At 40.7% G+C, this 72,089-nt stretch overlaps 1 protein-coding gene across 1 annotated transcript; it reads left to right on the top strand.

Moving 5' to 3' along the window:
• Nucleotides 1-1,023: 1,023 nt before the first annotated feature.
• RFX6 (regulatory factor X6) lies at nt 1,024-37,740 on the top strand. Its single transcript, XM_075148082.1, has 19 exons — nt 1,024-1,222; nt 1,531-1,687; nt 3,342-3,465; nt 5,035-5,096; nt 12,647-12,724; nt 15,846-15,873; nt 20,299-20,406; nt 22,785-22,862; nt 22,956-23,069; nt 25,130-25,179; nt 25,962-26,121; nt 27,634-27,778; nt 29,056-29,165; nt 31,200-31,317; nt 32,418-32,540; nt 33,928-34,137; nt 34,667-35,176; nt 36,184-36,402; nt 37,574-37,740. The coding sequence occupies exons 1-19, from the start codon at nt 1,024-1,026 to the stop codon at nt 37,738-37,740; spliced, it is 2,760 nt and encodes a 919-aa protein (XP_075004183.1).
• The last annotated feature ends 34,349 nt before the right edge of the window (nt 37,741-72,089 follow it).

The following is a 72,089-nucleotide window of genomic DNA, read 5'->3' on the forward strand; positions in this document are numbered from 1 at the left end:
TATCAAAACAGTGGATGTTGCAGTGATCAGGCAAATTTTCCATCCTCCTGACAACTTTGCTCTCTGGAAAAAGCAGGGACCATCTTTCTGTGATTGTCCCACCATCTCTCTCAGTCAGCATGCTGAAATGGAGCAAAGCGAAGGCGCGTCTGCCAGATCAATGTGATTCATTTGTAGAAAATCAAGATGTTTTGTTCCAACACCCACAAAAGTACCCTAGGGAATAACGAAATACTGACGGTAACAGTCGGTGCCCAGGAGGGCCCCGCGGCCTGCCAGCCACGGCCGGCTCCCCTCCTGGCCTTGTGGCTGTGCTGCTGCGAGGAGCAGGGCGCCCGCCGGCCACCCCTCGCCCTCGGCCGGAGGGGGTGAGGAGAGCCCCCGCGGCCGCCCTCTGCCGTGAAGAGATGAGGGGAGCCCCCGCGGCCGCCCCCTTGCCTTCGCCGCGGCGGGGCGGCGGGCCGAGAGCTACTCCCTCACACAAGCGGGAGTTAATCATTAAGTCCCGAGCAGATCCGCTCCGCGCCGACTCCCCCGAACCTCCCGGGCCTTCAGCCGTGCCCCGTCCCCTCCCGGCCAGGCGCGACCAGCCTGACTGAGCTCCCGGCGGGCGGGGAGGCGGGAGGCAAGGACGGGGATATCCAAGGCGGAGCCCCCTCCGCGGGCGCGGGGGAGCTGCCGTGAGGAGGGAGTGGCGCCCGCGGGCCCGGCCGCCTCTGCCCGCACGGGAGCCATGCAGCCTCCCTGGAAGGCGCCGTAGGGCACACCTGTCCCTCGCCGCCGCCGCCCCCGCATCGCCCCTCCTCCCCTGCATGCTGCCGGCGCTTGGCTGACACCGTCTCCCGCCGAGGTGACAGAGCCTCGCACAAACGGCCGGCGCGGCCCATGCCTCAGCCGGCGCCCCCCGCGCCCTAAGGCCGCTGCCGCGCCCGCCCCGTCCCGTCCCGTCCCGTCCCGTCCCCTCCCGCCGCCCATGGGCGCCGCCTGCGCTGCGGCGGGGCAGAGGAGGCGCCGGTGAGGAGCATGGCCAAGGGACCCGAGCAAGAGGACGCCTTCCTGCACCTCCCGGCCGCGCAGGCAGTGTCCTCCGCCGCGCAGGAGGATTGCTACGCGGACTTAGTGGGGCGAGGCTTGCTGCCCTACGCCGAGGAGGGGCTGGGCGCCGCGGCGGGCGCCGAGAGGGGGCTCCCGGAGCCGGCGCTGCCCGCCGGCATCAAGGCAGGTGAGAGGTGGGGTGCCGGCAGCGTTCCCTTTTCAGCCCGCGGTCGGGGCAGCTGCGGGCAGCCAGGGCGAGGCGCGGCCGGCGCCGGAACCGTCGCTGCTGCTCGGGGTCCGCCGGGGACGCGAGGTAAGGCGAGTGCGGCCGCCTGGCCTCGGGGCGGCCGGGCCCGTCCCCTCAGGCAGCGGCGGGCAGGGCGGCCGGTTGAACGGGCGCCTGCGGGGCCGCAGTCGCGTCGGGAGGCGGCGGCGTGCTGCCTGACCGTAACGATGCCCTTGGGTTTCTCCTCTTGTTCCCCCCCCGGCGCTCAGAAACACACTTCACCGGCGAAGCCCTCTCCTCGGACGAAGAGGATGCAGATACCCGCGACGGCGCACTGAAAGCCGCGGAGCAGAGCCCGTCTGCGAAGAAGAGCATCACGCAGATCATGAAGGACAAGAAGAAGCAGACGCAGCTCACCCTGCAATGGTAGGGCTCCGGCGGCGAGCCCCGGCCGCCCGCCCCCGCCCCGGGGCGGCCGCGCTGCGGGGCCGGCGGTGGCGGAGCCCCGGAGCCGCTTCGGGGCCACGGGCCTGGCCGCTCAGCCGGGGCGCCCCGCATCTTCCCTGCGGGGACACCGGCAGGACCCAGCCGGTGTGTCCCTCAGGCCCAAAGGGACGTTTCTTTAAAGGCTGAGCCGGCAAGAAGGGTTACATCTCACAGCTCTTTTAGAAATATTTGTCATTTGTGGGGTTGTGGGGTGGGTGGGTTTTTTTTCCTAGATAAGCTAATAAGGACACCCACCCCCAAATTTCTGTTTTTTTTTTAAATTAGCGGAGATTTATCACTTAACAGAAATCTCTGTCAGGTTCTTGCAATATGTGGCTATCGATGAAATGTAGAAAATCGATGAAATGTGTCCAAAAGATGTAGAAATGAAACATTACTTAGAATTACATTTGTGAATGGATGTTTTAGTTACCCTTTAAGGCTATGAATGTTAGATTTTCACTGTCTTATAATGTTTTTTATTTGCATAATATTCTACCATCCATGGAAGCCCTAACTTTACTTGGTTTTATCTGGGCAAAAAATAACCAAATAAGAGGTCAATTCTGCAGACATTAATTGATAAATGTTTCTATTAAAGCACACTTGAAATTGTGGAAGAGTGCTGTTGAATTAAATGGGAACTTAGTTACCAAATGCAAGTCTAGTTTTTTTTTTTTCCCTTCTAACGGAAAAATGAGAGTAATCCAAATTTCCCAGTTTCTTGGTCTAGTTTACATCTGACTTCTGCGCGTAAATTGTAAGGATTTGAGTCTGGTGAGTCAGTGCAAAATTATTCAGTATGCAGCATTTACTACACAGTATTTTCTTACAGTTTTGTGTAATTTGAGAAATAAATTTATTGCACATAATCCCAGGAGTAGCAAATAATGTAAATTGATAAAGAAAAGAAACAGGACGACAGTGAAATACCCAGCTGTTACCAAGAGTTCAGTTCAAGTGAAGACAACCAGTTTTTTACTTCATTTTTTAAAATTTTGCTTTAATGACCATCACTAGGCACTTGTATTCTGTAAACTGATTGGGAAGCTACATAAAAAATGCATCCCCTTCAGAAGAATCCAGTTCTTTGCTTTTCAGTATGATTTGGTCAAGAAACAGTTTCAGGTCCAGGGTGCAAATTAAGAAGCAAAAGTAGGAAGAAAAGAAACATTAGCCGAGGTGTTAAAGATACAGTGAGACAAAAGATGCAAGTTCAAGCCCCTGCTCTATTCAAAGGACAGACTTAAACCCAAGTCTTTCATAGTCTAGTCAGTACTCTTATTTTCAGAGCACTTAAGTGGTGATAATTTAATCATTTATAGAAAGCAAAGAAGTCCAGACATTGAAAAAAGACTCATTAAGAAAAGGGACCTGGCCCCAGGTTTTCTGTATTCTGCAAGTACCCTAAGCACCAAGTGTGGAGTCAGTCTCTAGTGTCTGTCTTGTTCAGTAGAAACTCATCTGCGTGCTGTCATGGAAATCTTCAGTAAAATTAAAAAAAAGAGAGGGCAGTACCAAAAACCAGAAGGAAAATAAAATGGAGAGACTTGGCATGTTGCTTCTTATTCTGGCAGTTTCTTTTTCTATACAGGCTGGAAGAAAACTACATTGTCTGTGAAGGAGTTTGTTTACCAAGATGCATCCTTTATGCACATTATTTAGACTTCTGCAGAAAAGAGAAGCTGGAACCTGCCTGTGCTGCAACTTTTGGGAAGGTAAAGTGTAAATGTCTTCATAATTTGTTAGTCTAATTCTTTGATAGAATGACGATTTAGTACACCTGTGTCAAAATGCCTCTCAAATTCAAATGTTTTCTACTGCTAACGTACATGGAATCAAACTAGCTACACTGTTCCATGTGAAGGGATTTCATGACACCACCTTATAGGAAAGTGAAGCTGAAATTCCCTTTGATTTATTGTTATTTCATATTTAAAAAAAAGGCATTCTCTCCAGGAGCTTTTTTTTTTTCTCTTTTTTTCCCTTCTTTTTTGACGATGACATTAGTAGGGTTCTTTCCACAAAAACAGATCTGACATGGAAGACACTTTTAATTATACTAAAGGCAGTGTAAAGTGAGATATGACACAAGAAGCAATACAAGAAGGGGAATAAAAGTTAATAACACAAAGAGCTCCTGAATGAGAAATTGTTGATTCATCCTCTTTTCTACCCTTCCCTACAATTAATCCTGAAATCATTTAATGAAAGGGAGATGTGAACTCTCCAAATTAAATCCTGTGTAGTTACTGAAACAGGAAACCAAAAATGCTTCAAGGATCATCTTTTTTTAAACACTGCTGATCTAGTCATTGTTCATACATAGCAAAATGCATTAATTTAATTAAATAATAATAATGGATTTAAAATCCGGTTCATAAAATGTTCACTTACCAATTTTTTCCTCTTGAATTGGATATACTGCGAAAGTGTATGTCTAATATTTATTACACAGTTTCAGCATAAATGAGGAAGACAATAGCTTTCCATTTAAACATTGTTTCGACAGTGATCTATCTATTAGATGTACCTATTAGATCTACCTCTATTACTGAATTACTGTTTACTTAATGAACCTTTTGCCTTAAGCATCATTCTTTGTAGGAAGCGTAGGATGTTTTTAGGGTGCTAATCTCAATCTCAGGAGTCTAGTGACAGAATGTTTTGCTTGACTTGGATTAAATCACATAACATGAATTCTTTATGTGCAGCATAGAGCTAACAGAAACTTTCATAGGGTTTCAGTGAGCATAAATAAGTTTAAAACTGTCCAGCACTTCAATGGTGGAGGACACAGAAATACCTGTGAGGCAAATATTTGCTTGCTTTAACCTTCAGATCACACTTTTATAAAAATAAAAATCAGTTTATTTTTAGTTGTTTGACTTTGAAAACAGAATAGCTAGAGGCAGATCTTTCCCTGGTTCTGTTTAGATCTCTGAAGCAAAAGATACAGTTTTACTTTAGGGACCTGAATGAAACAGGATCCTGGTGAAGAAAATTAGATTTTAAGTTGTAGAAGTGAAAACGGAAAGGAAGAACAGGTGGGAAGGGTGAGAAGGAGTTCACGGGTGGGAAGCCTGGGGGTACACAGCGAGATGGATGAGGATGGAGGGACCCCTGAAGTGTAAAACATGCTCAATTGTTTATGTTGTGACATAAGTGTCACAAATATTTATTCATGGACTACATTAGACCATATATTTACACTACGATTTTTCTATGAACAGATTGCTAAGAAAGTATACCAGTGTTTGAAATTAACAGAGTTATTTTCTCTTTAGACCATTCGCCAGAAATTCCCTCTCCTTACCACAAGGCGGCTTGGAACAAGGGGCCATTCAAAGTAAGGCACAGTTATCTGTGTATCCGCTTACAGAATACGTTCTAGGAATGACATGCATTTCCATGTCTCCATAATACATGCTAATTGGCAGGGAGGTTTATTCAGATGACAAGCTGCAAGTGATAACTTTCATGTACATAATGAAACTGATACAGAGTTTGAGTTTAAAAACATCACTGCAGGCATAATTTCTAAATTTAAACTGATTAAGCTTCTAAAACTTGTAATTATATTTATAGAGCCATGCATTTGTTGCAAATATATGTCAAAAAGTTATATATAAAAAACATTATATAATACATATATCTGTTACAGCTGTTCATCTTTCTATAAATAATGTGCAATTTAACTATGATTTTATTTGCCTTTTGCAAATCTAACAACTTTCATTGTGTTCTCTGCATAACAATATGGATTAATTTAAAGACACTAGAAAAAAAGCATTGTCTTAAATTGAGAAGAAGGTATACGTCTGCTCTTTGTTGTGAGTAGTTTATAAAAACTCTGAAAAGTACACAACCTATAGTGCAGTAATTTCATAAATAATGTATCCAATTAATTTGTATGTTTTATCTGTGGAATATTAGGCTGTGGGAATAGATCCCAGATAATTATATATCAACTGCGGTGAAATTTTTGTTTATTCTGGTTCTGGCATTATGCTTTTGGCCATGATAAAGGTATTGTAAAACTGTGGTGAACAGTGGTCACAACATATTCCCTTATATCCACCCTCCCTCCTATGTCCTGATATCAAGCGGGCTGAGGAAGGACTGATGAATTGTACCCAGTCTGATTTTGTTTTTTAATAGAGGAATGCTACTTAAGGAAATGAAAAACTGTGTGGTGTATTGATGTAAGGAATGTAGAGAAGACAAAATAATGCTCTAGGGCGTTGCTAGTGTCAAGCTCTGAGTTAGGTAATTCTAGGAAACTCCTATCCTTGTTTGAGGAGTCACAAATACAACAGTTCTCTGTATTGCCTGAAACCAAGCCTGGCTCTGAGCTTTTCTGAGTGTTGTGTTTTAAATTGTTATTTCAGCATTTATCAATATCCGGTTTTAAAAAATATTTAAACCTAAATAGTGTGCCCATACCATTCTACATAAAATAAGACTAGTTAAATAATTTTGTTCTTTTAAAGTAACTCTCCAAAAACTTAATGGTTTTCAATACCAAATAAAATTTAGACCTTATCTGTATATTTCTATTGATTTCAGAACAGGTTTTCCTAAAAATAAGACATTGCTATGAGGAGCAAATTAGGATAGATGTTGTGTCCAGCTTTCTGTGTATACATAGAAATTAAACATTTATTATTAATGCCTATATTTTAGGAGATGCATGCCTTTAAATATGTCAGTAGCCCTAGGATTTTTCTCATGCTTAAAAGTACAAATGTGTTTGTGTACTTACTGAATAAGATTCATGGAACTATCCTTGACTTAGGGAAGAAAGCACGAAGAGTCGATGGTTTACTGAAACAAAACTAAAACCCCAGAAAATTATCAAAGAAACATTTTGCTAATGAATAAGATAGAAAACCGGAATATTGGTAGTAATAGAAGAAAATCAAACATTCTGTTTGTTTGGGAAAAATCTTTATTTTGAACAACTTAGCCTTGAAAGACAAAGTTACTCTTGTCTTTCAGTAATTCGGAAGCAAAACTCAAAATGAAAGGAGACTGAAAAGGAAAAAAACCTGCAAGACTGTGGTTTTCCTAAGTGCTTTGCAATATATTTGGAATGTCTGAAAGATGCATTGTTTACTTTTATGATTTTGGGGGTGTTGTTTCATGTTGTGATGCTTGGCTTTCTTCCTGATTTAGAAATATAAGAAATAGCCAGTTGATTCCACCTTAGTTTTGCTGAAGAATGCATAGGAGATGTCATTTGTGAATTTTAGGTTTTGTTGCAGTAGAAATGAAGGTGAGGAAGAATTTCAATTCCAAATTTTTACAAAGACATTCTATTTCTTGAGTATGTCTCAAGTATTTATTTTAAATAATCATTAAAAAAAATAAAATCCAAAGGAAATAAAGCCTGCATGGAATATTTTTCCTTTTTTAACAGGGAACAGTTCTTGCATAGTTTCTGTCACAGTCTTACAAATTCATAATCCATTGATTTTTTTTCAGGAGAGAGTACACAATCTGTATTGTACAGAGGAAAACTGGAACTGAAGTTCATTTCTCTTTTTGTAGATGACCTATAGACGCTGAATAGAGGGTTTTTGAGGAGAGTTACTATTAGAAAGGTTATTTATAGGGGAAAAGAGGGATTTCATATATTTTCTGCTGTGGTGACGTTCAGCTGTGGTTACAGGCATAAGCTGATGTAGACTTAGCTTCTCAGATGGACATTTGCTGCTGGTGTTGTGTTTAAGTTTTTAGGAGATCTGGCATTCACAATTTGTGATAAACAAGACCCAATCAGGATCCAAACTTCCAAAATGTATCATGTGTCTGCATAATTTAAAGCACAGTAAGTCAATGTCTATTAAGTAAAGGGGTATCAAATCTAGTTTTTGACATGGGAATCTAGCTACAAAATTAATTGTGCTGGGACATGTGTCACTATACGTCCCTTTTCTCTAAGACATTTAACAGTATTAGCATAGAAATACCTCATGCCCAGCAGATCCCATATCCCTACTGACCTTGGTGGTATTATGTGCCATATTTTCATATGGATTAACTGTTCTTGAGCAATTTCCTCAAAGGGATGAGGCATCAGCAGGTTTTGTTTGAACATCTGGCATTTGTTTCTTCTTATTTTTATTCATCGGAGTTTTCCTCAGAGACTTTTCCTCTGCAGTTGTCATTTCCACTAAGGTACATTACATTGTTCTTGCTGAGCAAAAAAGGGCCTCACAAAAGGCACAAGTGACGATATCTCCAATTCAGAGACTGAATACAGCAGCAAGTAGTCATAGCGAAGAGGCAGTATGAAATAAAAATCTCTGATTATTATTTATCTATCTATCTCTGATGTTGTAGACCATATTCCCCTCAGAACCACAGTCTCACTGAGGAGCAAATGCACTTCTGCTTTCACTAGGTAGCGGTTAATCACACAAGTATCATTTACAGAAGTATTTCCATTAAATTAATAAGGAAATTAATAAGGGACTGTTCATCAGTTTCAGTAAATGATTAGTTACCCTCTGCTTTTATGTCAGCATGGACTCTAAATGTTGCATGCTGTTTCTGTGTGGAGCAAAGCTGAGTTACTGGGACTGGTAAGAGACACTTCTTGCTAGCAATTAAATCCTATTTTTTTAAGCATGGTAGTGCAGTGACATTGTTTTATTTCTGTTGTTGCTATCATTATTTCAATATAATGGTAGTAGGAGCAGTAATAGTACTAACTATTCCTGACAGTGATGTTTTGTATTGTGGTATTGCCTAGGAGCTCTGATCATTGTCCAGGGCACTACTGAGCCAGATGCTGCAAAAGCATGAAAGGAAAAAGACAATTCCTCTCCAATGGAAGCATTGTTCTTATATTGGAAAGGAAGGCTAACTCCCCAGGAATAGAGTTCCTTGCTGCACACTGCATGCATACACAGTAATGTATCGATAGAGCCTGGCTGCGGTCAGAAGAAAGCAAAGAAAATAATTTCCCTTTTCCATCATCTTCAAGGTGACAGAAGTTGTTTTTCTCGCACACCGAAACAAGGCCAAACTCTTCCTAGCATTCTCATGAGCATGAATTGGATTTGAGAAAGAACTGCTGCTCTAAGGTGTGGCATACAGGTGCTACTCTAAGGTGTGAGATGACACACAAATGTTAGTTCCTTCTCTGATTCCAAGCAGCGTTTGTTATGTCCTGTTCTGGGCAAAGGAGAGACTTAAAAATGGGTCTAATAAATCCTAGAACTTCGAGTCAGAGTCTCTCTCTGTTTACATCCAACAACCCATTTGTACAAAAGTGTCAATACTAAAACACTCATTTAAACATTTGGCCAAGAAGGTACAATACGTTGGACACAATTTTGTTAACAAAGTTCATTCATCTCTCATGCCCATGCTAATCACTACAGATTGCTGAATGTAGGGGAAGTTTTCTATATTCCTGCTGAGTGGAAGAAGACCCAGCACAAGAAATACTGCAAACTGCTCTCTTAGATTAGTATTTCATAAGCAACCGTTGTCTGTGCAGCAGGTTCTGAATCTGCCTTTTTGCATCGGTAATGTTGAACATACTGTGGTCACTCCTAGAATTCAGTTATAATTGTCACGGTACGTGAATTACCTGGAGCAGCTTTCGGGAAAATGTACATACTGCTCAGTCCATACACACAGAAGACTGTTTGAGCTCAAGTTACAATTTAATTTCTTTGTAGACTTTGATCAATGATGAATCTTAGCTTTTATCCATCATGTCTGAAAACTATTATCTTATTTATTAGGAGTGATTTAGTGGGTTAATAAAACTGATATGGCAGCTGGCCCTGTGATAACAAGTTATTGCAAGTCCCTGAACAGCTTAAGCCTATCATTTCCTTATCAGCTATCATTTGTGTCAGTGTATGCTAAAATCAGGGCTACTACTTGCGTAGGAACATATGTTAAAACAAACCACTGAAATTAAAAGAGGAAAACAGTTCAGCTTGTTTTTTAAAAGGTTTGTTACAAAAATTGAGAATAAGTTCCTTACGATGGCTGATTTAATTTTATTAATTATACAATAGAAATATAAATAGTAAAATACACATATACTGTACGTACACATAGAAATATGCATATAAGGAGACAGAAGGAAGGTATTGGAAGTCGTAGGTTAAAGTGTGTCTGGGATGGGTGTACTGCTCTCAACAGGGAGTCCAAAATAAGCTATTCAGCTGATTACTTTGGCTTGTAAGAGAATAAAAGTCTTTGTACCTTATTACTCTATGAAGTATGCCAGACAACGCTTGAGTACAGATTATAATTTTTTTAATTGCTTCTGTGTCATGACTAGAAAGCTGCGTTTTTTAGTACTAAAAAATCAACTACACAAATCGCTGAAGGAATCAGAATGATAACTGCTATGCCTTTAAGACACACTGAATAGGTACAGAAAACATGTATTTTCTACATAACAAAATGTCACAATAGTAAATTCTGATATCTTGGGGCATTCCAGAGCAGGAGCAAGTATATTGCCTACCACTGAGAATCCAAATCATACAATAGTTCCTGTTTCTAGCCCAAGTTTGTTAATATTGAACTAGATGTTGCATGATCTAGATATTAAATCCTAACTTTGTAAAGAAGTAATGCTTTTCCTTGCCTCTGGCCCACTCCAACTTTAGCAGGAGGGAATTCCAAATTTGTGGTGAAAGTCTGAAGTTTTATTTTTAGAATTTAAAAAATGGCATGGATTGAAACTGGGAAATTTAGGGTGCTGAAATGAGATGCAGGCAACTGCTTGCTTACATGGCCAATGACAAATGTGCAGATAACATTGTTAAAGAAGCAGTTACAGCTCTATCTTGTTTTTCATCCTGTTCAATGCACAACATTTGCAATGTCAAGACTAAGTAAATGCTATTATTTCAAAGAATCCATACATGTATATTTTCAATACCTCTTGTGTCACATATAAAGTTACTTTGTTTTCATGCAAGAAGAAAAAATGTTCATGCCTTTAGCATTTGTGTCAGAACTCCGTCAAATATTAGGAATTTCCAGATTCAGGTCTTTGGCCCAAGTCTATCTTTAGGGGTTTAATACTCCTAAAGCAAAAGTACTGGTTGAAAACCTTTAATTCACAACATAGGTGACACAGTACTGGATGTGAAATGGAGGACAACTGTCTAGCCTTATGACATTTAATGAAAAGTCCCATTGGCATCCTAAACCACCTTGAGGTGTCACTTTGCTTTGATCAGCCAACTCTGACTTTAATGGATGAAAAGGGAACTGTTATGAGCAGATGGTCCTATGTCTCAGTTTCTGAGTAGTAATAGGTATTTTAAAATGGTCAGTTCACCACATCACCATCCCTCAGAAAAATACACTTGCGGGGCAAGAAAACTAACAGTAAAGAAATAGGTGAGAAACTTTTGGCCTTCCTATGGGTCGCCAGCTACTACTGCGATCTAGTGGTGTTATGTAGACTCATCAGTTTCAAGCAAACAGTAAAAGCTATGATGTTTAACAGCAGCCACTTTCTGTCACATTTCTTGGCTGTAAAATCCTGAATGCGCACAACAGTGTCCAGAAACAGAATGACTATTTCAGCTGAGATTTTCAAAGCTACCTAGGACTAAGCAAATATATCTTAAATAGCATTTGTATCTAATGCCTTTAGTCAGCTTTCTAAATATAAAGCATTTGAGCGTTTTGTTCTTACCCGTGACTGTCCCATACAAGAACGAACAGTAAGATTCTGATGTTTTTTAATGGACATCACCAGGAACAGCAGAGATGAGCTGTAACCTTTTGTTTATGTGTTCTATGAACTATTTGCTGGGGGCTTTGTGTCTTAAGAGTGCATTTCTTTAAGCTTTTGAGAAGTTTCAGTGCTTAGGCTTGGTTTACACACAATGTACTTGAACGACAAGTGTTACTTTGAAGCAGTTAAATTAAACCAGCTGCCATGGTGTTTTCAAGCTAACTTTAGTAAAAAACAAATGATCCTGAGTATACTGTCCATAACATTCTTAGACAAATTTGGTTTAACACAATTCCAATTGAGTGGAATTTATAAGACAGGGCCTATCACCTTTGATAGATGAACTCAAGCAAACTTTGCTATGACTGGTAAAGAAAGAGCTGCCCCCAGCTTGCTCTCCTGCCCTTCTCCTGAAGGTCACTTCTTTTGTAGCAAAATCAGTGTAGCAAAATAAGTACCTACTGCATAACCAGTTTTCTTAGCACCAATGCACCCTCTTTAGTGTCTTTGGTTAAGGTGTTGGGCTCAGCACTGCAGAGGCTGAGCGATAGCCCCATGTTTTCTTCTCCCAGCTCTGTTTGGGAGCAGTAATTTCTGGGAGAGCAGCAAGGGAGACATGTGAATGAGAACTGCTTAAGCAGCTAAATAATTCAGCAGGGTCTGTCACCCTACAACCTGAGAGAATAATGAATGAATGAATGACATATTAGCATTTTTAGTCATAGGAGACTGAACACTGATTTATAGGGTACACTGGTGAGTTATTTTCAACCGAAAAGTGCTCTGCGGGACTGTCTAAATATAACAGTGGTAAACCTGATCAAATAAACCTGGTAGATCAAACCCAGCACCCTTTCAAAACACAAAGTTAAATGAAAGAGAATGCACATTACGGAAAAGAGCTGTAACATGTTTCTAGGAGATTTGCTGTTCCAGCTACATTCTTGTAAGAGAGTAAGTGGTTTAAATTTAAAGAAGACCCCAGCCTTGAATTTTGGATCAAATCATGACAATACCGTTTTCTATGAGACCAGATTTTGTTCCGTGTCAGTGAAAGGAATTGGTAGACACTGTTAAGAAAAGTTTACAGAAAACATTGTAAATCAATTTGACAGTTTTTTTTACTTGACACGTCACTCATAAACACTCCTCTTTTTTTTCCACAGGTATCACTATTATGGAATTGGCATTAAAGAAAGTAGTGCATATTACCACTCTGTGTATTCTGGAAAAGGCTTAACCAGGTACAATAACATAACTTCTGAAACTTAGTCAGTGAAGGTCTAACTTTAACCTTCTCTTAGGAAGGTATTTGTAGGACAGTAATTGCTGTTGATACCAGAACAAGTATTGCTGCTTATCTCAATGTCTGGCATTCCCATATTTAGGTAGCAGTTTGCTCCCTAAAGACATCGGTTTTGTTTTAACAGGTTGATCTAGATCTTTTGCTAGTATCATCCCGTATGGCCCCACCTCAGTCAGTGTAGAGCTGCATCAACTTTTACCAGCAGAGGATTAGTGTAAGGCAGCAAAACACCATTTCCAGAACACTTGTCTCATTTTGTTTGCTTGTGTGTCACCCTCTGAGTTCTTTCCCCAGGACAGCTTCCCATTATGAAACGTCTGGAGAATGGTGTGAAGCTGGCACCTGTGGGCAGGAGGGAGGGGTCAGTGTAGATTAATATTTACAGGTCCTTTGACTGGCTAATATCAGTTTAAACCTAACCCAGGAAGCTCTAATTATATTTATTTAAGGGACAGCTAGCAGGATCAATACGTTACGATAGCTGCCTGTTGGTTTGCCAAAGATTAATAGTTCGTAAAACAAATGTCCCTGTTCACATATGGCTTGAATGATGGCTTTCATTGTCTACGGCAGTATACCTGTATAAGTGGGTATTCTGAGAAAGGAAAGGAATAAATGAGTTTATAATCACACATAGAAAATTCAACTGCTGGCAGATTTAGGTTTGGAAAAAGAAACTTTTTCCAGACAATAGGACACGTGTAGAAATTGAGGGTAATGTTGCCAATGATGCTTAAAAGGAGGGATCTCTCCACTGCAGGACTTAAGGTATAATAGACTGGAATATGACATTTCCTTGTCCAGTATTTATCCAGAGCTGTGGAGGTGTTGGTGGTATGCAACAAGATGAGGTTCTTTCATAATACAGAATTATCTTGAACAAATTGCTCATTTAATTGACTAAAAGACAGTTATTTTCATTTAAGGGACTATAATCACTCTTAGTCCTCAGATTTATGTCAGCCAGTGCCTTTTCATGTAAAGTTCTGTCCTTGCACAATCTAGCAGCAATGAATGCAAAGAAAGTGGAGGTTCTGCAAAATTCCCCAAGGCTGGATTTCCAATGGTATTCTCACATAAAGATGGCATAGATACTCTCTAAGATTTTCCAGAGTACTCACTAGATTCACTAGATTCACTGGTTAGGAATTTTTCCTTTGTGTTAGGACTTGTGCTCTCATGTATGAGATGTTGAATTTTCAGGGTCCAGCAGTCAAATTGCCTCCCTAGCTGATTTAGAACAGAAGCTCAAATGCTCAATTTGCACAGTCTGGGCCATCACTGTGGTTGGATTTGTCTGTGTGAAGAGAATGACGCAGTAGCCTGGGGTTAAGAACAAGTTTCTGGGTAAGGAAAGGGTCAGGCAATGTAGGGATTCAAAATTGAGAGTGAATCTCCCAGTTGCTGGCTGAAGCATATAATGATCCATCATAAAATCTGTCCTTTGTCTGATGTCTGTTCTGGTAGGTGAGCTATAAAAATGGTTCCTGGATCAGGCTTGGGGCAGAAATAGGCAGGGAAAATATATGGGTTGATAATGATGTCAGATCACACCATGCCCATGCACAAATATAGGCATATGGAGGCCTTTACCACAAGACTTGCATGTTAGACGGCAGCTTGTCAAAAGATTAGAAGGGGCAAGGGGCCTCAGTTTAGTTGCCTAAATACAGGCCTTTACTGCCATTTCAAATTTAATTTCCATTATGTATTAAGATTTAGGTAATTGAGCTGAGTACAATAGTCCTTAAATGCAGGGTTGCAGATGCCTGCATCCTTAAATTCCATTGTAAATTTGACCTCCCGGTTCCTTTAAATATCAAGCCTTGCACTGTGAAAGGAGCATACCTAACACCAAAAATCATTAGTATCCACAGTACTGTGTGAAGGGAGGCTTTAGCTAGCAATTAAGGCTCTGGAGGAGTGATGCTAGCAGATGCTGCCTCGTGTTTTTGCTGTACATTCTGTTTACATTTTGCTGAACATGTGGAAATACACAGTCCATAACAAATACATACATCTGTGAAGCTCATTAGCTCCTCGTTGTAATCAAGTGAGTGATGCCTTCTTTCATACTCATCTATTAACAACGAAGGGAACTCTGTAGGTAACATATGCTGGATAATCATGTGATGGGAACTGTCAGGCGCCTGTGCCTGGCCTGGGCAGGAGGAATTCCACAACCACTCAGCCTCTGGTTTTCTGTCCTGCCAGCAGAGCATCTTGACAGCATGAAATCACAATATTGCCGCTAATAATTATAAGACTTCATGTTGCCCACAGTATCTTATCAGTTGGCAGCGAGCAGAACAGGAAATAACAATAATCAAACAACATTTATCATTATACTGATCCATTAGAATCTCTATCATTACACATTCTCTAGTTTAGTAGTTAGAATTTAAAATGTGTGCTTTCTAATTTCTGCACTGAAGAGTTGCCTGATAGTCCAATGACTTCACTGGCAATCTCTCAATTGGACTCTTAATAGAACATTCACTATCCTGCAACACATTTTTGACAGTTAATGAATCTTTGATCTCAGAAATGCGTTTCACCCATATCAAAATAATACTGTGGTGAAAAAGAATGGAAAATTGCTATGATTTCTTCATTTTCCTGAAAAGTGTAAATTCTAGATATTTTTTTTCCACTCTGAATTTACTCAGCTGTATCAAAAACTTTATGTATTTGCTGGTAAAGATCTTGCACCCATGCTGCCCTATGGACTTGCACCTATGCTGCCCTTTTGATATTTGTGAAGTTGCAAAGATCCAAAGAAAAAACTGAAACTGGGTTTTATACTTTACTGTTTGGTCAATGATCTGAATCTCCATGTTTTAGAAGACATCAGTACGTTTCCTGATATCCTCAGGCACTTGCAAACCAATGGAAAAAGTTAAGAAAAAAGCATGATTTTTTATTATAATTACATTTGGAGAAATGTGATCATTTTTCTGATTGATCTATTTTATATATCTATTTTATTTGTGTATATATATACAATCTCAAAAATGTTCTACTTATGAAAAAATAATCTAATATGTTTATTTCCAAAGGTTCTCTGGAAGCAAGTTAAAGAATGAGGTAAGTGCTGTAGTTTGTTTCCTTTCACTTCTGTTATAATCCAAATATTATGTGACTTGTGGTTTTCATCACATTCATTTCTTTGAAAATTACAGCAATATTTTTCATTAAAGATTAGACTGTATAACCTTTTTTCATGAAGCTGAGTATTTGCTCTTCTAAATATTCAAAGGAGAATAAGATTGGAAGGCACCTTCTGGGATTCCTGTTCCAATCCAGTTCCCCATAACCACAGAGGTTCATAATAGACCCTCTTAAGCAAAGGATCAAGCTCTAGCTTAATTTTTTGCATCCACTACTTTTGCAGGAGGGCTTTTTCAGAATCTCATTTGTCTAATTGGAAGCCAAAAGATGTTTTTTTTTATAAATTGAATTTTATACCTCCTGGTCAGGATTGTCTTTCTCTATTTTTTGCTTTTTGTGACATTTTCCTGTGTTATGTCTTTTCGCTGCTTTTGCTTGCTAGATGGAACAAGCAGCAGCTTTTAGTCACTTCTGATCAGCCTTATAGCCTTTCACTGTACTTGTTCCGATTTGAATATCTTTATAGAAAAAAAATCATAAAGTCTTGTAAATGGCATGTCTCCAATTTCTATTGGAAATATCCCTTCTGATGAACCCTAGAACTGCATTTGGTTTTTGTTTGTTTCCCCCCTCTCCCCCCCAAGTAGCCTACATTTTCACTACTGTATACTATGGTATAGTCACTGTCATTCTGGTTATATTTATACTAGAAAATTATGGATTATTGTACATTAAGGGTTAAGGATTGCTCCCAGGGTTGTTCTTTGGCGCTGAGTTCAATTGGCATGGAATAGCCTGCATCCATATTATCAAAGTCCTGAACCTACAAAACAACATAGGCACATCTTAGCCATATTGCCACAGAGAAAAGTCCCTAGCATGCGGTAACTGTTGAAGCATGACTAGGAATTGTTTGGGAGACTGCTAATTGGCATCGGCCAAAAGAATGCTAGGGGCCATTCTGAATAATACTGTTCCAGTATTGCCTGGACAATTGCCTGTCCGTTTCCTGACACCATTTAATTTACCGGACTAAATATAGCCTCTGTGATCAACTGATACACAGTAAGTCTTTCTCCTTTTTCATTTCCAGATAAGCAACTCCTCGCTGATAGCAGAAATTCTTATTGGTCCCTGAGAGTGTAGCTTTGGTCTATTGATTTTCATCCCCTTTATTGCCATTATCTCAAAGCCATCCAGATCTTTCTACATGACCTCTTGGTCTTCCTCTTTGTTGATGATTTCATTAACTCATGTCAACCAATTTAATCTATGAAATGTTCAATGAGACCAGCCCCAAGTCTGATCTTTGAGAATCTTCACTTCAATCCCTTTTCAACCCAGTAGTTTCCCAGTCAACACAACTTGTTAGCATTTCAGCTGGAGTCAGCTTCTTAAACATTTTACATTCTTGTACTAATCCCCATTCTCACCAGCATAACTAATCATTTCCCATGGTGACACCACGTCAAGTATTTTAGTGAGGTTCAGATAGATTAGATCTGCTGCATTTTCCCTGTTCAGATAATCAGCTATCTTATCAAAAAAAGATAGTGCTATGCCATGGGATATCCCCAACATATTCAAGGATTCATGAGCACCACTACAGCATTCATTCTTTCAGAGTTTTGGGATGGAAAATTTTGGGTTCCCTTGGCATAAATGAATGCACATTTACTTCCATCTCTGATGTGGCATTAGCAATCTGTTTGGGAATTGACAGTCCCATAAACCTGTCTTGTTTCAGCCCCAAAGTTCAATACCTTTGTCCTCCCAGGAAAAGAATCACAGAGAAGTTGGTGCAAATAATTGAGAAAGGGCTCATCAGTATGAGTTTTTGATTGTCCAGCTCTGTGTTGTCTGAAATTATTCAGGCAGGTCTTAAAAAAACGGCTTTCATGGTCAAAACTGATTTTTAACAATCTCAGCATACTAAAAATTTGGCATCATACTTTCCATTAAAGTGAACAGGTGATATATCCTTATTCATTTGCTTTAAAGTACATGCAATTAGGCATTCCAGAAAGATTTACAATGATTGCATAAGGTGTAATTCTCAGTAGGAACATAAAGACATTGAAAAGATGTTAAAGCACTGATTGTCTAAATATACTGAGTAAATGGCATTTGAATGAACACTTATTGAGTGCCAGGGCCACTGTTTACTTCTGGTATGTTTTATTACATTTTCTAGTATTCTCTCTGTAGGGGGAGATATCAGCAAATTCTTTTATCTAAACCAGTTAGTGTGCCATTAGAGTCTGCATGGTTAATTAGGCAGGTAATATTACTGTCATTATCTTAATGTTAAATGGCCATTAGAAACAGATGGCATTAAATTGAAAGGGCAAGTGGCAGTGGGTTAAAATATTAAGCCTAGAACTGAGGCATAGTCATATAAATCCATTAGCACGGTAAAAAACATTGCAGATTATCTTCTCTTAAACCTCCCACCACCATCACTACCTTCTTTTAAATGAACTAATCCCTTTTAATCAGGGCTTTTAATATATTTCATGGGTAATTGCATAATAGAATCATTGAGTTTACTCCTGTTATTAAAAAAAAAAACCTCCTGATACTGATTGGCAATTATAAAACTGCAAAGGTACTAATGTTTCTAAATTTCTACAATTTCTTTGACTTAGAGCTTTATATGTATTTGAATAGTAGATAGCACAGGCAAAGTGTGTTTACATAATGTATGCTTTCATTCCTTACTGTCTGTTTTGGCAGACATATCACCCTATCAGAACAGGGATATATATATGGTGAATAAGTCAGTTACAGCTATAGTTTTCTGAATTTCACTTGAAACTGGCCTCCAATTCATGAGTCAACATCTATAGGAAAATACTCCCTTTTGCACACTTCTACGCTATATATTACATTATATATACCTACTATTCCCACTTCAGTGAAATCTGACTGTATGCAAAGGGGTAGGAAAAGGCCACTTCAAGTACCATTCAAATGCCTCGTGCGTGGTCATAAATTCCATCCATTAGTACAAAGGGAATCTTCACAGAAGTTGTGGATTTACCGCAGGAATATGCAGAAGGCCTGCTCAAGGCTCCGTACGCTGCCTTGACATAAGGACTGGGTGGGCTAAAATGGAACAAAGGGTTTCAGCCAAATAGTCTTCTCTAGGTTTGAATGCAATCCTATGAGAATAAGTACAATTCAGTCAGTAAAGACAGAATCATAATACAGATTTTATTGCTTCTTTTGAGGATGAGGGTTTCATCTCAATTATATAATTTGAGAGCTTAATAAGCGTAATGTAGTGTGTATTATAAATATAAACCTAGCAACACTATATCACTACAGAATGTTGCTGCTCAGCTTTACTGAGAAAGAGACTAAATCAAATGTTGTGAGAGTATTAGGTTAGGAGTCTAAACAAGGGTTGATTTACCATATATTGCTTCACGGTCAGTATCCACAGATACAAGGCTGCTTGTCTCATCCTTCAATCCCATCTCTCCAAAGGCTAGTATCTAATAATTATTCAAGATAATCATTTCAGATGTCACAAGGTAAAAAGGCTTAAGAGGTGAACTTTGAGAACTGACAGAAACTCTCAGATCAGCAGAATTTAACATAATTCAGGAGGAATTTATCTTGTCTCCAGGTCAGCATTGACTGTGTCTCAACAAAGTAATTGGAGAACACTAAACGGCTGGGAATATTGTTCTTATTGAGATATGAAACTGGGGCTTCATGTCAAGTCTGCTACAATCACAGAAATAAATATAATAAATAAATAAATATATTAAAAAAAAAATATAATAAATAAATATAATAAATAAATATAATAAATACTTAGTTCAGAAGTGTTTTAGACCCTACATACCATCACATCCATAACAGCATAAAATATTACCAAACTTTATGATACACTAAAATAGGGGTTACCATAGTAAAACAGCAGAAATCACTATTGCCATGCTATCAGAGCAGGAAGAAAGCAGGGGAGAACAATAGTATCTCCAGTACCCTAGATCCTTGCACTAGAAATATATATATTAAATAAAACTTAGGGTCTCCCTGAGGATATCACAGTCCGTACTGTAGAGGAGAGTAGTATTCTACTTTCGTTTTTAAACATAGATTAAATCCAAAGTTTGTAGAATTCCATGAAGTAATGTGGCTCAAAGGCTGCATCACTCTGAAAACTGTAGTTGGTGGAGTTTAGATCTAGGCACATATTTAATTACCTTCCTGAGCTGGAATCCAGATCTGGATAAGCATCAATATTTTGGAAGGATTATCTGAATGTAAATATTCTGGAACGTTGAGAGACTCATAAGATAATACGTGAGTTTGGCATGAATTTTTGTTTTCAGTTGAATCTATATTAGCTATTTCAATGTTCCTGTTTTTTCCCTTCCATTTCAGGGTGGTTTCACTCGTAAATATTCTCTGAGTTCCAAAACTGGAACTCTCCTGCCAGAGTTTCCAAGTGCTCAACATCTTTTGCTTCAAGGATGCATTTCTAAAGACAAGGTAAAATGTGGGCTACTTCTCTTCCGACTTACAGATCAAAAATTGCCACAGAATGTTTCTTCATATCTTAGCCTTTGAGGTATTGACATGAAAGAGCCAGAAATGTCCATAATCAAACAGAGGTGACTGATTTATAGAGGGGGCAAACCTTTACTAACACCGATTAACTGGCTTTCCACTGGAAAGGTGGTTGAATTATTTACCTATTAACTGACCTAGTATTTTACAAACTGATGGTATGTAAGACGGGGAGAGCAAAACAAATAACTGAGAGTTGTATTCATTCCAAATGCCTTTGGATTTAAGGTAAATTTCATTCTGATTAGATGAGAACAAATAATTCACAACAAATAATTAGATGAACTTTACTCTCTTTCATTAATTGTTTGAAAATAGACTGTGAAAATCTGAGCTTTTTTTTTTTTAAATTAGTAAAATCATATTCCTCAAATCAATAGTCAGCATTGCTCATCCTAAGGGTAACTGTTCAGTTAGAAGAATTGCTGGCATATGTTTTATGTCTTTGACTCCTTGCCTGTTACGTCTGTGTTGTTTCTGGTCACATTACAGGCTGCTACATCCCTGAACTGTGCTAGAAATCTTTTGGTACACATTGTGAACTCTCCAGTTTAGCCTCCAGTACAGGTCATGGTGGTGGCTGTCTTGAGATATGTTGCTTTAAAGTTTTTTGTTTTATGAGCCCTTCCTCTTAAGTTTATTCTGTGAAAGTAGTGAAGCCTAGGATTCCTGTTGTGAGGAGCTAAACAAAAGGAGCCATCTGTAGTACAGAGATCTTTGCTGGAAATCTTACAGTTCCTGAAGAAAGCCCAAGAACTGGTGTACTCAGCAGTGTGCATCACCTGCTGCTATAGTCCAATGCTAATTTACCAGTGAACTGACACCTCTCATATATACAGCATTCTCATAACATTTAAATCTGAAGAGCATTTGAGGTTCCTTGCAGACCCAACACAGCAGTGTAAACAAAACTGAATTTTATGACTCCAACAATGAAGAAAAAGATGCAACTCATTTTTCTCTTCATTTTTGGGTCAGCAGCATGTAATTGCTCTGATGTTGGGAACAGATAATGGGAGGGCCCAGCAGGGCTTTGAAGGTGACTCTATCTGGGGACAGACTCAGGGACTGTGGGAAGAAAGATGAATTTCTGTGTGCCTTCCTCTCTCTCTTTCCTTGCTGCTCTTTCCTCATTCCTTGTTCTCTTATGTCCTGTTTTCTTTCCTTACTGTCTTTCTCCTCCTTCAGCTTATCTGACAAAGGGTTATTGAACCTAAGATATTTAGATAGTCTGTTGAAGAGAGTCCGCACATGAAGTTTGACTCCTGCATTAAACTCCTAAGAAATTGCATGCAATTGAAATCTCTGGAGAGTCCATAAATGTAGCAGTCTGTGCTAAAATAGATTGATAATTTCTGCATTTTATGTTTCTCAAGAAAACTTACCCAAACTTTAAACTTCCATCAACCCCTTCCAAAAAAATTCTTTAAAATGTTCTTGAAGCTCACCCTTTGCCATTGTTTTTCAGAGATACATAGTTACAGAAGCAGCTCTGAAAGTCAGCAAAGTCCATTTTCAAAGAAATTTGTGAGCTAAACCTATTGAAATAAGGTGATACTAGGTTCCTTCGAAACCTGAGACTGGAGAAGTTCACAAGCTGTAACAATCTTTCTGTGATTCTGGACCATAAGAATGGTTTTGCTAGCGTTTTTCTTTCCTTAAAATACTTTACAAATTTCTTCTTTTATAATTTGCTACAAATTTAAAAATTGAGTACAATTTTTTACGAAGTCTTGTAATACCTCTGCACAGTTATTAAAATAAGGGAACACTCCACTCAGATAAATTAGCCTGATGAGATGAAAGGGAGTTCTGCTTTTTAAAGTTCAGTTCTTGTAAGGCAGTGATTAATCTTTGACCAAATGACTGGCAGCTATTTTCTCATTTGTCCAACTAGATGATGTTTCAGAACACTCATAGACGCCTATAGTAGCGTAATGATTAACTTGCACTACTCTTTGGGATTAATCTTAGCTTCAGAAAGGTGAATTTACTTTACCATCTGACTGGCTAATCTAGCTATTGCCTTACTTTGATATTCACACTTTCACAGTGTATACAGATTCAGATGCTACGTTTCTGACAACAGCATTGAGACTTAAGGATGTCGATAAAAACTAGAGATGAGTGACCTCCTCATCACTGCTGGATATACAGACTGCCTATTTGTAAATATGCATTGTAATACAGTTTATATTCTATATTTAAAGACCAGCTACAGAAAGCAGAAACCTAGATCACTATAGTAGTAAAGGAGAGAGCTCAGAAACTCTGTTTAATCTTTCTTTCTTCCAAAATAGGTGGATACTCTTATCATGATGTACAAAACACACTGTCAGTGTGTCCTTGACAATGCAATTAATGGGAACTTTGAAGAGGTAAGGTTGTTTGAACACACGTTCTTGATATATATGCACAGGGAGCCAAGAAAACATTATTTATATCCATGAATCTGGTTCCTACTCCTTTAGATTCAGCATTTCTTATTACATTTTTGGCAAGGAATGCCTGACCATCTTCTTCCCCTGCTTGAAAATCCCATCATTGTTGACATCTTCTGTGTTTGTGACTCAATACTGTATAAGGTAAGTTAAGCATTCAGCTACGTGGATAATCTCAACCCCGTTACAGCTTTTGCTTGTGTAAAAACAGCGTGAAAGGTAGAATAACAGGATGCCATGACTGCTTTCTGCCTCTTACCTGTGTAAATCAGCAAGGATTCCACTGAAATCAGGAACATAAAACTGGCACATGTAAGAGCTGAACTCTAGTCTCACGCTTGCTGCTGCACGCTTGATGTGTGACTACAGGCAGCACCCTAATGGTGAAATCCTCATCTTCTTGTTTGAATGTAGCTAAAATGCTTGTGTGCTTCACTGACAAAGCCGACTAAGTTAAGCCTGGATGAAAACTGAAGCCTTGTTTTTCCTTAAAAAATTATTGCAATTTCTACCAGCAAAGAGATTCTGTGGCAGATCAGTGAGGTGATTCCACCTGCGAATCTGCTACTCACAGGTTATGTCAGGTCATGGTTTCGTGTTACAGAGCTGGAACAATACTGGGTTAAGATATTCCTGCCTCTCCTGCCTGCTACACTTCATTTCTGTTTCTGTGCTGCTAATGTACCAGCAAAACTGCTACTCTCTGAACTGGTTTGTGTTTAAAAAAAAATCTAAGGAACATTTGTTTTGCAGAGGTTTTGTGCCATATGAGTTCTTTGATGTAGTTCCCAGCATGATCACACAAATAGTTGAAACTAAGTGAAAGTAAGGAGTATTGCAAGGTCAGGATTAAGCGATAAAGCACAAGGGAAAAAATAAAGTAAGTAATGGCACCAAAGTTGCCGAGGTTTTTAATTTGGAAAATCAGATTGGATCATTAATTAATAGCTTCAAAGTATTTTAAGTTCCTCTGATAGGACATGCCATATAAAGAGAAAAGGATTGTCATCCTCTCTCTGACACATTTCACAACCACATACCCATGGGAAGAAATAACTATTGGCATAACAGTAAATGCCAGGCAGTCAAAGCAAGAGACGTGGGGCTGTTTAGCACTGAGTGCCTTATTAACATCTCTTTGTCATTCTTTACTGTACAAAAATATGGGGGAAAAATCCAGAAAAGGTGAAAATACATATTTCTTAGAAGCATATCAAGCTGTAAAGTAAGAAGAGGCGTTTTAGTTAGCAGAGTGAAGTAGAGGTGATTAGCATCAGAGATCATAATTACTACCCTGGAGATGAGCTATTAAGCCTCATTTACTTGCAGAGGTTATATTGTACCTTGAGTTTATGAGTTTTTTCCTGCTAGAAACGTGCTGTCCCAATAGATCCAATATTAAATTTATTTGTAAGAAGTATTTAATATGACAGAAGAAGAAATACTACAGGAGCACCAAATTATAAATTTAACAAGACAGAATTTCTCAAAAGTTCATAAATTTACTACTGTGCCTCCTCTTTGTGTCTCACTATTTCTCACTTATAATCATGTTAGATATTCTTGACAGCACAGCTGCCAGAAAGAAGGAGGAATTTTATTGCGTTGTTATCAAACCATTTACATTAGTAGTGGAGACAGATTTTTGGGATATAAGCTAACAACTTTGCCCTTCACAATAACATTCCCAGAAGGCATGCCAGATGGCACAATTTTTTGCCAAAACAGTTCCACACCACACTTAGCTATAGGGGATTTGTCCTAAACTCTGAACACCTTCAGTGCCACATGCAGTACGGCAGAAAGAAGAGTCAAGTGGCTGATAGCACTCGGGGACTTGGGCGGTGCTTGAGTATCTGCTTTACTGAGACTCACAGTGAGGCTAGAAAAGACAAAGTGTTTATGCATCTCGCTTCTACTGATTTCCTTACTGTAAGGCACAAGTGATAGTACTTTCTTGTTTTACTGGCATGCTGGCATACATTAAGAATTGGAGCTATCTAGGTATATAAATATCTCACACGTTCCTATCTAATAGTCATGGGAGAAATCTAGGTATATAAATATCTGGACAATAGGTTGAATGGCTTTACTCTGTATAAATTTCCTGTCCTTATCACTTTGCAATCTAAGTAGACAAGGCAGACATGAATGAATAAATGGCCAGTGGAAGCTTGATATCATTTTCTGTTACCTTTTTGAAGGTCCTTACAGATGTACTCATCCCTGCAACAATGCAAGAAATGCCAGAAAGGTAGGTATTTGACAATAATAATGCTACATTGTGTTTGTTAGGCATATTCCAGGTAAAGAGCAGAAATTCTATAGCCTAGAGAAATTTTCTCACAAGATTTATGCTCATTTTTAGAACAGTAGAGTATGTATGGCAAAATACTACCAGCTCTGAGGACAGCTATAGAACAGCCTTAAAATATTACACAGTATTTTAATATCCCGTTTTACTAGCTTGTTGGATATTTCGAAATAGGTTTCTTCTACACTAGAACCCTAGAAGATCAAAAAAGAAACAAATGTACTCATGTTGTTTAAGGAAAAATAATTGTTACCTTTTTTTCAGAATACTTTTCAGGTTTGTATCCGATGCATCATCATAATATCTAAGCATTTTCTCAACAAGACATTAATAAGAGGATTATTATAAGTTACCTTTGACTCTTCTCATCTTTCCCTTGAAGGGCATCTTGTTTGGGGTTTTATGTTTGACTAAGGCCTTTAGCTTCAGGTGTCTCTAATGGTTCTTGGATTTCTTATGGTTTATTCTTAAAGCTAGTGTTTTTCAACCTATTTCAATTGGCGGATGGCTTACAATTTTTCTCAGAGGAGGCACAGATCAATGTATAGTCAGTTTTAGCCTTTTGATGATTCGTCATTTTCTGTTTCCTTTTGGTGACACCTGAGGAGTAATTCACAGATATGTCCAGGAGTCTGTTAATCATAGATTGAAAGCCAATTATTTAGACTAATACAAGACAATTTTTATTGATGTTTTGCTAAAACACGTTTTTTTTCCTATAGTTTACTGGCAGATATAAGAAATTTTGCAAAAAACTGGGAACAGTGGGTTGTTTCCTCTTTGGAAAATCTACCAGAAAACCTGACAGATAAGAAACTACCTATTGCACGAAGATTTATTTCCTCACTGAAACGACAGACGTCATTCCTACACCTAGCACAGGTAAACAGAATAATACATCCATTGTCAATTAGATTCAGTGCACCTTGCTGGCTTTGAGATATAATACATTATTTTTTCAAGGTTCAATCTCAGCCACGGAAGACTTGCATCTTGTAGTTTTAAGCATGCAAGAAGGAAGCGGCCATAAATAGATCTGACCAAAACTTCAAACTTTGGTAGTAGAAAAGAGAGAAAAGACCATGGTTATAATGAACTACTATCATGGTAACTTTTGGCAATCGAATGATGAAGTGGAATATATGGGTATTTGTTTTAGTTCCAAATTGGTTGCCTAGCAAAGGTTTGCTATCTTGTCCCTGGTGTCCTTTAGTGAGCTTATTTCTTTTTGAGTTTTGACTGAAAGGAGAACATGTGAGTGACAGATAGCTGAGGGCTCCAAGGCTCTATTGGCAGGATACAGGTATCTGCAATTAGGAGGCACCCCCATGTGATGGTTTGGTAGATTATACAAAAGGATACAATGCCTTTCGGGGAACTTAAGTGCTAACAGCTTGCACTTTGAAGTGGTAGTCCTCATGAATAACTGTAGATGCGCCATATATTCAAGTTTTCTCTTTCATAAATACTAAGACAGAAGTAGCACGTGGGCAACATTGTGAAGATGATCTGATAGGAAGGCACATTAGAAAAGCATTAGAAGTCAAATGAAGGGGAAACATTGTCTCATCTGGTCTACGAAAAACCAAACCATGATAAGAAAATTAAACAGAATACGATTCTTCTCTGAGGAGTTATTCAGATGATCCCCAAGTGTGGGCCTGTGCTGATTTTGTCTGGGATAGAGTTAATTTTCTTCATAGTAGCTAGCATGGGGCTATGTTTTGGATTTGTGCTCAAAACAGTGTTGATAATACAGAGATGTTTTTGTTATTGCTGAGCAGTGCTTACCCAGAGTCAAGGCTTTTTGTGCTTCTCACACCACCCTGCCAGCGAGCAGGTTGGAGGTGCATGAGAAGTTGGGAGGGGACATAGCCAGGACAGCTGGCCCCAACTGACCAAAGGGATATTCCATACCATATGACATCATGCTCAGCAATAAAACTAGAGGGGAGGTTGGCAGGGGGCCGCTGCTCGGGGACTGGCTGGGCATCGGTCAGTTGATGGTGAGCAATTGTTTTCATCTGCATCACTTGTCTTTCTTGGGTTGTATTTTCCTCTCTGTTATTTTTTTCCCTTTTCCTTCCAATTATTATCATTATTATCATCATCATTATCATCATTATTATTATTATTATTATTATTATTACTACTACTACTACTACTACTATTACTATTATTATTACTACTACTACTATTATTATTATTTCTTTTTTTTTAAATTATTAAACTGTTTTTATCTCAACGCATGAGTTTTCGTACTTTTACACTTCCAATTCTCTCCCCCATCCCACTGGGAGTTGGGGAGTGAATGAGCAGCTGTGAGGTGCTTAGTTGCTGGCTGGGGTTAAACCATGACAGGGTCTCAGCATTTTACCTTGCCTTCTCTTACAGATTGCTCGGCCAGCCCTTTTTGATCAGCATGTGGTGAATTCCATGGTGTCGGATATTGAAAAAGTTGATTTGAATAGTATTGGCTCTCAGGCACTCCTTGCGGTCTCAGGGAGCACAGACTCTGATGGGGAGGTCTACAGTGAATGTAAGTGCATGGTGATATTTGTGTCATTAAAAGTAATCCACTCTTTCATTCCACGCCACACTAGTCTACTTGGAGATGGACTGAGAAAAGGCACACATAGACACTGCATTCTCTAATCTAGCTCAGTGTTAACTTCAGTAACTTAAGAAAACCAATTGGTTGCCCTAGCGTGTCCTACAAGAACAGAAGCTTGCGCTGGGAAGTCATCTCAGCTAGATGACTTTAAATGGTTGCTGAAAAAATCATTTACACGTCAGTTGCTAAGTGTAATAAAATCTCTTTTGAAGTTTTGTCCTAATCATATGGGGATATTAGCACAGATCAATTCTTGAAAGATGTCTCAAAAATTCCATATCATTATGGCTTATATTAATGGATGTTTGAGCTAGTTTACTTTTTTTTTTATATGAATAGATTTTTTTTTTGCTGAAAATTGATCTTTAAAAAAATACATACTTTTCTATAAAGTGTAAAGCTATTTTTATACAGAAAATAGAGTGAAGTAAAGTACAAATTTTGAGGGTGTTAATTTTCATATACATACCTGTTGTTGAAAAAAGATATAGGCATTTTCTCTATTAAAAAGATAACTTTTGTCATAGGAATCATGTTGATTAGAGTTTGGAGAGCTGAAAGGAGAGCCACAGCAATGTGTTGTCTTCTAAATATTGTTACTTTGATTATGAAAATTTGTTCTCTTTAATGGTTCACAATCCTATTCACATTTTCATTTGAGTTGCCTGTTTCCTACTTTTTGTGTAATTGTTTTCTATTTTGTTCTTTGTCTTCTTTCACACTGGTTAAAAAAAGAAAAGGAGAAGAGAAATAACTGGTCATTCAGGCACTTTTTCAAAAATGGGAATTGGGGAAGTAAGCTTTACATGATATTGTGAGAAACTTGTAAAATATAAGGGAAACCTAAGGCAGTATACAAGTCTCCTGCACTGCAGATAAAGCTTTACTCCTAAACTTAGTAATAGAAAGGTTTTCAAGGCTGAATCTTAAAATGAATGGAAAATATCAGATTTTTTTTGCTTTTATTTTCTTGTAAAACTTCATTGTCTTACAACCTGTATCACTGTAATGCTTAAGTAATTAAAGTATATATGTGTGATGGATGTGTGTCTGCTTGCTTTGCTGGGGAATTGCTCATTTCTTCACTGCTCTAATTCTTTGCTTTTCCTTTCCATGCTACAATATTGTCATATGGCTGGTGAGTGGCTTTTTCTCACGTTCAGAGTAGCGTGCAATGATATGTTCTCCTTTTTACATGGTAGATGACTCTATTACAGTGTTCCAAGAACTGAAGGACCTTCTAAAGAAGAATGCCACTGTGGAATCATTTATTGAATGGTTGGATACTGTGGTTGAGCAAAGGGTTATCAAGGTACCTTTCAAATGTTCTGCCTGACTCGAGACCAAATCCTACTCCCCTTACTCCTTACACAGTCCCTTACTTATGCAGTCCCATTGGTTTCCCACATGGGATTCTCATCTCTGCTCCTATCTCCTTATTGCAACAGGGGAGTTCTTCATTTGGTGTGAAAGGTTCCAGTGCCCTTAGTTCTAATTAATCATGTTGAGTGCTGTTGAACAGTCTTATGTGTGTGACAGACTAAGAAGTATCTTAACTAAAACATTAAAGTCAGCACTGACATAAAACTGTACATGAAAGAAACCCATCCACCTTATCTGTGCATGCAGAATCACAGGGGTATTGCCCAGTGAATAAGGTGAACAAAAGTTGTTCCTTAGAAAAGCAATTCTTTCTTTCATGGTATCCGGATGGTATTGTATGTGGTATAAGTTAATGTAGCAGATGGATTCAAAAGTAGCTGACTTGTAGAAGGGTTTCTACAGACTAGGATGGAAGGTACAGTTTTGTAGCTTTATAAGGTGCTTAACTCGGTAATTGATGGTTTTGATGGGATTTTTCCCCCGCCGATTTACAAGGTGCTTTATAATCATAAGTATTTTATATGCATGTAGTTATACAGGAATGATTACACTATAGTTCGGAACAAAATAATTGAGTTCTGAGTTATAGCTCAAGTAAGAGATATTTACACAATTTGTGACTAATGTATGTAAACTAGCAGAATAAAACGTTACACATTGCTTGCTAGTAGCTAAACACTGGTCTTCTCATCAGGTCATGTTCTATCTGGAAATGCAGTATCTTATCCATCATTTTGGGAGCATCTTGATATGAGTGGATGCAAGAGGAGGAGACAGTGCAGTTAGCTTTGACTGGCTTGCAGAAGAGTGACTGCCACTTACAGAATAACCATGGGCATGCCGTTTTTCCTTTCTTCACCTGTTTTCCCAAATTTCAATGGAGACAGTGATAATTTCTTTGTTTTTAAAGCACTCTGAGTTTCCTAACATTTGCTGTCATATGTGAGCACAGTGAGGAGCTTTGGATGATTCAGGACAGCAGAGCCAAAGCAAGTCCTCATACACACTTACCTAGACACAAAACTCCCACTGAAGCTAAGCAACCACAACTTATTTTAGAACTGAATGATTATGGTCTAAAATTGATTCCACAATTTCAGAAGACAATTCCTGATAAACAAGCCAGGCAGAAAAGGTGAAGTACTCTCCCATTCAGCATCTACTATGTGATACTGTATTATTAAAGTTAACAGGTATGGTTCCTAGCATTGTTTTCCTGTAGTTAAGGTAAGAAATACCTACAAGTCTTGATATGCAGCTAGGTCAACTAAGCAGAAGCTAATAATTTACAGAACATGTAATCCTTCCATTGCTGTCTGCCTTCTGTTCATGCTGAAGTGTGGTTACTGTCAAACTCGCACAACTTCTTTCTGCTTGCTGTTTGAGAAAGCAACAGGGCATACGTTACCACACAATCAAATCACTGCCAGAGCAAAGAGGCAGTATGAAATGAGCAGCATGAAAAGCATTAATGTTACAATAGTAAACATACCATTTTGTAAGAGAAAGTCTGTCCAGTATTATACAGATTACATTAAACTACAATGACTGATTTCTGTTCCCTGTTTATGTGGAATAACATAGTGCCAGAGGGTGGGTTTTTTCCTTTCTGCCTTGTACACCTGTATATTTACAGAGCAATTTGGCACCTTTAATACTAAAATATGAGCTAATTTATATACCTTCAGGGCACAGCAGAGCCCAAGCAGTAAGCAGTTTGCTTTATCTTACATTGTCAGAGCTCTACTCTGGTTGCACTGAAAAGAGTGAATGCTGCTCTTCTTTATCACTTTAGGACACACAGTATGAAGACAGTTTGAATCAGGCAGCTTGATCGACCCTGCCACATCAGCCTGAGTCAAGGACTCCTTGAACTCTCAAGCATATTCAGTTCTCCTTTATTTTCTTCTGCGTGCAGAAAGCAAGTTAGCATACTTAACAGTATTTTACTCTTCTCTTTCAGGCAAGCAAGCAAAATGGGAGGTCATTAAAGAAGAGAGCTCAAGACTTCCTTCTCAAATGGAGTTTTTTCGGTGCTCGAGTGATGCATAACCTAACCCTAAACAATGCGTCAAGTTTTGGTACCTGGGCTTTGTAAAAACACTCATATTTTGTACTACGTACTAGCACTTAGCAGCTTTCCACCATTTCCTCAGCAGAGGAACCTGTCCTAGTCTAAAGATTCTTTGATCAAAGCCACAAATGCTGTGTAACGTGTTTTTCAAACTAACATTTCACAGTAACTGCTAGCAATATTTTGTTAGTGACCCGTGTCACATGTTCATTTTTCAGAGGTATTTTTCTGTTGAATTGCTGTTTGATACTGCTTTGCCATTTAAGAGCTAGAAGCTCTATTTGTTTTGATATGGCAATGGAAGTGTAACTGTATATCTCAGTATAGGAGACAGAAGATTTAAATTATTAGTTTTACATGTGGATCAGTTTGATAAAAAAATACTGCTGTATAGAAGTCCTTGTGCATGGTATGTTTTCATAAAAGCAAAAGGAATTTAGCAGATCACCACTCATTTAATTCTGGGATCAGCAGATAGTCAATTCAACAGTGTTTGTGGCTTTTAAAAATTAAGGTTCATATGTCCGTCTTTAGAAATGTTTATATTTTCGGGGACTCTCAGAAAAATCCTTTTATAAAACAGAAGATGGTAGAACAAGTGAAACTCACTTTAAATCCAGTACTTAATTTCCTAAGTTGAGTTGTAAGTACATTGTTATCTAAATTTCAGATGGTATTTGAAATGGCTGTAAGGAGATACACGTTTTTAATGTGATATATCCTTGAAATAAGGTCAAAGACTTCACCAGTTATTGTCTGGTTATTTAGCACAAGGCAAACAGAAATAGCGCAGAGGCATTCTAGCAGGCTTTGGCCTTATCTAGCTCCACTGTGTGCCCTCTTCAAGTATAAAGCATGTCTCACTTTCATCAGTATTTTTCTTTGATGTAATTAGTGGTCAAATAGCCTACAGGACAGTAAACAATTGAGCTAGGTGGGCCAGTGCAAAGAGAGATTAGAGCTAGAAGTTAGGTACTATTCCTTGTTGGTCTTGCCAGGTCATTTAAAGTCCACAATTATTTGTTTGTTTCACTCGCTTCTTGTAGAGTGGTGAGAGATGGTCACAAAGATAACTCAGCTACTCTCTCTCTCTTTCTCCTCCAAAAGGTTCTTTTCATTTGATCCGCATGCTACTAGATGAGTACATCCTGCTTGCCATGGAGACACAGTTCAACAATGACAAAGAACAAGAACTCCAGAATCTACTGGACAAATACATGAAGAATTTAGGTAACTAGAGCTTGGTTCTCTTGAATGTACTCCTGTATTTTTAGAAATTGACATATTTAACTTTAAATAGAAGCAGTCTTCTCTTGAAGGTGTAGTTATATGCAACATGGTCAAATTCACCTGAAAAGCTTGTGACTGTTCACTCATTCCCACCTTCCTACCATAGTTCTCTTAATAACATTTTGTGGGAATGTGAATACACTGGATCACTGACATGATCTTGGATGCAACAAACACTTGTAGGTACATCTGAAGGGCCACAAGCTGAAGTGTGAAAAGAGGTATAAGAGGCAGAAAGGGCAGGAATTCCTAATCCAATTTTTCTGCCAAAGCTTAAATATGCGATTACACCTTGAACTAGGAATGTATTAAATGTAACCAAAATGCAAATATCCCTGCAAGGTTGGAACACAAGTTTGGAGCCCTATTTAGCATCTGGCCGAAGTATTACTATGTGGAAGAGAAGCAAAATGAATTTAAAACAGTATCCTTAACATTTTCCATCTACCAGGCTTCTTCAAGGTTGGACAGTTTGAAGTCATATGCTCCAGGTCCTTTGCTATAAAATGAAGGAAGATTGATTTGGATCAAATTCTGGTCCAAGTTAATCCTAAAAATCCAGTGAAAATCGACAGGGTTCTGCTGAATTATTTTTTATTAACATCAGCACCAGCAATCAATCTTTAACTTTTTGGTTGTTGTTACTCTAAATCTCCACTTTGCTGCAAGAAACTTGCATAGAACTTGTCTGACAGCAGATGCTGCGCTTTTTCTTTTAATTCAGCCTTCAAGAAAAAACTTGCCCTATGTAGCAGTTGCCTTATCCTTGGATACTTAGGGGAAGTACTTGAAACCATAAGGTAAAGTCATGGTTTCCACTGAAGAATAGCAAAACTTCCACTGACTTTATCAATAGTCTGCAGAAAACTGAAGAACTGAGTAAAACAAATGCTTTTCTCTAGATATCAGTATGAAAACAGAGTTCAAGCATTCTAAAATTCCCGTTGTTAATTCTTTAGAATGAAGTGTCATGAGCCTGATTCACTCTTAGTGCAATTTACTTGACTTCGTTGCTGACATTTACTTCAAGGGAATAAATCTGATTCATACCTTCACTATGATGGCTTCAGTAAGGAGCTGATACTCTGTGATGTAGATCTGTGGTCAGGGAATATGATACAAACAGTTCCACTGGGAAGATCAAGACTAGAGCAATGTTTGTATTCATTGGCTACATGCAAAATATGGAGGCTTCACGGGGTTTCAAGATAAGCAACCAAATATATGAACAAATCAAGCAGCTCATATGCTGTCTATATACTAGTTGTGAATTTACATGCAATGAGCATACATAACAGCCACCAAGAGTTTTCACTTGCTCTTCCAGATGCAAGCAAAGCCACCTTTACCGCATCACCAAGCTCTTGCTTCCTAGCAAATCGTAACAAAGCTGCTCCTCTGCCCAGTGACACTTCAGTCAAAAATGAGTGTCTAGCAGAGCAAACCTACGTGTCCTTGTCAGCTAGCCAGCCCAGCAGTGTATCTTCTGGTCTGAACCCCTTCGCCTCAGGAGACAGTGAGAATATGCAGCTGACAGGTATGTTCTTCTAGTTTCTCCTTCATTTATTTGCTTGTTAGTCTTTCAGTCCACAGTAACACGTTGCTGTAGGAGAAGCAATGACCATATGCATTTATAAAGACCTCTAGTAAATAACATTTCATGAGCTCACCCTCTGTGCTGATTTACAGAAGGGGGCAATTGTAGAGCCCTGCCAGTAATAGATCCTCTTGGAACAATGGTAAAACTATCCTATACCTCTTGGCTTGGTGAGGTTCTTGTGAGGAGAGAATGAACAGTAACACCTGGAGCACACGAGGCTTGTAACTGCTGGAATTTCCCACTGAATGTGGCAGCCTCCAAGCTGGAGAATGAAAGTGGGAAGCTTTATAGCCTGAAGCCATGGATTAAAGAAAGTGTTGTATAGATGGGGGCCAATGCATATCCTTTGTAAAGGTTTCAAATGGTAATGTACACTTCACTAGAGGGTTAGTGTCTTAACAGATCTGCTCTGTTCAGCAGTACTGCAGTATGAATGCTAATCACGGCTAATGCTTATTTATTCCAGGTCAGATGGAGCTGTCTCAAAACACTGGTCACCTGATGACTCCACCCATTTCACCAGCCATGGTCAGCCGAGGAAGTGTTATCAACCAGGGGCCAATGGCTGTGAGACCTCCAAGTGTAGGTCCAGTGTTATCCTCACATTCACAGTGCTCTTCCTACTCAGAACCCCTTTATCAGACTTTGTCACAAACTAGTCAAAATTACTATGGAAACAATTCCAATTACCAGGCTATGTTCAGAACTCAGGCCCATTCCACTTCAGGAGTTTACCACCACAGAGCAGAGCACAGCCGATTCAATGCCTTGAGTGAACAGCAGTTCTCCAGAGACTACTTCAGCAACAGTTGTGCTGTGTCTCCATACAATGCCAGATCTCCTTCCAGCTATGGTCCCTCATCCATGCCTCAGGATACACACAATATGCAGTTTCTGAATGCTGGGAGTTTCAATTTCTTGAGCAACTCGGTGTCTACGTGCCCAGGAGCAGCATATCCTGCTAATGCTTCCAACGGTATTAATATATATTTTCTTTTTCCCTTCTGTTTCTCTTCCTTGCTGGAGTAAAACACTTTTTCTCTGCTTTTTTCTATGGAAGATGTTTTTCAGCTCTTATTTATACCTTCCTGTTTTCCACTTCTCTGATGACACACAGAGATTGTAAAGCAGCTTAACAAGCTACTTAAGGATTTATTTTCCTCTGGTGAATCCTCAGTTGACCTCAAATGCATCTGCTGCACCTGTGCTAATCTTCCGTTGGCACCATCGCCATGTCTTGCACAAAGGAAGCAAAACCTGAATGACCTTGTGATTTAACAATCTCTTGAAAAGCCCCCAAAACATCTACTATGAAATAGAGCAGGCATAAGATAGCTTACCTCTGGGATCAGCATAATGGACCATTCTAGTCACAGGGTATAAAAAGTCACGAAGTATAAAAATGTGCATTAGAATTAGTTTGAGATTTTGGCCCTAATATTTCTCATACTTCTAACATAAAGTTATTGCCATAATCTGCTTCAGAGATATAGTCAGCAAAACTACCTCCCTCTTCTGGAGGAAAGACACAGTGGAAATGTTGCTTTTATATGGATCTGTATATGCAGTAAGTACATATTACCATGCAGATTTTCTTTCCAGGTATACTTTCCTTGATTGTAAGCTTCAGAAGGGAGCACTGAACTGTGGATAGGAGTCCCCTTGGTGTCTCTTACGGCCACTGATTGCAGGCTACTGTTTGATTCTGAACTTAGAATGGAAGGGCAATTCTGTACTGAAGGCATGACTGAACTCTTAGGATCTTTTTGCTCCCTTGTTACCACCCCTCTTTTGGCTTAGTCACTGCGTATCTTACTAATGTTACTAAATTACATAAATTACATAAATTACATAAATAATCTTATTCTCGAGGGACTCAGCCGGAAACAATTACTTTTTGCCCCAGGTTATCACAGGCTCCTACCCTACCCTTTCTCTTCAACAGTAGTTTTACTCTGCTTTTTTCCAATCTCCTGTCAATAGGATATTATGGAAACAATATAAATTATCCAGAATCTCACAGACTTGGAACAATGGTGGATCAACATGTTTCTGTAATCAGCAGTGTAAGCAGCATTCGATCATTGCCATCATACAATGATATACATGATCCACTGAATATCTTGGATGACAGCGGAAGAAAACAAACAGGCTCATACTACACAGAGTCCTCACCTTCAATTGTCTGTCGGACTCCTATGCGTAAGTATAGCCAACGGCTGAGGAAGAGCTATGAACTTCTTAGCATCCTAACAAGTGCTGAGTATTAAACTGTAGCTCACATACATAGTATATGAGACACAATATAGAGACAAAATAGCTCAGTACCTAGGATGTATCATAAGTGTTTTCCTTAAAATTGCAGGACAGTGGGTTTAATAACTCTTCGTTCCCATAAGGAGGACTATGATCCATTGTCCATGAGAAGTGGAATGACTGGCCTGAATTACAGAAAAATCCTTATTAGGAGACACTTTCTAACTATTAAGTGAGCTAATACCGGACTGGGCTCTTCTACGGGCTCTTAAGGATCCTCACTGTCAAACAGATCAAATGAACCCTGGGTCAGGGATGACTAGATATATACTTCCTGTGGTATAGTCCCTTCCTGTCCTATACTTCAACAGCTGTGTGTATTAGGCAAAGCTCCCACTGACAGTGAATTTTAGGTGAAATTACCTAACCCCAGAGGGTTTGTTTTGGTATATGCATTAAACAAATGGCAGCTGAGTTTGGTCTCACATTCCAAAAAGTGTTGCATGGAAGATATAACCTAGGTCATTTTTTGTTTGTCCACAAGATTACCTCTTCCTACTACTTACCTGTTAACCTTGCACAGAAGATCAGACATTACTTACCTCATTAAGGCTCTGCAAGAATTCAGTACTCAGTTCTTTAAAGGATGCTGAAGGGGGAAAAAACCTCAGCACCACCACACAGGAGCTGTGCCCATCAAGTATCTTCTGTATTCTATGTTGATACGTGCCAGGTGGTGGCAGCGGTACCACCAGTGAATATGGACCTGAATGGTGCAAGATATGGAAAGACGAGCATAGAGCACATCAATACCTTTGCACAATTTTCATAGAAGATGACTCATATGCAAGCCGTAAACTTCAGGCCTGTAGCTGGATTTTTAGCAGAGTTCACTTATACATGGGTTTTTACCTATTCCCTGATGGCGTGAGGAGCCACTGAAGAAAAGTTATAGAAGTATAGGTAAATTGAGTGAAGTGTAGAAGCGTTGACATTTCTGTCCTTCAGATGGTGTGCCTGGTAGATAAGGGTTTCCATCAGATGAAATTGGTTTGTGTTTTTTGTTAAATTCAATAGATAGAAAACCTGCAATGATGGTAACTTTTTTTTCCCACAGCTTCAAACATGCAAACCACATCTTCTTCCCAGTGTATGTATGGAACATCTGGTCAGTTCCCTTCTCAGGAAAATATGGAGTCCCATGGCCCACCAAACAGAGATATGGTGTCATCTTTACCACCAATCAACACTGTCTTCATGGGAGCAGCTGCTGGAGGAACCTGAACTGGGACAGACATGTCAGTGCCTTAAGCTTACTTTCCAAATCCAGATATTAAGGCTATGATGACAATCCCCTTCAAGTTGGTGGAATAGAAAAGTATTACATACAGATGTTAAAGGAGCCATTTCAGAGATACTAGCAGCCCTCCACACACAAAAAAAGCTATATTCAGATTGGGTCCTGCTTGTGAATCACTCAGGATTGTTCTCACCATTACAGCTTTTCAGCCTGAAATTCAGGGTGAGCAGAAAGAACCAGTGATTCTTGCAAGCAAGACTAAGTTGTAAAGAAATGATTACATCTATTCCTAATTTATTAAAAATGCTATTTTAGTCTTTCACTTATATCTTTTTGTATAAAAATGTTTATTTAATGCCTGTGTTGCTCATTATTTATTAGGATCACAGAGTAACTGTTTACTTTCTTTTATTTGACAGATTGTCAAATGTATGCATCCTACCTCCTATGGAAATGTTTACAAGGTCAATTTTTACTGTTTTAAATGAAACTAAGCCAAATTCTTAAGTTTTTTACTGTTGTGCTCTGGAAAGTCAATTTCAAATGTTTAGTGCCTACTTGTGTAAGTGAAAGTCCTCAGGAAATAAATAAAATATATTGTGGGGATTTTTTTTTCTTTTAAAATAAACCACTTCCTCTTAAAATAAAACCAACAAAACATGCAAATATCATAAGCTAACTAATTGCAGTAGCCTGTTACTGTAGATGGATAACTGAAACAAATGAAACTATGCCACAATGTGTCATGGGATTTCAAAATTACTTGTGGTATGAGCCCAAAATTTCTACTGGTGGAAATCCACAAAAAGATGTCCATCAGCTTCCATGGGCTTAGGGCAACTACACTGTGTACACTGAGACCAAAAGTAGTAAAGATGATTAAAAAATATTGCATTCCTCTGGATCAGCTATTTTTAAAAAAAAAAATTTTACAAGTGCCATGATATTCTGCATACAAACATGCATTTATGTATGTTTCTGGAGAAGCCAGGTGAAGAATATTCACTAATGGTATTAAAGAGGACAGAGAAGAGAAGTGAACAGACTTACAAAACAAGCTTTTTGCTACACATACATGAAATAACAGGTATTATTTTATAATCAGACTGTCCTAACATCAGATTCAGGTTTGGATTTAAATCCAGTCTTCTGAGGTTATTTGATGTCCATATTCCCATTCAGTCCATTGAATATATGCTGGATATTGTGGAATTAGACAGTAGGGTATTTTTGGTGGAAGAAAATGGGTAATGCCATGATGAAGTTTTTATTTGTAATCCTGTATAACTTTCTTTAGTGTTTTCTATCATGATAATTCTGATTGCAGCAGAAAAGTAATAAGGAGCATTGACTGGGCTAGCTCATGAATAATTCCTGATATGAAATACTTTATGCAGAAATGAGACACCATAGTTCAGTAATTGAGATATAGAAGACTTCAGCTCAATTGCTTCCTAATTCACGGTGAAGTCTTATGTTGCGATCAAAAATGCCATAATGATGCAAGAAAGTTTTGGTTTCAATAAAAATTCCTAATTACATGTAGTGACAATACAGGCTGTTCAAACAAATATTTATTGGGCAAGGCTTTACAGCAAGTGACGTAAGTACTGCAAAAGAGTTCTTTCTTCATGATTATTCAGAACAGGATATATTTTCTCCTAAAATTAGTCCTATAAAGGTCAGATTCCCCATCTAAGCAGGTCACACAGATTTCCTCTAGAGTCAGTGAAGAGAGAGAGATCCCTTCCATTCCAAGTGAGGTAAGATGGGGAAGGGCAGTACGAAGGGAAGGGATATGTCACTATCCTGCCATGCTGACAAATGGCATGGCTTACTATCCTCTGCTGACAAATGGCATGGCCTAAATCATTACTTTAAGCTGGAAAATTCTCGATTGTTGAATTTACTTGAGAGCAATATTTAGAATTTAGAGGAAGAGGCAGCCACTAGCAGACAAGGTCTTAGTCCATCAGGCCCTACATAAAAAGCATGGGTACTTAATGACTCTCATGTGATTTATACGCATCATTTCCAGTCATTTTGTTTTTTTTCATGTGAACCATTTTGCATTGTGGGTTTTTTTTTTTGGTGTAAATTACTTTATCTGTGCTTTATCTGAGATAAGAAACAATATTATATCATTAAATGTGCAGATTCTTGTGATGGCCGCAAAACGCAGAGTAGCATGAAGTATCACACTGTTGTAAATTTCAGTTCATTATCAACAGCAAAGAGCACTAAAAAAAATTCTAATATTCAAACAGCCGGTTAAGAGGAACCTCTCATAGCATTGCAGAACAAGACAAAACCATAATAATTGTAACTAGCAAAACCAAATGAGAAATTTCCGTCTTATGACCCATTAATTCAGTCAAATATGTGGTTTGATGAATTCAGTAAGTTTTGTCTGTGGGAAATGAAATAATTCGCAGCTTTTGTGGATACCACATGGGAAGATTTTTACCTTTGGTAGTGTAGCAGCATTACAGTAAATAATATGAAGAATCAATGGAGTAGCCACTTGGTGGTTTTGTATTGTTCAGTTCAGTTGCATTTTTGTGGATGCATTAATATGTTGGGTTTAATATATACATGCCAGAAAATCTGTGATAAAAAACTGTAGATATTGAGCACAATCAGTGTCAGATGAATATTGCCTGAAGGAAAAAAAAAAGCCTTTTTTTTTTTCTGAGAAGGAAAAATGAAAATGAAATTCTTTTGCCAATAAGAATGAATTCGAACTGGTGCTAGAAAAAGCAAAAAAGGGGTGGATGAACAGGTCAAATCTGCTGCCACTTCTAAAATAAAACTGATTCTAATACAAATTATATCAACCAAGGTGAAGCAATATTGTAGAAGAACCTATTGTCTTGTGTGCCACGGTCCCATGCCCAGCAAGCAACAGGAAAACTTAGAGAATTCATGCTGGAAAAGAAGTGCAGTTCTTTGACTCTGAAGGCAATTAGGACCATGGGAATTTTGCTCCGGACTGAAAATTAGCAAAAGAAAGTTTGCCTTTACCTTTAAATGTGTAGTGAAAGCACAGTGTAATTACTTGTCAAAAGGGTGGAACTGCAATGAAGTGGGCGTTGAACACTGGTTTGGTGCAATCGGTTCCTACTGCGTACTCCACAGTGAACCTGTGTATCATACTGGCGTCCCGCATGCCAAATGCATCTTACTGGTGTGATCAGCATCCTGCCAGCTATCTCCGTCCAGTGCGTGAGTGGTCAGTGGTCACAGAGAGGAGGGGAGCCTGCGGTGCAGCGGGTAGAGATGAGCCATTTAGCAGAACCTTGTGTTTAAGGCGGACTCTTAGAAGATGACAGATATGCTGGAATGGGAACAGACACTTTACGTGACACAACGCAGTGCTGTTTCCCTCAGCGTGGGATCAGAACTGAGTGGACTTTAGGCTTATGGAGCCAGTGATCCAGAGAAGCAACAACTACAAAAAAAACCCACTCTCAGAGCACTTAAAGAAAAACTGTAGAGTTGTTATCACTCTTGGAAAAGCAGGTATTTGACACTAAAGAAACGAACAGATCAGGCAGAGAAATACAAGAATCTGTGGAAGGAAGAGAGTAACAATACCGGTCATTAATGTCATACCTCTGGAGGAAGACGTGCTGCTACAGGCCAGGAGACCCACAGCAGCCAATACTACTGTGCTAAAATAAAAGGGGCCATCAAGCTAAACTTAAAACCCTTGGCTGCCTGCTAGTGATTAGATCTAGGTAATTCAGGAGGCCTTACCTGGTTTTGATAACTGGTTAGATTAGAGCTAGTTTTGGGGCTGATATGCCCCAGGTTGTAAGTAATAGCCTTTTGTATGAATAGTTTTGGGCTACGGTTTAATTGGAATCACTAATCTAGCTTTAGGGATTGGATTAAATTTTGTATTAGCCTTGGGGAGGGAGTCTGGGCAAGGGTGGACTGGCTAGTATGGGCCTTAGGACTGTTGCAAATAAAGGCCTACAAAGCTGTACTAAATTCCAGTCTGAAACAGGTCACAGCTCTAGCTTTTATGATGAACTCTGTTTGTGGGATTTGGGAACAGCTACAACTGGGCTTAGGGCTTGGATTCAGGTTAGTATGTTGGATGAGCCTGCATAATGCCTGAGCGTGGTTTATGGCTCTTGCCAGTAGGGCCTGCGTGGTATGCTTAACTTAACTAAGTTAATTCAGGCAAGTTTGCTGCTTTCTTCTTAACGATGTACTCAGGGTGGAGCTTAAATCTGAGTTAGCTTTGGCATTAGTGTTAACTTCAGGGGTTGGGTCAACATGAAGTTGAGACCATGAGTCAATATTGGATTTAGAAGTGGCCGTCAAGCTTGGCTTAATGCTGTTGTTTAGAGGGATCCCCAAACTATGCTTAGTTCTAGATAAAACAGAATGTAGGGAGACCAATACAGACTAGTATTATAGTCAGAATTAAGATTTACTTGGGCAGGAACTGGTGAAAGCGGGTTGTTTCTGCATTTAGCAGGGGTTGTTGAGCTTATATGAAATCTACTGCCAGACCAGGTGATCTAGTCATGATTCCTTCAAGGTCGAGCCTTAACAGTAAACTGAAAGTTAATCTGAAATTTACATTTGGAAATGAAAGAAGATGAGCCATTTCGGTTAAAGCCAGGTCTAGAAGAAATTGAGGGAGACTACTTTGAGGGTTTAGGTGATGGAGACCACATTGTCAGTCATACTTCTGAGGCTGGCACTGGGGAATTTAAAGTCATGGTTGGGTTTCAGGCCAACATAAAGCAATGAATATGAACTAGTTATGAACTTAAGACCTGCAAGGATCTATGCTCGTTATTGAAATTAGTAAGAGTCACTGACATAGTCATTAGCTTCAGCTAAGAGTTGGAATAAAAAGCTAGAATTAAGGTGGAATAAAAGGCCAGGACTAGGTCAGTAAAGGTGTGAGCCAGGATCAATGCACATCTAAGTAGTTATTAGCTGCAACCTCTCTGATGGAAAAGAGATGCATCTCTCACAGACTAAGATGAGAATGATATCCTTAATGGAAGGACTGTAGGTATCTGTAGCCTCTAGAGAGATGCTGCGTCATTGCTAATGATGAGGCTTCAAGTAATCAACATTACTGGGAAGGTGAAAGATTAGGAAAGCAGGAGATCCTACCACAAACTATGCTGCTTCCATGGTCACCAGACATTTGCATCAATTACAAGCCTCGGCAGAATCACTTCTCAGCAGGGCCTGAGCGTGCCAACGGAGGCATGAGCAGGCAAAATAGGAGAGAAGCAGGGCTGCGATCTGAAATAGAGGGAGGCAAAATATCGTGCCCATGGCATAATTAGTGGCACCAAATACCGTTTCTCTCCATTTTGGATTCTTTGTTATTTGCACAGTTTTCCCCCATTTAACAATGGCTGCATGTTACAATGCTGCATGGAGCAATGGTTACACAATTGGAAACACGTAGAAGATTATATTAGCGGCTGAACTAGGAAAATCTACTTCCCTTCCTTTTGGCTTAGTTGATTATTATCCTTGACCAAATAAAGGGCCACATGTTCATACTGCCCTTGTGCCCTTGTTGCTACAGTAAAAAGAGATATACAGTGAAATTGTACATTTAGAGTTTGTTATTATATGCCTTTTTCATTCTTGTCATATTTAATTTTCTCATAGCATTCAGTTTCGTTCAGAAGCTGACTTTATTGATTAGTCACCTGTTGTGCATCAAGATACATAAAGATCACTCAAAAAACAATTAGAATGACATGTTTTAGAAAATCTCCACTACAGTAAAAATACCAACTGTATGTAATACAGGGTTGGACAATAAACAGCCCTTTCTTTCTCTCTAATACAGTCTTTACCAAGCTTCATCTTCAAAGTATGATCAGCCTTCAAAAACTAGCCCAGATATACAGCATCCTCAAACAGTATTTTTACTTTGGTTCTACATGTTTTTTCACAAGTAGGTGTGCCATCCACTGACTGATATACTGGATCAGGCCTCCTCCATACCCAATCCACAGAGGCTATGAGTTTCTGACAGTCCCCTGCTTTCAGTTCTTGGTAAGTACTTTAATTTTAGAGATCACATGGCCAATCTCCAGGCATGCTTAATACAGCAGTCATCCAGCTTCTGGCTCCTGAAGCAGAGCTGATGAACCAGCTTCAGTGCCCTAGATGTAACAGTTCTCTTTCAGTTCCATTTCTGAAACTACCAAAATACTTGTCATTTTATAATTGATAGTATGGGTAATTTTTAAAGAATTGTGGAAGAGAATATAAAGTTACCTAACTGTTAAGTTCCTCTTCAAATTGAAAGGTGAATTTCATTGTAAATGAAGGGTATGTGGAAAAATCTAGGGAAATGCATTTTTCAAAGAGTAAAATATTGAGGATGAGACTGAAATGGACTCAGTCCATTGTACTGGGCATGTTCATAAATATGAACCGAGCCACGGATTAAGTTTGATATTGAGCTATTCCAGCTGATCATGGTGTTTGCTCATTTGGAAGAAAATCAGATCTCTGATCCTGCTCCATTGAAGTGGAAAAGTGCCATCAGAAGAAACTAAAGACATATCTATATAGACAGCTTGGTTTGCTCCACTGCTTTGCAGAGTGGTCTTTATCTCCTGATTATACAGTCTACCCCATATAACTGCTGGAGTACACCCTGGCTTCACCCTTGAGCCAAGCAGTTCCGTCTGCAGGAAAACAGTATAAATCAAGTTTGTCCACTCCAGGGTCCACATCTACTCTACATCATTGATGTGAAACAGATTTTCCTCCCCAGTCCTTCACAGTCTTCCAAGAGTAGCCTTGCAGGTCTCCTGCTCTCTTCAAGGAGCTGGGAATGAGATTCACGCTACTTCTGCCAGCAGGCAAGTCATGGTCTATCACTGGTGAGTGATATGCCCCTGAGTCCTGGACAACTCAGACACAAGCAAAGCTGAACTACTTAGGCCCGGAACTGTGTCCCTCTCTCACCTACCTCCAGGTAAAATCGAGTTTGGAGGTGGCTGTCCCTGAGGGAAGCTTTTGCTCAGGAAATCCCTTTGCTTAGCACTTGTTTCTCACACAGATTCTTAGAGTTGTAGCTCACATGATTTCCACGTGAAACATGAGCATCTTCACACATCCCATGGGGATCCCACATGCCTCAGTTGGGCTTGAGAAGTCTGGCTGGCAACAGGACATGCAGTAGTTATGCAGTAGAGTACACGACAAGCTTTAAGTCCCTTCATGGCTGTTGGCCCTGGAAAGTCTCAGTGCAGTCTGCGAGATCAGGGCGAGATGTTTGTCCACCTGCTTGGGCTAGTCTGTGAGCCCCAGCCCCAGGCTGGCTGCACCCTGCAACAGCGCAATCAATGACAGTTAACAGCAACCTCCAAGAAATACTAGCCACTTAGCAGTGCAGATTGAACTGGGCATCCCACGGCATCTCAGCTGAAATTGGAGGATGTCCAGGTAGTGTGCAGAGGAGAAGGTGTGTTTAATCAACATCTGGCTATGCTTTACATGTCCTGAGGGCTAAGCTGAGAGGTGACTAGAGAGATATAAGCTAACAAGTGCCCAAGCATTTTTGAAAATGCAGTTTGGAGTTTAGCTTTATTAACACTGATGGGTGCAGAGAGCTTTTGATACACATGAGGGTCTAATCCTTAATCTGTAAGTAATGGAAGATACCTTCTAAAAATATCCAGGCATCTAATTTATAGAAAACTTCCTTCTATAGCAATACTTACCTATCTACCTTTAAAGAAACAGATCTTCACCCTTGCAATGCTGAACAGAACAACACATGAAAACATGTAAGAAACCCATGAGACTGCAGGTCCAACGCTTGAAAAGGCTACCCTCCATTCTTTCAGCTTATTGACAATTCGAAAGGTAAGGCAAGGCTTCCACATCTGCATTTAGTTTCTCAAGTAAGCAAACAGTCTTCTGAAGTGTTGCGCACTCAGCAGTTCCTGCTGCCTGGCATTAATGAAATGGCTTTGCCAGGCAAGTGCGTGCTGAAGAGCCACAGAGATACAAACAAATTCACGGAGTGGGGGTGGACGTGGGGAGGACTGGTCTTGCTTCATGGCACTGGCCTACGGTAGCACCGGGTAAAATGCTACACTTTTTCACAACAACTACAGCATGGTGCAAGGGTCCTTGTTTAGGAAAGGAAATCAATAGAAACATGCCATTTCTTTACAAGGGGGACAGAAATTAGAGAAACCCAGTATCATTGATAACAGTGGTTATTGCTGTCAGACGGGATTGAATTAAATGGAATTTCTCACCCACCTACAATCACGCTGCATTTTCTTTCAGCCTCCAGGAGTTTTGAAGAAATCCTCATTTTCCTGAGGCAGGTTCATGAAGCGGGTCGCTGGGGCAGGCCATGTAAAACACACCAAAGGGCGGCCAGCTCTCTGTTTACACGCGCAAGTGCAGGCTCAGGAGCCCTGGTGTGCTTGCACTGCTTAACAGCAAAAATCTGCCTCTCTCAAGCACTGCTTTATCTGCTGTCCCCAAAAAGAGCTTCAGAAGCTATAATGCCAGACAAACTTGGGCTGAGATCAAAGTATAGGTCTACACGATGTGTGTGACGGGTATGATATGTGGGAGAACAATTGGATCCGATATTTAGGTATATAGAACATTTGCTGTCTGATTTAGCACTTTCATCTGTCCTGAAAGAAAATTCTTCTTTGGCTAACAGAACAAGTGAAAAAAAGTGAATTCTGCTTAGTACAACTGGGAAGATTCCCTGCCACTTGTATTTCTCTCTTTTTTTTCAATACCTCAGAATTATGTGACAAGATGTGAGAGGGCATTTCTCATGCATTCGTCAAAGGAACTCTGCCGAGCTGACTGCCAGTAAGAAAATGCAGGTGAACACACAAAACTGAGGCAAGATGAAGCAAAATTAAGAGATAGTTTTAACTAAGGGGTGCGTAAAGATGTCTGACCTAGTGATTTAAATACAGAGCAGCAAACCAGGAATCAAGAATCCAGACCTCTGATTAACTTTGTACGTGTAAAATAGGAAAACCCCTACTTTATCTCAGCACACGTTCAGCATGCATTTGTGTCTGATGAAACTGCAGGCCACACCAACCCCGTGAAACAAAACGAAACAAAAGAATCCCACACAACTGGGAGAAAGGAAAATATGCTGTTAATTTGTTTTACCAATGCAGAGAAAGACAGCCCAGGTTTTAATATCTAGCAGTATTACTATCATAACTGTTTCGGCTAAGATCATCTTTTTTGCATTGACTTAGTTACACTGGTGAAAGTCCAGAATTTGGTGTTACGAAGTGCTCATGCTCATTGCGCTGGGAATGCGGGATCATTATACCCCTGGAACGGTTTGCTCTGGCTTTCTCCATACTGACTTAGTGCAACTTCAGGAGTAGGCAAATCCTGAGGGATTTGTCCAAGATTATACAGGCAGCAGTGCTACCGTTTGAGCAGCATTGAGAACTTCAGATACAAGATGTTGGATGTCCTGGTCAGCAAGGGAGATACACAGGTAGGTCAACAGACACAAATAGCTTCACAAAATCTGCTGCTCTGTCTTCTGCCGTAACCCTTTCTTCTGTTTTCTTTCCCTAAGCACAAAGAGCTCAGTGGTTCCCCACATGAGCAACGCCGCTTGCCAGGCTCTACCCTGGTAGAGCTCAGGCTCCATCCCCTTTCCTCACTTCTCCCAGTGCAAGTCCCTGGCGAGGGCCGAGCCGTCAGTCAGGCAAGGGAGGTGCCCCATGAAGAAGCCCTCTACTTGCCCCTGGCACCAGGAGGAGCCAGGAGTGGAAGTCCTATGTGCACTTCCCCTCACAAGGAGCAAAATCTCCCTGAGCTTTTGCACGTTGTCTTAGAAAAAGGAAATTATCCTCATTTTCCCTTTCTACCCGCATCGTAAGAGGGGCATTGCAATTAAAAACATGATGGCGTTTTGTTCCCGAAGAGGAGGGGTGGAGCAGGGGGTAGGGAAATTGCCCATGTACCATAACAGATGGTTTAAGTACGGTGATTACAAAATCCTGAAGTTAAAATAGTTTAATTACAAAGTCAATACTGCCTCCAACCTCTGCTAAGCCTTTAGTGTAAAAACAACAGACGGTATAGTGCAAACGGTAGGACAATATTTAACCAGAACTTTGCATTAGCTACTGCAGTACAGCTCTCCACCAGGCCTTCAGCAAACGGAAGATCAACTGATTTTCCCAGCTTGTATTTGTTAACCATCTCTGCTTCAGTATCAATGGGTGGCTGTGAGAGAGCCACAAACAAACCTAAGGAAACAAACTGCAATACTATACTGCAAGCTGAGGCTCAGCGAGGTTGTATGTAAAGTCCAATATTGCAAGCGTACAACTGAGACAAGTGTTAGCACCTTACCAGGAATTAATACAGAGGTAAAAAAGATAAGCAGGTAAAGTTACATAAAATGAAAATAAAATTCAGTAATGTTTTATTTTAGACTATGGATTTCACAGACAGAATAACAGGACATGGGAAGGCACAGGGAAAGGAAAATTTGGGGATGATTTCAAATGACACAAAATTGATCTGTACAACTCTATACAGCATGTTGTAGGAAAGTTTCACTTAGAGCTTTTGCAGCTGAGAGCCTTGGTCTTGGTCTTTACTGAGTGTGTACATATTCTACATATTCTTTAACAGTGATAAACCCTCCCTCTGTTGGCTTGCATCCCTTATAAACAGCAACTCAAACATGGAGCCAGAAGAGTCAGAGGAAGTCTGCCCCTGCTTTGTTAGCTGTATGCTAAAATCCGGTCCCATCTGCCTCCATCACGACACAGCGTAAGATACCCACCATCCACGCTACGTACGAAGCACTGCGAGGCACTGCTGGATGGGTAAAAGTAGGGTCTGACCAGCTGGTGACGCGAGATAGGGACTCATGAAAGTAAAAGCAAAAACAGACAAATGGAAGATCATCTTCAACACCTCTTCTTACTGCTGACCCTCACTGACCCCAAAGCAAAATCAGAACCTAAGGCAAGAGGGAAAAAGGGCTCCAACAGTGACACTGCAGCACGGAGGAGTTCTCACACGTGTGTTACCCCTTTATAATTTTGAGAGATGAAGAGTAACTTTGGGTGTCTGAGATCATATTTGCTAAGTCAAATAAGAGTTTCTAGTAGCTGATCTGTTTTCCTGGAGTTCTTAATAAATAACAGCATTCAGGACAGAGAGCTGCACTGGCTAAAATGGGAGGGGGTGGGGGGGGGCAGGGAAGGGACACCCTAGTGAATCTAAAGGAAAATAATTTTTAATCATTAAGAAGAAAGAGGAAAAATTCCTAGGGCCTGATCCTGCAAATTGCTGCATATTCCAGTCCTGCTTTTGCTCAATTAACTTTACATATATGAGTAGATTCATTGACTTTCAATTAAGACTAAGTGCTTCCTTTCATTAGTGTGGAACTGATCCTCTGTAATAACAGAAAAAACCATAAACTAATGTTCTGTTGGAAATCATAGCATGACTCTGGCATAGCACTGACAACACAAAAGCAATTTGAATTGTTTCTTTATATGAATAGAAGATATTTGCATTATTTTCTAGAATATGAAAATAAATGATTTTGATACTATCTGTAATAACAAATAGCCCTTTAGAGCATATTTCAGAGACCTTTTGAATTTCTAGTAATTTCTTTTATTCTCATGCTTGCCTCCCTTTTTTACCCTAAGCATGTACTTGTAACTAGGAAATCAATCCAAAGAAATAAAGCACGGTCATAGTATTTTAATAAACCTGAGCCCAGGGCAGAATCCAGAAGTTTGTATCAGATCTTAGTGTCTCCCTGTAGCACATGCGGGACACAATCGCCATGTCTGCTCCCGGAATAATTCTGTGTTTAAGCCAGTAACTCTTTAATGACTGCTCTCACCCAGAACCACTGGGCCTGATGCTCAGCTCCCAGTTCTAGGAGTGGGACTCTTCTCTTCCAGGAGAGGAAGATGGCCCTGGGCACCTCTTGCCCTGGCAGATACCTTGAGGGAGAAGCTGTGAAGTGGAAGGACCACCTCCTTCTCCTTCTGAACCCCATCAGGAGCTAAGGGCTGAGGCTGCCTTCTCTGAAGAACCAATTCCTACTGGTGTGCATTAGGTAGATCGCATATGTAGTAATGCATAGGAGTTTGGGTACCTAAAGTCCAGCTGGGGTTTGGTACCTAAGTGCTCCTCCTCTCTCCTGAACTGACATTTTACAGCTGGTTCTGACTCTGTTTTTTTGCCCCAATATCACATCAAGCGCCCATTGTTTTGAAAGGTCCTTGTATCCTGAGCAGGGTACAAGAAAGTAGGGTGATTCAAGTGATTTCAGGCTATCATCATTGCTAGATAAGCACATCACCAGGAAAAGCATGCTAACATAGCAGTTATGATGTTTTTCAAGAAACACAGATCTTTGGAAGAAAGTAATCCTGGTGATCAAGTATAATAGTGCCATTAAGTCAGGCTGCTCGACAGTGGCTCTTTCACATGATGCACATTCAGGATAACCTCTGTGGGCCAGCTAGAAACCATGGCATTCAAATTCTGCCTTTCTCTGCCACACTAAATGTTGATTTCAGTAAGGATTTTATGAGTAGATCAGGCAGAATTTGGTCCTAATGATGGGAGTGTTGACTTCACACACTCACACGAGACTATTCCTGCAGCAATAAGTCTTTGTAGGAGCTCTGCACTCTGAAGACGGCTGATTTCACTCCGAATTCGTTGGCAAGGCTTTGGATACAAATTGCCAGCACAAGGACTGTCAGTGCCGTCATCGCTGTTACCGGTGCTCTCAAAGCACTTGGTGACACTGCCGGGGATTACGGCCCTGCTGTGCTGGCAGCTCCTCAGGTGCAGGGAGGAGGAGGAAGGCAAGTCCCCCTCTGAAGGTTTGGAGGTGAAATGGCAGCGCAGGCTTGTTCAAGGCCTTACCAAAAAGCAGGGGATCTGAATTCAGCCTGAAATATACCTGTGTGTTAGAACACAAAATACATTTTTAATAGAGGAAGATATGTTTAAAAAAGCTAAGCAGTGGAAAACCTGTTGTTGTAGACCTGACCTTTTCTTCTCCCAACAAACATTTACCCAGAGTTGTCTCATGACTGGTCGACTTCTGTAATCCATTAGAAAGTGATGCAGTTGCATGACATGATCAAACACCAAACGCAGCAGAAAGGCCATAACTGTATCTAAAAAGCCTTTGCTTTGTCAAAGCCTTTCACTAATGCTGGCAACAAAATTATTGAGGTCTATAATAAGCTGCTCTCTTGTCAAATAAGCCTCCTTACGAGCAGTGTTAAACTTTATATCTGCTTTTAAATTAAACACTTTGGGTTTATTAATGTTTCCTTTCCTCTCCAAATTTCTTTGTTGAGAAGAGGTGCCAGAGGAAATGTACTAGCAACAGTAGGATGTGAAGTATAGTTTAGAATACATTAAACATATGTCGATGGGGCCATTAGCAGAGTTTATAGATACCACCACCTGTCTCTTATTCCACTTGCCATTACTTTAGTGACAGAAAACATACTGTAGGAGAGGTGATTTGCTACCATTAAATCTTTAATCCTGTATTAGAAGGAACATAGTAGCAAATTCATGCCTTATTGCTAAAAAGTTCTTCCAATATGGCTCGCTTATTGAGATAAATAAACCTGAATAAATAAGGGGGGGTAGGGGCTAAAGAATAAATATCAATCTAGTTTTGGATGCAAGAGAGCCACTGAATATCTCAGGGGGAAATACTTTGCCATTATAAATGTACAGCGGGGCAGTTAACATTTTACTTGTTCCTTTCAAGCTGGCAAGCGTATGCCTTAAATCATTACTGCAAAATGCACTCTTAGACCTACCAAATGTAGGTAGGGGGGGCTTGCCTTCAGGCAAAACAATTAAAATGAAATGAAACGGAATGAAATGGAATGAAACGAAATGGAATGAAATGAAATAAAATAAAATAAAATAAAATAAAATAAAATAAATACAAAATAATGAAATAAAATAAATAAAGGTAAATAAGCGCTGCTATGGCAAGCCGCCGGGGCAGACGATACCGCCTCGGCCCTGGGGCGCCCCCTGGCGGGCGCGGCGCGGCGCAGCGCTGGGCGGGGCGGTCGCAGGGCCGGCGGAGGGGCCGGCGGAGGGGCCGGCGGAGGGGCGGCGGGCGGGGTCGCTCACGGCCGTGGCGGTTTTTTCTGACTCTGGGGTGAGAGCTGTGCCCTGCTGGCAATAGCACCGTGGCCCGGTGTTATTGCTGCGGGGGGGCGGAACCCGAAAAGCGCCCTTTGGCGTCATGGGAAGAAGGGAGGTGTGCCACAGCCACGCCGTCGCTCCACGCGAGGGAAAGGTGGAGCGCGAGTGGCAGGGAGGCGGCCGGTACAGCATCGTCTGCGGGGGGGGAGCGCGCAGGGAAAAGAGAAAGGTGAAAGTCACAGTATTGGGGTGGGGAGAGGAGATCGGGCAAAGACCCACAGGTTGTACTTTGGAGGTGGGCAAGTAGTGAATGCATCAAAAAAGGTGGGTTTGGACATGTCAAAAAAAAGTCTTTCTAAAAATCTAGGTTGAATTTCCCAAAAACTAATTCAGAAAATGTTCCGCATCTTCCCGGAACGGGCAAAGCCTTTGCCCAGCCTCTCCTGCGCCTGCGGGGGCGCAGAGGAGAGCCCTGAGCAGGAGCACCTCCCGGCAGCTCTGCTCCTCCGCCGCGTCCAGCGCAGTGCAGGCTGCTCACGGGTCTCCTCCGCAAAAACATTCATGCCAAACAGAGCAGGCGAGAGGAAAGGGACGCGGTTCCTTGCAGAGCAGGTACCGGCATAGCTAGAGGTCAAAGGCCATTACTGTCCTTTCTGGAAAGAGGAGGAAAAAGGTTGCTAGCCTTCGTCTCGGCCGGCTTTCAGCAGGGGAAGCCTCAGGTTTGATCAGGAGATGGCAGCACCGTCTCGGAAAGCTCGAAAAACTCCCCCCCACATGCTCCCGGATAGCAAAATCCCAGGAAGCTCCCTGAAGCAAAGCATCCTTGTGCCCACTGGAAGAAGAATTTAAAAGGGAAAAACACGCACGTGTCCAGTAAGTATTTGAACTGAATTGCAAAGAACCCAGTTAAAGATCAAAACTTTATGAAATTGCATCAAAACAAAATGAAATTGCATCTGTGCATCACAGGAGTCGTTAAGCGTAACACTTAAAGGGCAGCACACCCTTCTCCAAAACGTTGCAACCTCCCACAAAAGGAAGAAAAAAAAAAGAAGGCCAGAGACACCACTGTAGACTTCATTGCTGCTATCAGTTTATATGGAAGCATGCACATAACACTGACAGAACCATAAAGCTTCATAATAGAAGGATAGAATTGTGAAATTTCTCTTCCCTGTTTTCCAGTATTTGTTTTAAATGGGTGAAAAAGAGGATTTAAAAATCTGCCAGTCTGATAAGCAGGGCTTTATGTCAGCCTTGCAAAGAATCTGCTCCTTCATGTACACAGAGCTGATGCAGTTTTGCTATAATCTTTTCTTATTTCATTCCAAAAGAAAAAAAAAAAAAACAACCAAGCCTGTAGAGAACATAAAGTACCTGTAGCAAGCCTGTTGCTAAGTCAAACAAACCTGAGCAAAACTAAGGTCACTACAGGCAGGCTGTTTCTGACTTATTCCTTGATGAGCTTTCAATCGGAAGCTGCAGGCAGAGGTATTATTTTCAAGCCATGTACTTTGCTTCTCTCTTGCCCCAGACTCTAGGCTTGCTCAATCTGTGATTGAGGAATTCCCACAGAGCTGCAGGTGTTGCCAGGAAAAAGCCTTGCGATTCATTAGGTGGTGCTGAAAGACTTTGCTGGACGTGCCGTTCTGTTGACTCTGTCAGCGTTTTCTAGAGCTGGTCCACCTGAGAGCTTAATGAGGGGAGATGCTATTGGAAAAGCTGTTTGGAGTTAGTTTGGCACCAACTCTGGCACCCTAGCCAGATTCAAGACCTTTTGGTATTCAAGACTTTTTGGTATTCACTGAATATACAAATCAGTGCATGTAACCCCTTTTTTTGCTCTCCAACATATTCGTAGATCCATCTCATTTTTGACACTTTATTTAGTATTGAAACATTCAAAGAGCGTAACAAATGGAAATTTAGGGTTTAACCAGATTGTATCAATTGTTGGTATTGGAACATCAATGGAGCTCAAACAAGTTTCACTTGGCAGGGCAACTGCACAAAAGCATTTGATGTTGAATCACAAGCTATTTTCAAGGTTCATGCACACAAAAGGGTTCAAATATAAGCAAATTAAAGCCCCAGTATTAATGAAATATGTTCTCGTTTCCTTTCCACTTGCCAACTATTTAATCAGGTCAAGAGACAAATTCACGTGGGATTAATTCTATGGAGCCAACCTCAGATTCCTCCTGGGTTTCCTTGAAATGAGGTATCCTTCGCTTCCTATCCTGCACAGTTTTGTAATGCAGCTGCACATTGTTGAAAAATTGCCACAACTCATGGCGGGGTGGCTGCACTTCAGCAATGAGAGAAGTTATTTGGAATACATATATCTATATTTGCATGCTTGTGAAGCTTATATGTCTGGCTTGTTAAGCTCTAGGAAGTTCCTTGATGGACAATGCCATGATACCCAGTGGATGGCAATTAAGCCATCAACCTGAGTAAAGAGAGGCTGATCCTCAGCCCTGTGAACTCGGAAAGAACTTTAGAGTATTTTTGTAATTCGAAAGGGTAAAGGCTCCTGTAGAGTGGAAAAACGTGTCGAAGATGAAGAAGAGGTGAAAAATTCTCTCCACAGCCAGTGACCCCTGCGTGCGGTGCAGTCTGGGGAACGCCACTTAGAGCCAGGTGGCCTCGAGGGTCTCCTCTTTCTGCGCAGTGCACCAGTGAGAGAGATGTCCACGAGGAGCCGGCTGGAGGCAGCTCCTGCCACCACTCCTGTTCCGTGTCTGCCCAGGCCAGGCCAGGCACTGGTGGGCACAAGGGGGAGCACGCTGAACTGGCGTTGCAGTCATTCTTCCAAGGTTTTAGGCTTGCTTGCCTCCTTCAGGCCGCACCTCGAATCCTGTGTTCAGTTTTGGGCCCCTCACTACAAGAAGGACATGGAGGTGCTGGAGCGTGTCCAGAGAAGGGCAACGAAGCTGGTGAAGGGCCTGGAGCACAAGTCTTATGAGGAGCGGCTGAGGGAACTGGCATTGTTTAGCCTGGAGAAGAGGAGGCTGAGGGGAGACCTCATCGTGCTCTACAACTCCCTGAAAGGAGGTTGTAGCGAGGTGGGTGTTGGTCTCTTCTGCCAAGTAACTAGCGATAGGACGAGAGGAAATGGCCTCAAGTTGCGCCAAGGGAGGTTTAGACTGGACATTAGGAGAAATTTCTGTACTGAAAGAGTGGTCAGGCCTTGGAACAGGCTGCCCAGGGAAGTGGTGGAGTCACCATCCCTGGAAGTATTTAAAAGACGTGTAGATGAGGCGCTTAGGGACATGGTTTAGTGGGCCTGGTGTGTTGGATTGACGGTTGGACTCGATGATCTTAGAGGTCTTTTCCAGCCTTAATGATTTTATGATTCTATGATTCTATGATTCTTTCTTCTGCCATGCGGTAGAGAGGGAGCGTTTGTCCTGGCAGTATAAACACCTTCTGTTTTGGAGCAGGATGACGAAAGGGAAGGAGAAGCAGAGATTGTGGCTGTAATCTCAGTGCTCCAGTCTTTCCCAGGAGCTGAAGCACGTGCCTGCACAGGTACCTCAGGAGGATGGTACTCAGTGACTGCAAAGGGCTCAACAGAGCCTGAATGACTTTTGCTCCTGCATATAAAGGTGTGATGACTGGGAGAGGGAAGAGCTGGGGTTCATTCAGATCCAGGCTGGATTAACTAAACACCTGTATCTGCAAACCAAACTCGCAACCCACGTAGGCTACAACACAGGAACATGAGCAACAGATTTGATCAGCAGCCAGCTAATTGGGAACCGAAAAAAATCTCTCCTTGCAGCACGTTGCGGCTGGCTCTGCTCGTTTGGTCCTTAAAGAAGTGTCTCGTTGCCTCCCAGACGCACCCATTCTGTAAGCACTTTCAGTGCCCTTATGCCTACACAGGTCCTGAGAAAATCACAGAGCAGAAGCCCACGCTTTTTCCATCTTTTTATTTAAACCCAAACGGTGTGTCCAGGAGCATTTTTAAGCTGACGTGATGAAGTCCTCCTCCAAAAGGCCAGAGGGAGGTGGGCACAAAAGGTCTGATAACACTCCTGACCGTACCCACGGCGGTGCGTTGGTCCCTGGGCTGGGGGCGCGGCTGCGTAGCCCCGCTAGCCATCGGCACGGAAGCTGGGAATGGAAAACAATTTTGACATTGGCAGCCTGGAGTCCTGCCCTTCGCAAACACATTTGATGTTCATACATGGTCTCTTGGCTGCTGCTGCTGGGGACCATCTGTTGGGATGGCTTCGTGCCTGATCAAATGGTGGTATGCCAGTTTCACTGGGACGTGAAATAGATGCCAAACAAAACGCGTCTGGTTTTACTTCTACTACTCTGAATTCAAAGCACATGCTAATACTAATCCCCCTTTTAACACCATTGTGGTGCCAGTTAAACCTTCATTTTTTCCCACTATCTGCCAGATTTCTACCACGTACTTAGGCGCTTAACGAAATCCAGCAGAAATTGGCGCTGTTGATTTCACACAAACAGGGCACTGTTTGCAGGGGCTTGGTGAGAGGTGTTAGCGCTAACGACATAGGTGAATGCGTGAGAGTTTCCTATACACGTAACACAGGATCTTTGAAGAGCTGGACTAGGACATTTCTTTAAAAGTTGCTCCTGAAACTACATCCAACCATCATAGAATTTTCCCCTCGATGGAAATGTGACTTACCAATTTTAAAATGCTATGGTAAACTGGGCATAGGTTTTTTAAAAAAAGCCTCTACTAAATGTGCAAAGACTTTGAGCGTTATGAGAATACTAACCTGAGATGCTCTAAAGACATTTTCTTTTCAATGTGCTATGAGTTCACCATAACTCCAACCCTGATCTATAGTAAAATCTTCCATGCTGTGCCTGGCTTTGCTGTCTGGGTTTATATGACTAACTCCCTGTGAATGTTCCACATTCAGAGAAGTGTGTTCCTGACCTCAGCCAAGATGAATATTATTGTCAAAACTGCCATCATTACAGCTACTGTGGGTTTTCAGATTCCTCTAGTGTTTGTGGGGAAAATCCATCTGCTACAGATGTTCCCTTGGATGATGGATTTTCTCCTGTAGTCCCACAGCGGATCAGCAAAGCCTAAGGGAGCATCCCCTGATGGGCTTCCCTTTGCTCTTCATCCTCCTTCTGCTTTGCAATGCTAAGAGGTCGGACATCTTGGACACCTCCTGCCACCTCCTCCTCCTCCCTCTGCCCCCAGGGCAGAGATGACAAAGCCCCATCGCTGGCCTCCCCTGGCCGGATCCCCACTGTGTGCAGGGTGGGCAAGATCCAGGTGTGTCAACTGAGGTTCCCGGTTTTAGGAAGGGCTGGGACTTGACTACTCGGTCAAGTGTTTAATTCCTCAGCTCCTGGATTCAGAATGATTTAAAGCACTTCATTTTGTTAACGATGCAACTGATTCCTGAGTTATTATCATTTAATAAGCTTAATTAAATTTTTAACCACCTTGCTTACATTGCCTTCTTGTATATTCCTAAAGTAAAAGTTACTACGGAAATCTGAAAAAAATTACCATTAACAGTTAAGGAAAGTTGGGGAATGTGGAAGTTAGTTTCTGTTTGGTTTAGCATTGTGCTACCAAAAAAAAAAAAAAGAGAATTATTTGAATCTCCCAAGTAAATATGGTAGGGCCAGGAGCATAGGCCAATTGGTGGCATGTGGACCGGCCATAAAATTAAAAATAAACTTAAGAGTAAATGTGCAGCTAAATGCAGACTGTGGGGATAGGATGTGAACTTCAGCTATTTCCTGGAGCTAGTGCGGTTCCAAAGTTTAACAGCTTTAGCCTTTGGAGGCCCGGAGGCGTGCATACTTGTTTTCAGTTTCTCCTCCTTTCATCTCCCCCCGCTCGGAGCCCTCCTGCCTCCCAGCTGCCCTGCTCGCTCCATCTCTCCCTGCAGAAGGACACTCCTCTCGCCCTCTAACAAACGTCCCACGTGGCGCAGAGCATCCCCGCGCAGCAGCGGTGCCTCCCTTACCGTCCTCATGTCCTCCAGCGCGCTCCAGCAGGATGGGGGCCTGGGTTCCCATTGTGCCCTCAAGACCATCCAGGGAGATGAGCGACTGCCAGCTGCTCTCTGGGCATGCTGGCTCATGCCTAGCAATTAAGCTTTTTATGACGACTTTCAGTCTTGAACTTTCTTTTTTTTGTGAGTTTTTTTTTGGTTAGAACAACCATAGAGGTAAGGGGGAAGGGTTAATGGAAGAGCTAACACTTCCCCATCTCACAGGGGCTATGTGATAGCAAAGATATTTTCAGGCATAAATTTGTTATTGGGAGATGTGCTACAAAGCTCAAAAGTATCTCACTAAGCCAAGCTTGAGCTTTGCGTTCTTTTTGCTTGTGACCCTCGTGCCTGCATAGACTTAAGGCCAAATTCAATTTAGGAATGTGTTTCTAAAGCGTGTCTTGACCTCTCTCTCATTTATGGTAAAACTTTAATTTCATGCTAATTTCTCCTAATACCGTATGATAGTTTTCTTTGTTAAAATAGAAATGCATGTAAAAGCAAATTCTAGTGTAGCTCCTTGAATGCCTTGAAAAATCATCATTAATTATTTCTCATGATTCAAATTACATTGTTCCAGCAGTGCCAATCTCCTAACCCAAATGTCCAAGACATGTACATCCCCCACTTCTCCCTATTTGCCAGTGACACTCAGCAAGGTGCCATTAAAACCTTTTCTACCCTTGTCATCTGCTGAAATCCTCCAATTGTACTATAACAGACAAAATAGCTGAATAGATAAATAGCAGAAGAAAACTGGGGCACATTTTAATGAATTTTCAAGAAATTTTTTTACACTTTTGAAAGTTGGAGGAGGAGGAGGAGCAAAGTTGTATTCACATAAAGCTTTCATACAAAGCTTATTAATTCTAGTTCTTGATTTTGCCTAGAAGCAAATGTGTTGAATAGAGTCAAAGAATGGCAGAAAAATGTAAACTGCAAACATGACAGTGGAGGCTTTCTTGTAGGAGGCAGAGAGAAAAAAAAAACACCATTGGAGGTAATAGAATTAAGGACTTTGGATTTCTATATTCAAATACCTGTGCTTCGATTAGCTATGCTACAGCCACAGGTGTCATGATATGTACATTATTTTTACTGTCTTTCAAGGTAAATTCAAGACATGCTTTCACCTAGCAGTGCCCCTAATGGACAAGGCAGCTAAATTTAAGTTAATGCAAAATCATAGTAACATGTTCTTTCCGTAGTCCTTTGTGTCACTCCTCCTCGTGCACCAAAAAGAAACTTATTATCAAGAAAGGAATGATAACAGGAAACGAACATTTAATTATAATCCCTCTTCAAAGAATGTGCATAGCATTCTCACCTCCTTAACACCTTTCCTGAAATGAATCATAAGAAAGTCCATTGTGCATCCCAGCCTGCACCAAAATTAAGAATTAGGTGTGCAATCATCATACAGCAGCTAATAAACCATAGGTTAAAGTTCCCATGGCATAGCAGGGTGAGTTAAAGACGCTATGGCAACCTTAATATACAATATTTTCTATTAGAGTATTTATAATTAGTTCCCTACTAATTTACAGATGAACAAACTTACACTATGTATATGTGTATTCACATCACACACGTGTGATATTTGTGCTTTCTTCTTTCATGCAGAATATGTTAGCAAAGTGCTGTTATACCAAAACAAATGTTTCTCTGTGCCAAAACCTTGGTGCTACATAATTGTAATTTATGAAAAATATATTGGCCATTGCAAAAGGCTCAATTCTGGGTAGCAACAAGCAACATCTTCCTGAGCTGAAACCTCAGTGGACAAGATCTACAAAGAGGCAGAAGTGACCTTAATATGCTTTTATAACACTATTTTTTTTAACCATAGAGCCTTAAGGTCCCATTAAGAACTGGGGTGATATATGAAAAAAATGGTGCCTGCTTTATGTGGCTTGCAATCCACCTCCACACCAATTTTCCATACACACTATCTTCCAATACTATTTTATTACAAACGTAGTAAATAACATACTACCACAGCAGGTACCAGAAAATCACCAAGATGAATGGGCATATATGGTATTTGTAAGTGTTTCTAAAAATTCTACTTATATGAAGGGTTTTCTGATTCCCCCAAACTAATTTCCTCTCCACTCTGTAAGTCAGAGAAGACAGAAAAGTCAGAGGCTCACACAAGGAACTTGGGAGAGGAAAACACCACATTTTGGTTTCTCCTTTTCTTTTTCTCTGGCAATGAAGACTTAATTACAGACAGATTTTTCCATATGATGCCTTTATGTTTGCATACCTTTAGCATGCAGCTACTCTACCAGTGACCCCTTCAGGTCCATCGCTGCTTTGAGCTTACAAAACTATCAATCCTGCAAATGATCTACCAAACTGACGCCTGTGAGGGGAAAACCCCTCAGTGTGCTTAAGCCCATGTGGTAGTAAGTAAGTGAAGCAGTTCTCAAAACAAAGGGGCTAGAAATAATCCTATATTTGGACTACTGATCGGAGTTTCATCCCATGAAGTAACCCTTCATCAGTACAATCAGTCTTCAAAATGTTTCAACAGCTGGGGCTAGTTGTCACTTCCAGAAGAACATAATCACCTGTTAAGGAAATAGGACATTTGGGGACACGCTTCACTAGCAAATTAGGGAGAGCTTTCTTCCCAGAACTGAAGGGGGGGGGAAATGAGAGTGAGATTTTTTGAGCTATATCATCCAGTGTGCAAAACCTAGAAGAAAAAGTATTTTGTAAGTGAATTGTTTGAGGAAGCGTTCCTCTGAAGCGACCTTTTCTGTTACAGTGCTTTCATGAGCAGTCTGTGAAAATAGCAGCTTTGCCGAGCGTGTTAGTAACACCGGTTTGTACATTGAAAACTGCTTCACGGGTCACCAGCAAAGATGGAGTTCATTAAAAGACAATTTAAGTTCTTCTACAGTCTGAGTTATACTGGGGGAAATCCAATGTAAGCCAATGACTTCATGTTATCAATTAAAAAATAAAATTGCCTGAACAATCTTAACTCTGCTTCATTGTACATACGCATTGCGACACAGCCTTGAAGTACATCACTGTGTGCTGCTTCACCCCCGCCCCAACATGCCTTTCCGCTGATTCTGATGGGATGGTGAAGGGACATTTAAAGCACTCAATTTTGTACGTAGCCTTCAACGCATGGCCTTTTTCATAGTATACTACAAACTACAGTTGCCCAGCACAGGATTCACCTCATTCATGGTCAAGAAACCCTAATTATTTAGCCTCTGTAGGCATCTTGCTCTCCTTCCTCCAGAGGGTGATTCATCTGTCCTGTTTCAGACAACCACTCAGGGTGAGATGTCTCTTGATTGAGAGACCTGCATTTCATGTGAAATGATTGAGTCAGTACCCTCCGCTTCCAGATCAAACACTAATGTGGTCCACAATGATCAAACCTCTCTTTTTGTTTTTTCCCCCAAGATCTTCCAAGTTCCTTGTCTAAAAAAACACAGTCTCCTGAAGATTATTTCTGAAGGTTTAGGGCTATCTATAAAGCTATTGGGTTCAGTGAAGAAAGTAAATGGGTGAAAAGAAGATATCAGACTTGAAAAAGAAAGCTGATTAAATGATCCAATGATGTTTTCTGAACACTAATACTTGCTGTCATTTATTCTCAAACCTGACTCACTTGCCATAGCTTACTTCTTTGCTAAAAATGATGCTCAGTTCTTTGGGCCGATATTGAAATTCCTGATTAAAACATCTTCAAATGCAGGATGGGAGCAGCACTCGCCCCCAGATCTAGGTCCAAGTGCACTGTGTAAGGCCTCACACACTAAAAATGAACTGAATCAACCCCCCTCGAAGATTGCAAATTTCTGAATTCCTTCAACTGAAGTCACTCCAGAGTTTGTTCACTCCTTCTTTAATTGAGTTAAAACAAACTTTTTAGTCTGACTATTGATAGACATTTCTTTTTTTTTTTCTGCTTAATTGTCTAACCATTGAACTGTGGTAGTACAACACCTGTACGGCAGGGTTTTGCTTATCACACACATTTTTCAGGCACTAGTCAGGGAAAGAGGAAGAATGTCTTGTGTTATGGTACACGAAATTTGGGTGTGTAGCATCTACTCTTTGCTCTGTCAGAGGCTTCCCAGGGAGACTGTCTGAAGTCCCTCAGAGCCATCTGTACCAACTGCAGGCCCCAGTTGGGACTTTGTCTCCTCTGTGCTTCCTTGGTCCCTTGGAAAGGGACAGGCACGTCCCCAAGGGTGAGCCCAGCCTGCGGCAGGCTGACTCTCCTTTGGTGGACGCCCAGCTCTCAATCTCTGCGTGACTCAGCTTCCCGTGTGTAAATATGGATAGGAATCCTCCCCTTCCAGTTAGCCTGGAAGTTCACAATTCCAAAGACTGTCTTTTACTGCCAGTCTTACTCTTTGCATGTATAACGAGTCTCTGTTCTTGGTACATCTGTGTTATAGTACTCATTACTTTTGTATTATACATTGTTATCAACATTGTCTATTAGCACTTGTATTAAAATGTTTGTGCAATGTTTCCCCTTTCCACTCATTTATCTTTTACACTAAGAGGTAAATAGCATTGCTTTATTTCACGTATTCATCCTTCACCTAATCTATTTATTGAGCGATATGAGCTAGAAAATGGAGAAGTACCATGTGATTCAGCAGTGAAAGTATATTCCGATCTCTACAGTGACTGATGGATCATAAACCCACTTGCCTCCAGCACATGCCTCCCAACCTGCGGGCGCTGGAGCGGTGCACGCCAACTCCGCCATCAGGCATTACAGGCATCTCTCTCATTGGTGGTAAATATCTGGGAAATCTCTCTGCATTTTTGGCACCATAAATCTTATGCTCAGCTATAACTTAGAGATGAATTATGGTACATTCATCTGCTGTTAGTTTCAAATTAGCGGTGTCACTTAGATTTCTTTTTGTATAAATATTATTAAAGCTACAGATTCCAAACGTTAGGATGTATATTAACAGAGTGTGCTCACTAATCCCGGGAAGATCATGCCTCCTGTTCCATGGGATTTAGGCTTGTCTCCGATTCAAACAGATTTGTGGTGTGAAATGTTAAACAGTGCTGCTGGTGACTAGTTATTCACAAAGGCCAATGCTGATACCTCATTTTTCTTGTCCTCACACACTCTCCATTGCTCAGGAAGCTGCTCCTTTGAAAACAAAGCAACAAGTGAAAAAAGCCACGGTGTTTTCTTCCATGGTTAGCTGCCAGTAGTTGGCAAAATAAAAGCCTGGACTGAGAAATGAAGGCTTTTTCGGTTCTTATCCCTTGTCGTACCGAAGGGGACTCATGACCTGCAGTACGCGCAGGTGGATTCAGACGTAATCCAGCCAGTTGTGCCCTTCACCCTGGGCTGCCTGCTGCAGCCTGTGAGGCAGGGCTAGAGCAGATCCAAGTGACAGGATGCTGACAGTGCTTTCTGGTGGCCACCGTCAAAAAACATTTAATTTATATGCTTTGCCATACGTGTACAGCAATTCCCTTGGCCCTCATCAAGGGAAGGGAGAGCCAAGTCATGTCCCTTGGCTTGGCTCATCCTTGGCAGACGTTCAAGCTTTCAGCTTGCCTTGGAGTAGATGACATTCACTTACAGCTATCCTTCGTAAATGTTTGGCCTTCAGAAGATAGTTAGTGGTCTCTGCTACTTTATATTGGTTCTGTTTGAAGCTGCTGGGTTTGAGGCCTGAGCACTTTCTATCCTTATAGAGAGTATCACATGGTAATTGGGGACGTCTACGGGTTCTGCGGCGCATCAGATTGAACAAAAACATTTTTCTCATAATAAGACTTTTCTAAATCACTTTTTTATTTTCTTAAGAATGAGAGAGACAACCTAATGCTTTAGAAAAGAATTAATAATGTTGATTTGCGCTGGATAAAATCCTCCTTCAAGATGTAAACCATCAGACATTGACAGTCATTCATCTTGGGTACCAAGCCAGCCAGATGTAAGTCAGCAGATGTATCCCTGTTAGCGCTAAACTAGACAGAGGCAGCAGATGCCACCAGCAGGGCTTATTAGACCATGCTCAACAGCATGTTGACATAGTTACACGGTATCCCAACTTCTTCTGGCCTGCAACTGCTTAGCTCACCACAAAGGCAAAGGAGCAGGCAGCTGCACAAAACCTGGCAGACACGCCTTCACTCTAAGACACCGGCTTTGTGGGAGACTTTTAAAAGCATCAGGGGGAGCTGAAAGCCCTGTTGCCCTTCGCACTTTTGAGAAGTCTCCCTCTTGATTAGCACACCGATCCCTACACTGTGGCTCTCAAGGCCATTTATTTGTACTGTTGCGATTGCACATATGCACTGACTATGGACCGAGTATGTGCACTGGACATCAGGAGAGCTCTTACGTAGAGAGGGAGTCATACCATTCAACTAGCAAAGAATAGCTATCAGAAGTAAACTGAGTGAAAACTGCATTTTTATCCACCTTCTCCCTTCCTGCTCCCCCTGTCAGTGCCTCAGGCTTGTTACGTGCTGCTTTATGTTGGTGCTTACACTAACAGTGCTTTTCATATGTAGGCAGCATATAGTGTCTTGTGGGTACCTGCTGTGGCTTTCAGTGCACAAATGATAAATTTTTGTTTCCATTTTTAATTCAAAACGATTTTTAAAATTTATTGTTTTAACCGAGTCTCATCTTGCAGCAGTGACTGCCCAAAGAGCTGTCTTGCATCAAACTGTTCAATGATATTATAACACACATAAATAAAACTAAAATAAATAAAACTAAAATAAGGACATTGTGTACGTTTTACCTGGTAATGATTGATAATTTTAATTAATGTCTTTAGCATTTTATGGAAGGGCAGTTTAAGTAATTCAGAATACAAAGAAGGTAGTTCCAGTATACTTTTGGAGACTTGATCACATTCAGCAATTTGTACATTTAATTTTTTAAAAAATTATGGTTTTATGGGTTTATGGTTTCAGAACAAATCTGCTACACACATATCTGTGTTGCTTTAAAGTTACAACTGGCAAGCCAAAAATACATGTTCCAACTGACCAGTCTTATGGGAAACTAATGCTGGGATCCAAGTGCTAGCAATGCAATGGTGACTGTCATTGCAACTGCCTCAGGTGACACCGGTCTGTAAACAGGGCTAGACAAGATGAAAAAAAATCTCTTAAAATTATCTATCTTCTTCCAACCATTTCTGGACTGTTCTTGACCAGTGGCTGTTTGAAATACACCATTTGCAGAGTCTGCCTGTGAAGACTATTCCAGAGACTAACAGATGTGCTTTTCCATAAAGTTTATTTTTTCCAGTCTCATCTTTCCCCTGTATTAATTTGTTCAGTTACTCCAAGGCTCTAGTAAGCTGCCAGAGAAAATAACAGCAGAAGTTCTGCAAAATGGAGAATGGAGAACTAAAGAAAAGGCCACGGGGAGAGCTACTGCTTGTAGAAGGACTAAGTAAAGGAAAGATTTTTTGGTGAAGGCAGCAGCCAAGTGTGCCATACGTATAATTCTGTCACCTTTTCTCTGCGAGTCACGCGTTGTTTTCTTTCTAGAGCTTCATTTTTTTTACCTCAACAGTGAGAAAAAGCAGAAGGTCTGGGATAATTTGACTCACAGAGCAGTAAGATATTTTCATACAGGATTTCCCTGTGTCAGTGGGCATCGAGGTAATCAGGACCCAGCTGCAGTTAGCTACCAAGTCAAGCTTTTGGACAGAAAGGACCACTCAGCTCTACCAGTGGTTGTATTTACAGGGACAACAAGTAGCCAAGACTTGGACCGCCTCATCATACCTTGCTTGCCTGAATACCAGTCCCAGAAACCAGCTTATTCTTATCCCAGACTCATTCTTTCAAAGTTTATTTATTTCCTGGGTGCATGTCATTTCAAAATACTTCGTTTATTATTGAGTCTTTGAACTTTTATGAGACTAATAAAATAGTAGGAGGAAAGGCAGGAAAAATGGTTTCTTTATACACTACAGTATCTCAAACCTTACTGCTTACTCCTGCAGATCAGGTGCAATCTTTTAAAGGCACATCCTTAGAGACCCAGTCTTCGGTTTTAGCCCGTCCACCAAATCCCATCTGTTTCATATACTTTTATGACACATATGATGACTTCCAAAATGAGCAGTCAGGGCAAAAGCCTAGCTGTTGAGATAGCGAAAGTAGCATTCCTCTAACTTATGAAAACGTAGCATCTAAAGGCAGATGAAATGACAGTGACCTCAAATAACAGGAAGCTGGCCTCAGTTATATCTCTGGCAGGGGCTGAGGGTGATGGAACCTTGTGAGCTGTATCCAAAACCATAAAATATAGCCCTGCCCCTGAATGAACTGGAAGGAATATTTCACCCTACAGGGAGTCAAGGTTCTCTGGCCTTCAGGACCTCTGTTCAGATCCAAATCCAGAAGCTTTGGAGTGATCTTTTGACTCTACTGCTGAATTTCACTGACACCTAAGTCTTCCCATCTATTCAGCTGTGGGCTTTCCCCAATACATTCACCAGCATTCATATTTCCCTTGTGAACAATGGGAATGAGAGAGAAAAGTAAACTCTTACATTAACTCAAACCCTCTCCTGAGAGTCTGGAAGGGAGTGCTGGAGAACCCAAACTTTTCCAACCCTTTTTTGTTTGCCTTGGAATATGCAATGTTTTGTGAAAACTGTTATGCAAAGTGGTTAGCAAGAGGTGAAAGGAAATCTCTAGGAAAAAAAGAAAGGTGTAAAGTAAAAACAGAGCCAGATAAGGAAAAATTTGCTTGAATCTAGGAATCTCTGAGTTCTTCCATCAGAGAGGGAAAAAGTACATTAATTCTCCGCATGGAAAAGCGTGTCCTGATGCTTTATGGGGCATAAGTATTTCAGAGATTCACAAGGTATACCTGCAGATCCCTGCATTCAGTTCAGACACAGCAGCAGCAGTAACGGGGCTTAGTCTCCCTCTGCCCAGCACCTGCTCCCTGTTTCCTTAGTGAGGAATGACAACTTTCCAGAAGGATCATCAAGGGAGACAATATGCAATAAAGGTCTGCTCATTTTCGTAAACAAGGTAATTTCCATATTAAAAACTGTGCCTAAGATGGGAAAATGCAAAACCAGACAAATACAGTCTGACAGGCACATTGAGTCAAAAGGTCCCCTAGAAGGACAGTTTTGTTGTCCCTGATCCCTTCTGTGTGTCCTGCCCCGTCCCATGTGTCGGTTCAGCAAGCCACATTATTTCATCCATCGACTGCTTTGTTCTTCTTCACTGCCAGCTTCCAGCCAGCGCAGCCAGCAGAGGAGGCTCAGCCTGGCCACGCAGCAGCTGGGCACCGGCGACTGGGGAGAGGATGTGTAACCTGGACCAGAGAGGAGGAGAGCTGGCCTCATTCTCCATCAGCGGCTCATAGCATAAGCTGATAGTGAAACTGCACCCCAGAGCTACCCGTTATAACATGATATGGGGAACTGATCACTTTGTGCTTGGAAATAGAAGACTTAATGTTGCTGCTCACAGCAGTGATGTTCATGCCAGAGTCTCCAGTTAAAATTGCTAATGATTATTGCTTTTGGTATGATTTAGAGGATTGCTAGTGCTAACTAGCTTTGTTAAAATTTTCTTTGCTTTGGTGGGCCAGCACTGGATCCCCAATCTTTTGAGGATGGTCCAAAGCGATTTTAGAGTTCATGCTCAAAAAGTTTTGTCACGCCCTGATTGCTCATTGCGGTGGCACAGTGGCACTGGCAAAGGGAGGAGGTTTCACAGCCCTTCCCATCTCACTGCTTAAGTCCTTTGGGTTTTTGTGGTATACAACATTTGGGTAGGAAATAGGTTATGGAACACCAGAGGAAAAAGAACCAGAAAGGGCACGGGCATCCTGCTGTGTAAGGAGTATTTCTAGTCTTGCCTCCTACAGCTCTGCTTAGAGGGGAGGACAGGGATTTTTTCACTGGCAGTTATGAAGATTTCTGCCACGGCCATTGGTAGGGAGTCCACACAGTGTCCCAAGATCACTGCTGCCAATGGGCAATGTCCCTAATTCACCCATTGGAGGACTACAGGACAAAAGGAGAAATTTGCTCTTCCAAGGACTGGAGGCTTCAGCCCCATACAGGACCACCCTAGAAACTGCTTCCTTTCAGCAGCCGTGTGCTTTTGGCTACTGTCTGCCGGTGGCACAGCAGGAGGTGGGTATTGCATGAACACCCAAGAGGATGAGGGTGAGACACCAAGATGACTGTGACTATACCTTCTGGAAAGCATTCTCAACAGGACTTACAGACCACATTCAAAATTTTAGCCTGCCCATTTTGTAAAAAAGGAAAGTGGTCGTTGCATAAGCATTGTAACCATCCATTACAAAAAAATCTTTCTGATATCTGAGATAGCTCGAGTATAGTTCGGCTAGGTATTGTGCTTTAAGAAAGCACAAAAGGTCTTTCAAGTCTTTCCTTATTTAAAGATGATTCCAATTTATGAAAGTGGGGCTGTATTGTTGATTACACGCATTTTGTGTGTGTGCAGATATGGAATTACATGCAATTTCTGTCTGTGTTTTGATATACACACAGATTGAACTTTCAGCCTTCAACTTGCAATCTTTCCTAACAGTCATCTGAAAAATATAAAAGCATTGAACCTGACCACCTTTGAACCACCAATGTTACTGTGGTGATTCAGGTTTTCCTTTGAAAATGCTGAAAGAAGATCATACTCCAGTAGGAGAAAGGTAAGACTCAGTATTTCTCCTGCCGGTCTTCACAGCCCTCACATATTTGTTTCTGTATTGGTAGTGATTCATATCACAAATGCCTTTGTCCATTTCTCTCTTTCTGCTACAATAGCCCAAGTAATTAACTAAGTGAAGAGGCTGTCAATTAAACACTGATACTAATCTTGGCATAAAAGCTCCCTTAAGAAACACTGAGTTGGAACATATTTTACAGCGTCCCCACTGCCTTCATTCAGCTCACTTCTAGGACAATTAAGTGCTCCAAATATTTGTGTGTCATCCAGGCAACATTAGTAGCATGAACGACCCCTGCTATAGATACAGTCCCTGCAAAGAATGCCTGGGGAATACAATGCCTATTGTGCTAGCAAGGCTGATTTTATCAGGCGAGGGACATATAGTTAATTAATGCCAAGATCTTTAATGATAAGATTGTCAAGGACAATTAAGAAGATGATTATAAGTGTCCTTGGTAACAAGAATGCAATACTGATTTTAGCTTACTTTCACTAAGTGTGGCTTAAAGGTCAGTTTCTCTGAAGTGTGAATACTTAAGCATTCTTTGGATAGATATCATTATACGTTAATCTCAGGAGGAAAACACGTTTTTCTAATCTGTCCGTGCAGCAAGTGAAAATTAATGTGCAACTCTTGCTAGGGAAATTAAGGTAACATATTTCAACGAGAAACATCTAGCCAGTGTCGCATCCTCAGCAACAGCTCTGGGTCCACGCTCTGGGGTGAAGTCAATGGAAAGACTCGCTCTGACTTCAGCCCGTCTGGTTCAGGGCCGTGACCATGCAGTCGGTGGATGAACAGGCCCTCCTCGTTAAGCCCACCCGTGCTTAGTAAGCTTCTCCTGTTTCTTACCTGCCGGATATTGGATCCAGCTTTACTGTGCCTCACTCATGCACCAAAACCAAGCTCAAATGGCATTTGGCACAAAATCCCTCTGTGAGCTGGATAAGCTCGCAGAAGACAAGTGATTGATACTGGTAGCATAGATCACACCTTGAATGTTGAAATTAAGAGATTAATTAATTTGTCTGTTAGAATTGGAGAATGGCGTGCTGCAAGAGGACATTTCAGCCTTCTACAAAGACATCGTCAATGCGGGGCACTTTATGATTTCAAGTTTTAAGTAATTACATTAAAGATGAATCTAGTGCTGCATGTATGTTTAGGGACAAACAAATTCTACTGCCTGTGTCCATAATCCCCTCAACTTCTAATGGACATTTTATGATGTTAGTAACAAAGCTCTTACAGCTTTTGTAAAAGGAATAAGCAAGAGAGTTTTCTTACCACAGTATCCCTCACAGGTTAATTCAGTACTGGGCTTCTCTCTAATGGTCAAAGTATTAATCACTGATTAAAAATAAAATATAAAGAAAGCACATTTGCCAAAGTGAGAATACTGTGATCTAATGTTAATTTTTGTTGTGGGACCAGACTAGTGCAGAGAGTGGCATACCTGAAGCTTGAATCTTCCAAAAGCTTATAGCAGTTGCTAGCACACTTGGAAATCAATTTTAAGTAGGAATTGTTTGAGGAAAAGATGTACAATTCCACAGACATGAAAAAAAATGCTTAGAAAAATCGGTCCTAGTTAAAATCAGATATGAACACTTGATATAATTTTTTAAAATAACAACAGCTATAAGGAGGGAAGAAAAGGAAAGCTTTTAGCTATAAAATATAATACACAATTTTCATTCAGAGAAATGAAACGAATATCTGAAATATCAGTGGCCATTTCTTAAAACTAAAGGTAAGGTGTTAAAAAAAAATATACAGAAGAGGACTCCACACTAGTTATTGGATTAATATAGGAACAGATGGTATAATTAGAAACGGGGTACAGAAAAAATAAAGAGATTTAAGAGAGACTACTGTGCTACCTTTAGAACAAATAATCCTATATGGTGCTGTAAACGGAAGAGGAAGCTTATTTTTTGGGAAAAAAACAACATGAGGAAAACATTTGTTAAAATTACTTGTTTTCAAAACCAGCAGGTTCAAACTTGCATCCAAAATCCCGAAGAGCTCCTCAGATCAGCTAAGGAGGTCTTCAGATCAGAATTTGTTTTTAAGCACTCAGCAGTAAACTAAGAAGATAACAAAGGATAGAAAACTGACACCCCCCCCCCCTTTTTTTTTTTAAAGAAAGGGGAAATGACTAAAGAAGTTGACCTAGGGAAACTTGTGCCAGTTACCTGGTGTCAATCCTGAGCAAAATAATGAAAGGCTGTTCAAGACTACCAAGAAAGAAATATATTCAAGTCTACCAGGACTAAGAAACTACAAGCTACAAAAACATGGTTAAAGGTAATCAGCATGTTTCATGGAACGTCGGTCGTCTTAAACATAAAAAGCACTAACACTACACATTTGGTCAATAAATGCAGCTATTTTCTGATAGTATAACTTGGATTTATCCCAGGTATCTGATATAGTACCAAATGCCGTATTGCTTTTAAAACCCCAGTTCACTCTGAACCAGAGACACGTTCTGTTTGCCAGTGCCTGGTTTAATGGGTTGGGAAGCCTGGCCACCGCCGTAACACAAAACAGGATATAACAATAGCCTGTGACCTTGAAAGCTGCTTGCATACAACCTTGCTCAGTCACCCCAGAGAAAGTACAGTCTTTTTTTTAAAAGGTTTTCCAGAGGAATCAAGATCTGGCCCTTCTTTTTAGCACAAAAATGCATTTCAAACAGTGTAAAAGAAGACTGCAATTTTGCAATGTCATCAGATCACAGCAAGTATCTTTTCTTTTCACTTATTTCATAGTTAATTATCTCCACTTCAGCTGAGACAATTGCTTTCCAGATATTAGCCCCCACAACATAAACACATTCACCGGGGCATGCCTGTCAGTCTTTAAGCTGCTGCACGGTGTGATGTTGTTTCTGCACCTATTTTTATTTCGGAGAGGTGATGCCGGGTCATGCACTCAGAGCGTCGCGGAAGCTGAGAGCTCGCGCAGTTCTCCCCAGGCATTTACCAAACACAAGGCCACACACAACCCCACGGCTGCATCCCACCGTCAGAAGATGTCTGCTTTGCATAAGGATGTGAAAAGCTCGAAGCTGTCAAAGGGCTCTGTACAAAAGCATGCCACATCCCCCATTTGACAGCCTCTTTTTCCCATTTTTTCCTTTCGTTCTGTCATATGGCAGACTCACTTCATCTCTCTCTGTCAGGTCCTAAGCTGGTGGGCAGGAAGACCTGATATAAAAATGTGGTTTAGCTGAACCAAGGCTCCACACCTGTGGGCAGGAACAGAGCTAGCAGGTGTTGAAAGTCAAAACCGGGAGTATAATATTGATAAATATCCATTACAGTTGTCTCTACTTTTTCTTTCCTTCTCTCCCATCCCCTCCCCAATCATTATTTCC

The sequence above is a fragment of the Calonectris borealis genome, chromosome 3 (assembly GCF_964195595.1).
Source record: "Calonectris borealis chromosome 3, bCalBor7.hap1.2, whole genome shotgun sequence".
Taxonomy (NCBI): Eukaryota; Metazoa; Chordata; class Aves; order Procellariiformes; family Procellariidae; genus Calonectris; species Calonectris borealis.

What these genes read in the sequence shown, in the direction of transcription:
- RFX6 (XM_075148082.1), top strand. Translation starts at nt 1,024, where the DNA reads ATGGCCAAGGGACCCGAGCAAGAGGACGCCTTCCTGCACCTCCCGGCC. An exon ending in GTGCTGCAACTTTTGGGAAG is followed by an intron (nt 3,466 to 5,034) that starts GTAAAGTGTAAA and finishes TTTTCTCTTTAG; the next exon opens with ACCATTCGCCAGAAATTCCC. An exon ending in GATGCATTTCTAAAGACAAG is followed by an intron (nt 20,407 to 22,784) that starts GTAAAATGTGGG and finishes CTTCCAAAATAG; the next exon opens with GTGGATACTCTTATCATGAT.